This window comes from Lissotriton vulgaris, chromosome 1_1 (genome assembly GCF_964263255.1).
Source record: "Lissotriton vulgaris chromosome 1_1, aLisVul1.2, whole genome shotgun sequence".
Lineage (NCBI taxonomy): Eukaryota > Metazoa > Chordata > Amphibia > Caudata > Salamandridae > Lissotriton > Lissotriton vulgaris.
The window spans coordinates 222,174,370-222,246,458 of NC_141685.1; the positions used below are offsets into that span (position 1 = coordinate 222,174,370).

Genomic DNA, 72,089 nt, shown 5'->3' on the forward strand with positions numbered 1-72,089 from the left:
AGATGGCCACTCTCAAGCCCCTTTTGAAGAAGGCTACCCTAGACCCTGCTATTCTAAAAAACTTTTGCCTCATATCCTTTCTTCCTGCTCCCGCCAAGATGCTCGAGGCCCATCTTAACTACCATCTGAGCGCCTTCCTGGACAAATCTAGCCTGCTAGATTCTTCTCAGCATGGCTTTCGGAAGGCGCATATTACGGAGTCAGCCTTCACAGTGGTGGTCATTAACATCCGCGCCAAGGTCGACAGTGGTCAGACTACCCTTCTGATCCTGCTCGACCTTGCAGCCGCATTTGACACCCAGTCCCCCACCATCCTGGCCACCCGTCTCAGTGAGATGTGAGTGGATGGGCCCGCTCTGAGCCTATTGACGTCGTTTCTCAATCAGCGTGAGCAAAGGGTTAAACTGGGCGACTTCCTCTCCCCCGCTAAGCCTGTGCAGTGTGGGGTCCCTTAGGGCTCATCCTTGAGCCCCACACTTTTTAACATCTATGTGGCCCCACTTGCCAGGCTAGTAAGATCGTTCGGATTGGAAGTACTGTCGTATGCTGACAACACCCAGATTATGGTTTCCCTCTCTCAATCTGTGGAGACTGCACCTTTAAATTTTAGGAATTGCACAGAAGCAGTGGCAGGCTGGATGCCCAAAAACTTCCTTAAATTAAATGGGGAAAAGACCGAGGTCCTCATCTTCGGAGGTAAACAGGAGGTCTGGTCAGCTGACTGGTGGCCGTCTGCCCTTGGAACCTGTCCCACACCCTCCCTTGCCGCCCGCAATTTGGGTGGAATTATTGACACCACATTTTCCTTTGACAGGCAAGTCAATAGGACTGTTTCCACCTGTTGTGGTGTCTTAAGGATTTTGAGAAAACTATTACACTACCTCTCCCTGGAAGCTCGGAAACAACTCTAGGTAGCTCTCATCTCCTCACGGTTAGATTACTGTAACGCACTCTATTTAGGCATAAATACGAGGCTGGTCCAACGCTTACAAGTTGTGCAGAATGCGGCAGCTAGGTTGGTTGTCGATGCCCCCTATGCGGCCGTCAGGCTCCTCCATCAGAAAAAACCTTCATTGGCTTTCTATGCACGCCAGGATAAACTTTAAGGTTCTGTGTCTTACCCACCGTGCTCTCCATGGATCCGGTGCAGAAGACATTAGGTCTCTTGTATCCTCCTAAACCCCGAGCAGGGCTCTGCGCTCTGCCAACAAGAACCTTCTGTCGGTTCCCCGAACTGTTAAGGCCAGATGGGGAGGGAAGGCCTTTTTTCCCTTGCCCCGGAACTCTGAAACATGCTTCCAGTTGAACTCAAGGGCCATGCGTCCCTCGTTCTTTTCCGCAAAGCCCTAAAGACCTGGCTCTACGCAGAAGCCTACCTATAGTCGACATCTGGTTTTACCTCTCTTTCAGCTGTACCATCTGATGCGCCTTGATGCCTTGGGGCTAAGTAGCGCAATACAAATCTCATTTCATTCATTCATTCATTCATTCAGAGATCTTCAGTTATCAAAAAAATCTTGAAACACAGTTCCTTGATGTCAATAGCTCCGTCCGGGGCTATCACGGCATCGTGACCAAACAAATCCAAACAGTTCTGGCTGACCGCGGCGTTGCGGGCCAGCTACATTGTCGGAGAGATGCGCAAACAGTACCTTTTAGAAATGCAGGGTTTCGGCGACCTCTCGTTGAGCTTCCAAAAGCACGGCATCTGCAGGCGTCGGTTCCCGACGTCGGAGAAGGAGTCGTCGGGTCCCGCGAAGTCACACGTGTTGCAGATCGAACTCCTCTTTGTTGAAGTCAGGAGCGCCGGCATTGGCAGGCATCGGGTGCTGTGGTGCAAAGTGCAGAGGTGCGGTGTGCGGTGCCTTCAGGTCACGGTGCAAACAGCAGCTCGGTGGTGGTGTCAGATGGCTTTGCCGGTGAGACCAGGATTAAGATATGAGATGAAGGCAGTGCTCTTCACGGTGCTGGCAGGTCACTGTGCAAGCAGCGGCGTCATAGTTGCTGAAGTGCTGTAATCGGCTGATGAACTGTAGTCGATGGCACTGGCCTCAGTAGGCCAAGGCTGCGTTGCGGGATGAGGGCGGTGTGCCGTGTAACTTTACGCACAGTGCCCTTGATCCACGATGCAAGCAGCGGCGTCGATTCCGGTGTGGAGCGGCGCAGTCGGGGATACCACGGCGTCATCGTGAAGCAAGGCGGTGCGGAGTGCAGTGCCCACAGGTCCCGGTGTGAGCAATGGCTCAGTTTAGGTGTCAGCAGGCGTCGTCAGTGAGACTGGGGTCGCTGTGCGGCATTGCGGCGCTGCCCTCTGCGTTGCCATCAGGGCACCGATTCTTCAGCGTTGTCGTCGATGTCGTTGAGTTGCTCTTCTTCTGTTGCAGCACAAAACACACAGTTCCCAGTGCTGAGGGCAGAGGAACTTGAATGCTTTGCTGCTCCTGAGACTTCTTGAACAGGGGCCAAGCTCTACCTCAAGCCCATGGAGAAACTCGCAAAAGTAGATTGCAGAAAGTTCATTCAAGTCCTTTCACTACCAAAGAAAGAAGCAGCCACTGCAGGCCAACACAGCAAAGCACACAGCAAAGTGGTAGTTGCTCCTCACAGCTTCTCCAGCTCCTCTTCTCGGCAGTCTTCTTGATCCCAAAGAGTTCTAAAGCTCTGAGGTTTGGGCCCCAATATTTATACCACCAAATCCTTTGACCTCCGAACGCAGAGGGTTCTGTACCTAGCCCAAACCAGTTTGGATCAGCCTTGGAGCACTTTGTTTACAAGACTCCTGCTTTTCCTTTGACAGTGTAGAGCAGGGGCATCAGACGCACCACAGGAGGTGGAGCCGGCATTGTGGAAGGCAGGCACAGCCCTATTCAAGTCCCAGGTGATCCCTCTCCCACCACTCTACAGGTAGATGGGTATATTCAGCCCTGTGCTGACTCACTCTGCCTCCTGGAGCCACCCCAGGCCCTGTCACTCACAAACCAGACAACCAATACACAATCTAGCAGAGGCAGGCTGGATGGTTAGGCAAGAAAATACCTACTTTCTAAAAGTGGTATTTTCAAACACAGAATGTTAAAACCAACTTCACTAAAAGATATATTTTATCATTCTGAGTTCAGGCATACTAAACTAATTTTCCTACCATGTTCCCTGGGTCAGTTAGGATTATAAGATGTTATAATCAAACTGATGATTCTGGCCTATGGGAATAGGTAGCCTTGCAAAAGTGAAAACCAAAATTGGCTGTAAATAACTATCAGGACATGCCACACACACCAGGGCATGTCCTATCTTTCACATACAATGCACCCTGCCCACAGGGGTACCTTGGCCTACCTTAGGGGTGACTAAAATGTAGAAAAGGGAAGGTTTAGGGACTGGCAAGTGGGTGCACTTGCCAAGTCGACTTGGCAGTTCCAGACTGCACAAAGGCTCTGCAATGGCAGGCCAGGGTTACACTTTATGGACTGTTTGCGTGGTTGGCACAATCCAGTGCTGCAGCCCACCAACAGCATTTGATTTATGGGCCCTGGCACACGCAGTGAATTTTACTAGGAACTGATATATAAATCAAATAGGCCAATCATGGAAACACAAATCCATAACACCTTTTGCTACAGGAGCACTTGCACTTTACCACTGGTCAGCAGTGAGAAAAGTGCACAGAATCATTACACCAGCAAAAACAGAGTCAAAACCGAGAGGTCAGAAAGCAAAAACTCGGGGAAAACATGCCAAAAGAAAAAAAAAGTCTAACAAGTTCCTCCTGCGCTTTCCTTATAACTGAATGAGGTGATCGTGAATAGCTCCAGTTCCTCCGGATGAAGGTTTCCACCAAGGTTTCTGTGTCAAACATGGTCCTCTTTGATAGTTTGTGTGGAAGCAAACAATATGCTCTGGTGACAATTGACAACAGTAGAATACTCCGGTACAAGTTAGAACACACATAGGTATTCTGAGAGGCTGAGGAGGTAAGAACACAAAGAAAGGGCTACTGACCACTGTCAGCCATATTATATGAACAACTAATATACAACATTGGGCTCATAGACAGAGGAGCTGGGAAGTCCTTATCGATGCCAGATGAGGTGATCACTGAAGAGAAAAGACCTTAGTTCCTTTCTGAACTTCAAGAGGGATGTGGTGAGCCTGAAATCCAGAAGGGTTTGTACTTGGAGGTCCTGGTGCGTACACTGTCTCCACTTTTCATTCTTGCATTTCTCGATCTGAAGTCTTCCAATGTCACGATTTTAAAGCAGGTGCATCAGTGGACCTGTTGTTACTGATTCCTAGGTTCAAGCCTTAAAGTTGATGCAGTCTTTGATGGACAGCATTTAAAGATTCATCATTTTGGTGGACCGATTGGAGGGCTGCGGGGTCCAGGGTCAAGCACTTAGCATTCTGAAAGCCTTCCTGAAAGACCGGGTCCAGGTGGTGGCCATGAGAGATTTCGAATCAAGACCTATCGTTCTCCCTGGGGGGTCCCTCAGGGATCCTCCCTAAGCCCCACTTTATTCAACATCTACGTATCTTGTCTCACCCCGGTGATCCGATCCTTTGGGTTCGAGTTAACATCCTACGCAGACGATACCCAGATTGTGGTCTCTGTGCTTCCGGGTAAAGAGATGGATGTGGCAGCAAGGTTTCAAGACTGCATGTCAGCAGTTAGCTCTTGGATGGCAAAGAGCTGTCTAAAATTGAATTCCTCCAAGACCGAGGTGCTTATCTTCGAGTCGAACAATAACCTTTGGAGCTCTAAGTGGTGGCTGACAGATATGGGATCCCGCCATCTCCGGGTCCAAAGGTGAAGAATTTAGGAGTCATCATTGACAGCGAACTCTCTTTTAAACCTCAAGTCAAGGCGATTACTTCCTCCATACACTGCACTTTGAAAATTATCAGGAAGGTTCTCCCCTTCTTACCGGGGGGGAGCAGAAAGACGGTGGTGACGGCACTTGTGCTTTCACGCCTCGACTATTGTAACAGCCTTCTTCTAGAAGCCCAACAGGGGGTGCTCAACAAACTTCAGATTCTACAAAATGCGGCAGCCCGCCTCATAGGGGGCTTGCCCAAGTTTTCATCAGTCACCAGGGAACTGGAGAAGCTGCACTGGCTCCCAGTGCGAAAACAGATTTTGTTTAAAGCCCTTTGCATCGTCTTCAAGGCACTGCATGGTCTGGGCCCGGTGTTTCTGCAGGATTGCTTTCAATGGTACAGACAAGGGAGACAAATAAGGTCGGACAGTATGGGGCTGATTAAAACAGCCCGTATCAGGAAGGCGCGCTGGGGGGGGGGCAGAAGCTTTGTTAGGGGAGCAGCAAAGGCTTGGAATGCCCTTCCTTTAGCCCTCAAACAAATACGAACCTGTTGGCATTCAGAAAAAATCTGAAAACATGGCTCTTAACCCTCTAGCTCGGGAGGCTCAATCTCAGGGAGTTACCACTTCAGCGTCAGGACACCGGTTGGTATTAGCGCGCTTTATAAGTGTTATAAATAAATAAATACATTCTTGCTGTGATGTGATATATATTGAACCCCGAGATGAGATGGGCGGTGGCACATTGGATGCAATGCCATGGAACGAATACAGAGTGATGGAAGTTGGTGAGTAGGATATTGCCACCACCCAGGTGAGAGAGGATCAGGGCTTGTGCATTGCTTCATACTCAGTTAGAGCTGTGACTGAGTTATTTAATGTCTCTCAGGAATTGAAGAATTTATCCAACCAACCACTGTTTCCTGTAAGGTGATCTTACATTGCTGCACACAGAGGAAAAAAATTAGAGGGAACATTGGTTGTTGCACCCACAGGTGAGGTCTGGTTCCTGATACACATAGCCTTTGCTGCAGTGCACAGAGACCTTACACTGCCGCACACAGAGGAAAGAAATTAGCGGGAACATTGATCAAGACCTACACCAACAGAAGCCCCAAACATTGTCAAGGGAAAGTTCAGTCGACAATTCTCAGCTCAACTGGGAAGTTGAAAAAAATCCTTTCCGGGGCTTGCTGTGTCCCTGTGGCTAGAATAGGAGGTCTGCCTATTGACCTTTAGAGTAAACTTCTATGTTGTGGTTACAAGGAGGAGAGAAGGTCCAGTTCTTCAGGACTCATCTCAGGTCTCACACAGCAGATTCACTCCTCTTCTGATTATCCACAGGTTCAGTAATGTTCTGAGGAGGTAATGTGGATGCCATATTTATGCTTGAGACCAGCCTGTGGGTGGGGGCTGGATCCTGGCCCCTTCCTAACCAATAGAGTAATAGCTCCCAGTGTCAACCCTACCAATGTTGCCGAATTTTCTGTATGCCCTACTGCAAACAATTACACATTGCACCTCACTACCTAAAACCAAACTATCAGAATCGTTCTTCCCTTATGCAGAGCTTGTGTGACCACCTCAAACATGTTGCCATGGAAAGAAGCAACCCTTCCTAAACCAGTGTGTGGACAGCTCCTATCCCACTAGCATTTTTATATGCATTACTGGAGGAGAAAATGAAAGGCCTGCCCAGGTGTCAGCTAACGATTTCCCTTAGCAGGGTAGACCTCTTTAGTGCTAATCAAGTTTGCTAGATGACAGTTGGAACTCATCTAAATCTGGACCTCTAGAGACTTTATGTATGGACAATGTTACTTTACAAAGTAACTTTTCCTCAATAGTTATAAGATATAAATAAATTCAATTTTACTATTCCATTGGAATTTGAATAAGCATTAAAAAGAGCCTTCAAATGATATTTCTAGCTATTTCTTAACCAACAGTAGCAATATTACGTGTAATAATGTAAATCAGTGTTTTCCTATAGAATCCAGTCAGCCTTGCTACAGTGAAAATAGTTTTTGGTCCGTTTATACTGGCAGGAAATGTTTAACATAAAACAGTTACCCACCCTACGTTTAAATAGTAGGCACTCTGCCTTATGGGTGATAATTTATTTATGTATTTATTTATTTATTTTATTTTTGATATTTGTAAAGCGCATCGTTTACCCGTAGGCGTCTTGGCGCTAATAAACCATTTATCTGTGACTGACAACATAGGAGTATGATGCTCATTGGGCAAATAGCCAGGTCTTTAAGAGCTTGCGGAATTGGAGAAGAGAGGGGCTGGCCCTGATGTTCGGGGGAAGCGTGTTCCAAAGCCTTGGGGCGGCCACTAGAAAGCGCCGGTCGCCCCAGGTGACGGTTTTCGTACGGGGAATGACCAGTTGGTTGAGGGTTGCTGATCGTAGAGCTCTATTCGGTTTATATTGTTGCAATTGCTCCTTCAAGAAGTGGGGACCTTGATTGTTAAGTGCTTTGAACACAATACAGAGCGACTTGAAGTGGATTCTGTTTCGCACCGTGAGCCAGTGAAAGTTCTTTATATCGTTGGATATGGATTCATATTTTGTCTTACCCGCAAGCAAGCGGGCGGCTGCATTCTGAATGGTCTGCAGTTTGGTAATTACTCTGGACTGAGCATTAAGGAAAAGACCATTGCAATAGTCCAGAGACGAAAGGACAAGAGTGGAAATCAGGGTTTTGATGGCTGAGTCAGGAAGAAAAGGCCGTATTTTCCTTATCATCTTTAACTTCATATGTGCCACAGACACAGTTCTGTTAGCATGATCCATGAAGTTAAGACCCTCATCAAAGATGATACCGAGGTTCCTGACTTTCGCAGTTGGGATGGGAGGAGTACCGAAAGCCTCTGGCCACCAACTTGATGGCCAGGCTGGGGAAAGGGGTCCGAAAATGAGTACCTCAGTTTTTCCTGAGTTTAATTTAAGACAGTTGGTGGCCATCCACTCTCCTATACCCAGCAGTCCCTTCTTGAATTTTTCAGACACAAGATCTCCATCCCCTTTAATTGCCAACACAAGTTGGGTATCGTCGGCATAGGAGGTTAGGCTCATCCCATACGCTTTGATGGTTTTAGCAAGGTCCGACACATAGATATTAAAAAGTGTCGGACTCAGGGATGAGCCTTGAGGTACTCCACATGGAGATGACAGTTGGGCCGATTGGAAGGGTCCTAAGATGACAGCCTGTGTTCTTTTAGCAAGAAAGGAAGCTATTAGGTCTTTGGCAGTGTGACAAATGCCAAGTCCCTCGACACGATCGACCAAGATAGTATGGTCGACCGTGTCGAAGGCTGCTGATAGATCTAGCATAACTAAGATGGCTGTACCCCCTTGATCCCTAATTACCCTGATATCATCAGCAGCCTTAATCAAGGCTGTCTCAGTTCCATGGTATTTCCTAAATCCAAATTGTGTGTTGTCCAAGAGGTCATGTTCCTCAATGAATTCGGAAATCTGGATATTCATAATTTTTTCAGTCACCTTCGCCATGAAAGGTAAATTTGCAATGGGGCGGTAGTTTTTTAAATCGTTTTTATCCAGGGATGGTTTTTTTAAAAGAGGTTTTAATAGGGTGTTTTTAAGGGGGTCAGGGTAGCTACCTGATAGGAGAATGGAGTTGCACACCTCAGTCAGCGATGGTATGATAGAGTCCATTACTGGTAAGAGTACTGAAAGTGGACAGGGGTCGAGAGATGATCCCGATTTAATAGTAGACAGCGTAGTTTTTATTTGTTCTGCCGTAACTGGATGAAAGCTGAGGAACATGTTAGCTGGAGCTGAAGTAGGGGGCTTCGCTCTGCTCCCATTTGAATTAGTGGAGAAGACCTGATAGATATCATCCACTTTGGTGAAGAAAAAGGAGGCTAGTGAATCACATAGCAGTTGTGATGGAGGAGGGGTGAGGTCAGGGGAATTGCCAGACAGTGTTTTAGTAATTTGAAACAATAATCTGCTAGAATTTTTAGCTTTCTGTATCTGGTCGGTGTAATAATCTTTTTTGGCTTTAACAATCATAGCCTTATAAAGTGCCAGTGCTTCCTTATAGGCTACTTTGTTAGTTGTTTCATATCCTTTTCTCCATTGTCTTTCCTTATTACGGTTAATTTGCTTTTGTACCCTTAGTTGTTCATTATACCAGGGGGCGGTGGGTTTTTATCTATTTTTGGAGAGTTCTTTAGTAGGGGCTGACTGATTTGTTGCCTGACCCAACCAGGTATGAAATTGCTGAAGCGCTAAGTTTGGCTCTAGCGACAACGTTGGGCGCGTATGATCCAGTGTTAGCTTTAGGTCATCCAAATTGATATTTTTCCAATCTTTGAAGGACTGCTTGGGAATAAAAGGGGGATTATTATTGCAACAAATATTAATAGAGATATTTGCAAAAATTGCATAATGGTCAGTCCATGGCATAGGTAAGATGTTAGATATTTGTAATCCTTCCAAGTTAGAAAAAATGGGGTCTAAAATATGGCCGGCTTGGTGAGTGGCGGACATAACTCGTTGTTTGAGCCCTAGAGTTTCCAAATCGGAAATAAGGGTGGCTGAATCCGTTAGGTGACTTTGATCCAGATGGAAGTTCAGGTCACCCAAAATCGTAAAAGCGTTTTCGGTGGCTACTGATTCCATCATAGTGTTTATGCTATTTAGAAAGGCTGTTTTGGATCCCGGAGGGCGATATATCAATATTCCCTTAAAATTAAACAAAGGTGAGGGGTTGATAGCAAATTGCATGGCCTCACAGGAGGTGGAAGAAATGGGGGTTGTTTTTACAGGATATGAATCTCTGACTATTATAGCCAACCCACCCCCTCTTTGTCTGGGCCTGTTCTGGCAATATGCTTTATATCCGTTGGGTACTGCAATGGCTAGGTCTGGCTGAGTTTAGGGGTAGGTTTTGACATATGTAAAGGAGTTATTTTGAAGAGTTGAATTTTCAGTTCAAACTGCTACTGCCTGGATACAAACAATAGACCTACAGTCATGTTTGCATTGCCACTTTAGTTAGAGTCAAAATGGGTGCCGAGCCCCCTAGAGACATTTAGTTTACAGGCCCTGGATACATATAATAGGGACATATAGGTAAGTTACATATAATAGGGACATATAGGTAAGTTACATATGACAATTGGGTATATGCCAGTTACATCATGTGGAAGGGGGAGCACAACTTTATTGCAGGTCAGCAGGGGTAAAGTGCACAGACTTCTAATGCCAGAAACACATATTTTCTACACAGGTACTTAAATGAAGGCTGATAATTGCTCTAAGTAGTGTGGAAGGAATCTCCCAATGTGTCAATTTTTTATAAAGTTTACCATATTCAATGCCGTTTTTTTCATCAACAAATGCAGTGTATAACAGGTTGCTCAATCTTACAATCTTATGTATACCCCTAATTGGAAATTCCTGAAACAGTTTGAGTCATATTCTGGAGAACAATTGTGAATTTTATAAATCTGCATGCATGTCAGGGCAGAGAACACATGGCTGCAGGTTTTTTTCCTTCATAAATTTCTCCATATTCACTCCAAATCTTAGTCTTAAGTAAACGTCAATGTGAGTTTGTATTCCTGACCTGACATTCTTTCCATTAACCACAAACAGAAGAGTCTTGAGGTGCTTACGATTGTATGGGTGGTGCTTGCTCTGTACCTAGTGGTCATTGTTTGTCCTGGGGCAATGATGGTATTGAAAGCAATTTCAATGTTTGATGTTCATTCTGAGTGAGCTATATCATACTAATTCAGTCTCCTCTTTTGTTCTTCATTTCCTAGAAACTTCAGGGATTGTCTTCACAATGGTAGATCTCAGGGTGCTTCCAAAGGTGTCCCTTGTTGATGAACCCGTCAGAATCTTCGTCTCTGGTCTGGAGCCCAATCAACTGATGACTCTCAGGGCTTCACTGGTGGACGACAAGGGATTCCTGTACAGCTCAAGCGCGTTCTACCGAGGGGATGCCACTGGAGAGGTGGATCTGGAGAAGGCAGCAGCAAGTGGAGGGGATTACCGAGGTGTTCTGCCCATGGGCCTCTTCTGGGCCTTGAGCTCCGAGAAGCCTTTCCACCGGCTCATCAAGCGAGATGTAATTGGAAGCCCCTACCGGATCACCGTGGAAGTTTTTGATTCAGTTCAGCTTGAAGTATCTCCTTCTATCATGCCTTTGGCCAGCCAGATGATTGAGCGGTGGTACGTGGCACCTGGAGTGCAACGAACACCGATCCGGGAAGGCAGGGTGCGGGGAACCCTTTTCCTACCTCCAGGTCAGTGTGTTCTTACCGCCACAATTTTCATTCTTTTAGTAGGTGCTGTTCTGTAGGCCTCTGAATCATCTGCCATCTGTGACACTTCAGATAACTTCTCTAAACAGTTGGGTTCTTCTTCTAGTTTCTGTCAATATTTCAGCAGGGTTAACATTTGTTATATGTTTTTAGTACATTGCAGGGTTCATGTTTTCAATTGAATCCCGGGGCTGCTGGGTGTTTGAGATGCAGAATGTTGTCTGCTGTTTGTGGTTTAAACCAACTGAAGGAGCCCGGTAGTTGTAGGATTAGTCCTGAAACTGTCCATAAAACCTCAGCAAGTCTGATCTGAGGGTCTTAAATTCCTGAGTGAGGGGGAAAAATTCGACATGTTTGGAGACCACTATGATTAGCCAAGGATCTAGACTAACACTGTGGAATCCCTTCAAAGAAAGACTGCTGCTAACAGACGGTTGGTGTGCCCTGTTGGCCAATGCATGAAATCACGATTTCAGTATGTTGCCTATCGTTTCAAAGACAGCTGATAGAGGGAGTGGTGACAGCATGGAATTAGGAAGTTGTGTTTTGGTGTCATGTGCAGTTATGATGGTGATGGCAGTTATGATTTCTTGGGCTGTATTACCTATAAAGAATGGAAACAGATCATCCCACATCTGAGAGCTCGCAGGTGGGACAGGGCACTGTTTTGTGATAGACTAACATCTTCATTACAAGTGCCTCAGTTTGGGGAATGTCAATTCTGCTGTCTTCTTAACCCTAGGAATCTCATGAGAAAGGAGAAGTTACCAGGGAAATTGGTATTTCCAGGTTTGATTCCTTTGGTAGTTCCTCATTCACTCTGTGACTTCTTCCAGAGATATCAACTACCTTTGTCAGCTGAAAAAGTTGTGGTGAACATCACAGATTTTGGGGCCTTCTGAGGACCTAGTGAATATTTCCTGTAGTCTTACCTGCCTCATCATGAATTCTGGGGTACTAATAAAGATAAGATTCACGTTGTATGAACAGCTAACAATAGGGAAAAAGTAGCCGTTTTCTTGTTTCATGAGGAGGTTGGCAATCTGTGCCACATAGATATATGTGAAACCACAGAAGCCCAGAACTTATCTGGGATGAGGGATCTAGAGGCACGGGGTACCAGGAGTCAGAAGCCTCCAATAATAATTTTTAAACACCACAGAGCTGCTCCCAGGCGGGGGATCTAAGTGCAAGTGTTTCTCAATTTGTTAGTACAGGCATCTCACAAAAAGTGAAGGACTGGTCTCACACACCACCAGGTCTTATGCTTCATCATTGGGCAGTCATCGCTCTCTAAAAACTTGGTTTGATAGAGAGCGGGCATATACCTGATCACAGGGATGCACTCCTAAACTAAGTGGGGGCCCATATAGAAAAAAGTGAGTTAAAAATCCATTGCGGATGTCACATTAAATTTAATATTGCTGGCATCTGTATGGTGTTCTAAAAACGTGGTCGGTGTGTTGGTGATGTAATTGTCCCCCCACCGATATCAAATGGTCAACATGTTTCTGCCAGGTGGCCCAGTAGGGTCCGCAGCATTCATCAGGAACTTGGTGAAAAAGATGGCGGGCTCCACTCTGACCAAACTGTGGTAGGAGGGTATCCACTGTGTGGGGTCAGCAGGATCACACTCCACTCTGAGATGGCCTTGATATCTATTTATTTAGCTAAAACATGGCATTTTTAAACTGCTTATGAATGGTTTCTGTGAAAAGGGGTGGGTGTTTTGGAGAACCCCTTCAGAATTGAGGGGCGGATTCACGGAACTAATCTGAGACAAAATCCTAAACTTACTACCTTTGGTATTGACAGCAGGCATTTAGTAGTAGTAAAGTTAGTATTTTGTCTTAAATTTGTATTTTGTCTAAAGTTATTTTGTCTTAAGTTAAGATTTTGTCTTAAATTAGGATTTTGTCTTGAGTTAAATTTAAGTTAAACTTAAGTTAAACTTAAGTTTGTCTTAGGTTTTGGTCTTAAGACAAAATCCTAACTTAAGACAAAATACTAACTTAAAACTAAATACTAACTTAAGACAAAATACTAACCGAAGACAAAATCCTAATTTAAGCAAAATACTAATTTAAGACAAAACACCAACTTAAGACAAAATACTAACTTAAGACAAATACTAACTTTACTACTACTAAATGCCTTCTGTAAATACCAAAAGTAGTAAGTTTAGGATTTTGTCTCAGATTAGTTCTGTGAATCAGCCCCTGAGTTCTTGATGATGGCAGAGAGGGGTTTTTCTTGTTGGAGAAGAGGAGGGAAGTACAACTGTGTGTTTGTACTGTTTAGAGGTGAGTGATTTGTGAAAAGAGTCATGTTCTGGTCTGGCCAGGTGGCTGGAAGCGGTGTCAGAGCATGAGTATGAAATGCATTGTGGATGATGATACTGGTAGAGGCACTTTTGTTTTGGTGAGCTTCAAGCTTATATTTTAGGTTTACACTTTCACAAATTTCATGCATGATTTTACTAGCCTGTAATCAATACGTTCTTTATTCAATCCATTTATTATATAGATCACTATAGTACAAAACTACACATAAAAGCAGATATAATAAATACGTAAAAATAATACTGGAGAATTCATTACTGTTAGATTTGGGGGTCCCTAGTTGACACAGGTAGGTTCTTGTGACAAATAGGGACCCTCTCCTCTAGTCAGGATAAGGGGATTACACTCCTAAAATAACCCCTGCTCACCCTCTAGGTTGCGTGGCACGAGCAGTCAAGGCTTATTTCAGAGGCGTTGAAAGTTAAGCAGTTGTGACCACATACAGTAACCCAGTGACAATACTACAAATGGACACCACAGAGGTTGTATATCAAAAATAAGTAGACTTCATGTAGAGTTACCACAAGACCATAAACGACAAAAATACACACTATGATTACTTTAAGATGGTAGATTTAAACTTAGTTCAGTTCAGTTCTTAGATGCGACACTCTGCTTCAATGTACCTTAAGTTGCGTTGTGCTTCCATGACAAGCATTGTCGCAGCGATGGGAAATGCGGCAAAGTTCAGATACAAAGAAAAAAAGACGGGATGATCTTCCAGATGTGACACACTTCTCGGGGATGCGAGAAGTTCTCGGTATGATGCGTGGACTGCAGCGGCGTCAACCTTACGATGCGATAACCACAGCTCCAGCTGCGAAGGTCTTCTCCCACGATGCGTGAAGCTTCCGCTCGATGTGACAACTACAGCGGCGACATCCAAGATGCGACGGCAGCAACTCCGACGGCGGCACTCTTCTCGGGGATGCGAGGTGCTCTTGGTCGATCCGGTGCAATGCGACAGTTCCAGCGGGGACACCCTCCATCGGAGTTGTGACGGCAGGCACAGCGACGGCGACACGCTCCAACCTCGTTGCGAGATTCTTCTCCTGAGTTGGTGCAGTGCGACAACTACAGCTGCGTCACCCTCCTTTGGAGTTGCGACGGAAGCAGCAGCGACGGCGACACGCTTCCTCTTCGTTTCGGCACGCTTCTCTCTGATACGGTGCAGTGCGATAGTTCCAGCGGCGACACCCTCCTTCGGAGTTTCGACAGCAGGCCCAGCGACGGCGACACGCTTCTTCTAGTTGAGTCGCGCTTCCAGCTCCTTGCGACACGCAGTTTCTCAGAAGACCCAAACCAGCAGCAGGCACTTCCACAAAAACTCTGGGTAGCTGGGGGTGAAGTCTGTTGTCCCTGAGACTTCAGCAGGAGGCAAGCTCTTTTCCAAGCCCTTGGAGATCCTTCACAAGTGGAAAGCAAAGTACACAAAATTCAGTTCTCCTTCCTTTGGCAGTAAGGCACCCACTGCAGGCCAATCCCCCAAGCAACACTTCAGTTTCTCCTCAGTTTCTGCAGGTTCCTCTCCTCAGTAAAGGTTTCTTCTTGTAGTCCAAAAGTGATCTAAGTTCATGGGATCAGGGTCCAAATATTTATGCCCCAAAAGCCTTTGTTCTCTGAGGGGAGAGGGCCTTTGCCCATTCAAACCAATTATGAAGCACTCTGTTTACCAGACTTTTCCTTTCACAGTGCAGGGCATGCACATCAGACGCCCCACAGGAGGTGGAGCCAGCATTGTGGAAGGCAAGTACAGTCCTGGAGCACTTTGTTTACAGGACTCCTTTTCTTCTTTCAGTGTGCAGGGCAGAGACATCAGACACTCCCCAGGGGGTGGAGCCAGCATTGTGGAAGGCAGGCACAGCCCTATTCAAGGTTCAGGTGCAACTCCTTCCTCCCATCTAGATGCAGATCCCTCTATCACCACTGGGTGACTCAGCCCTGTCACTGACAAAACCAGACATAGGAATACACAACCTAGCAGAGGCATGTTTGAAAGGTTAGGCAAGCAAATACCTACTTTCTAAAAGTGGTATTTGCAAACACAGAATATTAAAATAAACTTTACTAACAGCTGTATTTTATTATTCTGAGTTCAGGCATACTAAACTCGAATTTCTAACATGTTCTCTGAGACAGTTATGATTATAAAATGTAATAACTCTAACAGCCCATTCTAGCCTATGGCGAACAGGTAGCCTTACAATAGTGAAAAAGAAAAATGGCTGTAATTCACTATTAGGGCATGCCACACACATCAGGGTTTGTCCTACCTTTTACTTACAATGCACCCTGCCCTTGGGGTGACTGATATGAAGAAAAGGGAAGATTTAGGGACTGGCAACTGGGTGCACTTGCCCAGTCAGCATGACAGTACCAGATTGCATGCAGGCTCTGCATTGGCAGACCTTAGACACATTGTACAAGGCTGCTTCAGTGGGTGGCACAACCAGTGCTGCAGGTCCACCAGCAGCATTTGGATTTAAACGCCATCGGCACACTCAGTGCACTAGACTAGGGTCTGACAAGTAAACCAAATAGCCAAACATGGAACCACTGATTAGTACATCAATGTACAATAGGGAGCACTTGCACTGTGGCACTGGATAGCAGTGGCACAGTGCCCAAAGCATCTAACACCAACAAAAATACATGAGGTAACAGCAAAAATGGAAGGGAGACCCATGCCAATGGTTCCAGGGCTAACAATTACTAAGTACAAAGTCCATTTCAGAATGAAGAAAACCTGCAAAGAAAAATTTGCCCGAAGTCAGACTAATACATTCATAACTCAGACCAGTACAAAAAGCAAGCAAAAGCAGATCAGATTACAGATTATACAGTACTGTGGTGCAAGGTTTTCCTTTTTCTAGAGCAAGCTCATAAAAACGAGGTGCATACAAATGGGTCAGACAGTTTGTTTAAAATATAAAATACTACGCAACATTGTTCGAAATTGAAACGTCTTAAAAACAAGAGAATAAATCTTGCATGTGCTTCCTTATAAAAACCACAGAATAAGACTATGTGGCAGTCAGACTGCTTAGACACCCTATCACAGGAGCAGGGTGAAAGTTGAGAGTGGCTAAATTTCCCTGTCTGAAAGCCTAACATCAAGCTGATTAGATTCAAACAAAACCTCAGTAATATGTATCTACGCTGGGGTATGTTGACAACTTCTAAATAGGAGAACTCCCCTGATGGAAATACAGGTATATGCTCGTAAGCTGAAACTGATTTATTTAGATGGGGAGCTTCCTGTTGGTCAAAAGCAGCCTTGTATGATAAATGGTCTTTAGTTCAAGCTTTGAAATGAACTAGGGTCCTCAAATAATTCACTTAGCCCTATTGAGGTCAAAGTTCATTTCACATACTGTAGCCAGGTAATTTTTTGGGAGTTGTTTAATTTCAGGCAGTTATTTATCATTGTCTGTGTTAATTTAATCGTGTCCCTACTCCATATTGAGTGCCATAACATAATCTGAGCTAGCTTAATACGATCCATCACGTACGGCATTCCCAACAGTAGATGTGATTTGAGAACGACCTAGGAAGCAAGAATATGCCCTTAAGGAATTTGTCTTCAAGTTTTTTAATTTGATCAACAGCAGCCTTGCCTCACACGCCTGCCTATAGGTGACAACAGATACAGTTTTTGCTTGGTAAATCTTTTTAATTGGGGCAAGCGGTTTTGAGCCCAACTTCTTAACAAAACCTGCGATTATCTCCAGACAATGATATATATATATATTTTTTTATTATTGTATTTATTAACTTTTACAGGAAAAGAAAAAAGTAGAAAAAGGAAATTGTACAATCAATTGTCAGAAATGTTGACACACTCATTACAAAGATAAATCAAGAACATTTCGTCATTTGTGCATCACACATAACAATTGCAATAGTCAACCCACCGCAAGTGCCACGTTATCCAACACCTCCCACCTCCACCCCACAATCATTGTGTGAGTTAGTGGGTAATGTTAGTGCCTCACCATCCTCATGATCTACGTCTCCATCCAATGTCTTTTAACCCATCATCTCCGCCCCAGCATGCTGTAATGTGTTTGCACTCGTGCTTTCCGTCACTGAGTCCAGTCTGTGTCCCCAGGATCACCATCGTCTGTCACGGACCACCTCTCCAGGTACAGTGCCCAGTAGTTCTTTGGCCGGTTGCGGGGAGGTAAGAGTTCGCTATATAAACCCGATTGTGTGCAGCAGTACAGCATGTCCTGCGACCATCTGGACTGTGTCGGGGTGGGCCCTCTCATCCAGGTAAGCGCGACGCATCGTTTGGCCACCAGGAAAGCCATATCCACCAGCCGGCGATAAGTGGGTGCGACATCCCTGGTGTACCCTTATAGTGCCAGCAGCGGGGAGGGGGCCAGCGTTAAATCAGTAACCCTGTTCACCTCAGCATAAACCTCTTGCCAAAAAACGAAAACCTTAAGGCAGAGCCAGGCAAGGTGCAGGAAGTCAGCAGTGTGAGCTGCACAACGTTCGCATCTAGGAGTCTCCCGCAAGCCGTATCGAAACAGGCGTTCAGGGGTGTAGTACACCCTATTAAGGATTTTAAAATGCAATAGCCGATGTCGGCCATTAAGGGAAACCCTCTTGACGTTGGCCCAACAGTATCCCCACTTGTCCTCAGGGAGGTCAGTTTCCAGATCCGCCTGCCACGCTAAACGTGGTTTAGCATATTGTGACGTCTTCTCCGCAAGGGTGTCATGATATAGTTGTGATATTAAATGCGCCGGGGTCTTAGCTGAGTCTATATAGTCGTATACCAAGACTGTTTGAGGTTCCATCATGTCGTCCCCTAATAGGTCTCTGAGGGCGAGCCTCACTCTGTGGAACTGGAAGCGAGCCAGAGGTTGAGCATGCAATCCATCATCAAGTTCTATGTCCTCCCGTGTGCGTGCCGTGCCGTTAAGAAAGAGATCTCCCATAGTGGCTAGGTTCAGCTTGGCAAGTGCCGACAGGACGCCTCTGTCTCTGCATGGGCCAAGCCACGAGCACCACTCCAACTTCGTCCCCGGAGCGTATAAGAGCGATCAGGCCTGCGCATCCATGAGGTGGTGCCAGGCATGCGTAACAGAATTGAGCGAGTCTAAGATGCCTGTTCTGTGGTCTCTGGGTCGGGCCAGAAGTGCTGGTAATGGAGTCGGATCAGCAACTATCCCTTCGATCCGTACATGGGGGGTGTTAGATGGGCCATGTATCCAACCATATGCATGTGCCCCCTGTGCAGCACGATAGTATAATTCCAGGTCCGGGGCTTGCAGGCCCCCGTCTTCGTAAGACCGTATAAGGATATTCCACGCTACTCTGGGTTGCTTCCCAGCCCACACCAGATGCAGTACCTGAGCGTGCAGTTGTCTAAAGAACACACTCAACAGCACCATCGGTATATTGCTAAAAAGGAACAGAAAACCGGGGAGTACTTTCATCTTTAACAATGATATGCGACCCAGTAGGGAGAGGGGAAGGTCTATAAATTTAGTGACGTCATGCTCCAATTTGGAGATTGCCACTCCATAATTCTCCCGTAGGACCACTTCTACGTCCGTGTGTAACCGGACCCCCAGGTATCTGACCGAGTCTGTGGTCCACTCCGTCTCTCCGTGGCTGGGGTGAGTGGGAACATTATAGTTGTATTCCAGTTCACATGTATTCTGGATAGCGAGCCGAACAATACTACTTCTCTCAGTATCCTCGAGAGGTTAGTTTCCGGGTCTCGCACATATAGCAAGGTATCGTCCGCATACGTGGACACTATAGGATTATATCCTGGGAAGTGAATACCTCGGTGTCCGTGATACTGTCAGTGTGAGCTGCACAACGTTCGCATCTAGGAGTCTACCGCAAGCCATATCGAAACAGGCGTTCAGGGGTGTAGTACACCCTATTAAGGATTTTAAAATGCAATAGCCAATGTCGGCCATTAAGGGAAACCCTCTTGACGTTGGCGCAACAGTATCCCCACTTGTCCTCAGGGAGGTCAGTTTCCAGATCCGCCTGCCACACTAAACGTGGTTTAGCATATTGTGACGTCTTCTCCGCAAGGGTGTCTTGATATAGTCGTGATATTAAATGCGCCGGGGTCTTAGCTGAGACTATATAGTCGTATACCAAGACTGTTTGAGGTTCCATCATGTCGTCCCCTAATAGGTCTCTGAGGGCGAGCCTCACTCTGTGGAACTGGAAGCGAGCCAGAGGTTGAGCATGCAATCCATCATCGAGTTCTATGTTCTCCTGTGTGCGTGCCGTGCCGTTAAGAAAGAGATCTCCCATAGTGGCTAGGTTCAGCTTGGCAAGTGCCGACAGGACGCCTCTGTCTCTGCATGGGCCAAGCCACGAGCACCACTCCAACTTCGCCCCCGGAGCGTATAAGAGCGATCAGGCCTGCGCACCCATGAGGTGGTGCCAGGCATGCGTAACAGAATTGAGCGAGTCTAAGATGCCTGTTCTGTGGTCTCTGGGTCGGGCCAGAAGTGCTGGTAATGAAGTCGGATCAGCAACTATCCCTTCGATCGGTACATGAGGGGTGTTAGATGGGCCATGTATCCAACCATATGCATGTGCACCCTGTGCGGCACGATAGTATAATTCCAGGTCCGGGGCTTGCAGGCCCCCGTCTTCGTAAGACCGTATAAGGATATTCCGCGCTACTCTGGGTTGCTTCCCAGCCCACACCAGATGCAGTACCTGAGCGTGCAGTTGTCTAAAGAACACACTTGACAGCACCATCGGTATATTGCTAAAAAGGAACAGAAAACGGGGGAGTACTATCATCTTTAACAATGATATGCGACCCAGTAGGGAGAGGGGAAAGTCTATCCATTTAGTGACGTCATCCTCCAATTTGGAGATTGCCACTCCATAATTCTCCCGTAGGACCACTTCTACGTCCGTGTGTAACCGGACCCTTCAGGTATCTGACCGAGTCCGTGGTCCACTCCGTCTCTCCGTGGCTGGGGTGAGTGGGAACATTATAGTTGTATTCCAGTTCACATGTATTCTGGATAGCGAGCCGAACAATACTACTTCTCTCAGTATCCTCGAGAGGTTAGTTTCCGGGTCTCGCACATATAGCAAGGTATCGTCCGCATACGTGGACACTATAGGATTATATCCTGGGAAGCGAATACCTCGTTGTCCGTGATACTCCCGTAATGCGCATGCTAGTGGCTCCGCAACAAGGGCATATAGAAGCGGGGAGAGAGGGCAGCCTTGCCTAGTGCCGCGTCTGATAAAAAAGGGGTCCATCGTGAGCGCCCCTATGTGGACTCTCGCTGTCGGGGAAGCATATAGTGTATTCAGCAGTTGTATAAAAAGATCCCGTACACCCATTTTCAGTAATACCCTGCGGAGAAAAGGCCACTCAACTGAGTCAAAAGCCTTCTCCATATCAAGGAAGACTGCTATCGCTGGCACTCCCTGCCGCGTATGTTGGAATGCAGCAAATACCGTACGTAATTATAGGTCAAAGTGCGGTTGGGGACAAAGCCAGCCTGCTCCGGAGCCACCAGCATCGGGACAAGTGGACTGAGACGATTTGCAATGATTTTTGCGAATATCTTCGCATCTACGTTGATGAGCGACAACGGCCTATAGGAGGCACAGTCCTCCGGTGGTTTACCAGGTTTGAGGAGTGCTATAATAATTGCTTCCTGCATTGCCGGGGGCATCGCTCCCCCTCTGCCATTTGTTCAATAAGTATCAGCTGTCTGGGGATCAATATGTCAGAGAACGTCTTATAAAATGGAGCTGGGAAGCCATCGCTTCCCAGGGCACTACTAGCCTTCATGGAGGACAACGCACAGACAATCTCCTCCCTCTCTAATGGGCGCGCTAGGAATTCCCTGTGACTGTTAGTGTTCCATGGTAACTTAATGTGTGTTAAATAGTCAATTATTCGTTCCTCCGGGATCGGCCCTCTAGAAGCGTATAGTGCAGCGTAATAATCCCGGAAGCAAGCTGCCACCTGTGTTTCCGACAATTCTTCCCCAGTATTAGGGTCCCTCAGTGTGGGTATGGCAGCTGCGTTCCTGCGCTGTTTAGCCATCTTGGCTAGCACCGCTCTCCGATGCTCCCCCTCCCCATACGATCTGGATATGGCATACTTTCCAAGGTGCTTTACCTCAGCGTCTGCCTCCTCGTGGTATTCACACAGCAATTGCAAAAGCTCTTTTGCGAGGTCTGCACTAGGGCTCCGCAGACGGCTCACCTCTACATCCTTCAATCTATTCTCCTGGAACGACAAGCGATCTGAATGGATTTGAGGACCCCAGCAGGTTTGGATATAGCAATACCGCGAATGTACGCCTTAAAGGCCTCCCACACAGTTAGAAAAGAGTCCACCGAGTCTGTGTTCCTGCGTATCGTGGAAGGCACCAGAAGAAAGGGGGGCGGCCCGACAGTGCCCTTATAGTGACCAATACCAGGGAGTGGTCCGAGTAGGTGTGGGGAAGCACCACACAAGACTGTACCAAAGGGAGGAGGGGCGAGGAGAGGAGCCAGTAATCAATCCGGGTATGTATGTCATATTGTGAGGAGTAGTGAGTGTATCCTCCCTGCTCTGCGTGCTTAGTCCTCAAAATATCCTGCAAACCCAAACGGGTCATCTCAGCGTCCACGGCTCGAGCTGAGGCCGACGGGCGCCTGAAAGTACCATCCGACCGGTCAAGAGCCGGCTACTGCGTCATATTGAAGTCACGTCCCCACAGAACCTGTCCCTCGCCCATCCCCCTAATCTTTCTGGCCAGTGTTATGTAGTAAGAAGAGCTGTTAAAGTTAGGTCCGTATGTGTTAATCACATGAAATGTCATGCCCCTGCCCGTACTTTTAGTAATCACAAATCGTCCATCAGCGTCCGATTCTACCGGTGTGAGCGTCAAAGAGGATCTCGGATTGACCCATGTAAGCACTCCTCTGGCATTATAAGAGAAGCCAGCTGCGTGTATGTGATTGTGTAGACCCCAGTAACGTAGTGCCGGACTATCCGGTCGCAAGTTGGTCTCTTGGAGTAATGCAATGTCTATTGCATGCCTCGAGAGGTACTGCAGTACACGTCTGACTTTCCTATGGTCATTGAAGCCTCTAACGTATCAAGTCAATAGTGTTATAGTGTCAGTGTCATGTCCAAGCGGTGTCCCTGTCGGGGGTGAGGTGTGAGGCGTGTGTACGTCAGTGTCTTGTGAGTGTAGCATCATTGCGGGGGTGTGGTAATCGCGTGATGACATATGCACTCCCAAGCGTCAATAAGCAACACGTATGTCTGTACACATTTCTGTCATGTAACTTCAAACAAATAACCAGAGAACGTTTTTCCCATTTCAGAACCTGCAATAAAAAGAGCCATGCAACTCTGCCCATACCCCCACCCACGCTTGCCCATCCCCAACATGGCCATGCCCCAGTGCCCCACCCCCTCCATCACTTACCCTCCCCCCATGCGAGCCCCAACTCGTCCTGCAGTCCCCCATCCCTCATCCTGCATCCCAGGAACTAGCAATAAAACAAAAAATCCAAACCAACCAAGCCAGAAAAACATTAAGCCCTCTATGGTGAGAGCTCAGTGGGGGTAGTGATCAACACAAAGGGGCGTAGGTAGCCTGCTCACAATTAGTGTATAGCAATGTCCAAGCAACAATCCCACCGTACTGCCCCGCCCCCCGCCAAGTAATCACGATCATTAAGTGGCTTTCCCCTCCTCTCAGCAAATGACTTCACTTTCAACAGTGATTCATCAATCAGATAGCACACACAAGGGTAATCCAAACATTTCTCCGCCGTGCCTAGAGCCCCAGCATGAGACAACAAAAGTGTGGCATGCCCCATATACGCGGTGTCTTGTGGATCGTAAAATTTGTAGACAAAACTCAAATACAGCTCTCAAAATGAATATCTTGTCCCGCCCCCACTGTAGTCCCAGACTCACTGTTACCTTGCAACTTCAAGGGAGTCTCTGGCAGGACCCAAAAGCAGCAAAATTTGTGTCCAATGTCCAGTCGGCATTACTCAAGTTCATGTGTTGAAGATCTCGCTCTTGACTCTCCTCAGTAATCTAGTATATCTTCCAGTTAGTGGTTGGACAGTCAGTCTTGATCTTCCATAGATCCCTCCAAAGCCTCCTCTTGCAGTCCGTCGTTCGCTTGGTGAAGCTTATCCCTGCGCCAGGCCTTCATGGCTTTCTGTAGCGCTCTCGGGACTGTGAAAATTGTAGATCTTCCCTGTCTATTGACTCTAAGCTTAGTGGGGAAAAGCATTGCATAGTCCACCCCGAGGTCTCTAAGTTGTCGCTTCATCGGGACAAACTGATGGCGAGCCTCCTGCACCCTAGCCGTGAAGTCCGGGAATAGGGAGAGCGTGCTACCCTCACAACGTAATGGTTGTTTCTCCCGGGCGAGTTTCAGTGCCACGTCGCAGTCCCTATAATTCAGTAGCTTGGCCACAATAGGACGAGGAGGGGCTCCTGGCTTTGGTTTCGGGCGGCCCAGGGTGCGATGCGCTCTTTCCACAACGAACATCTCCGAGAAGGCGGACTCACACAGCAACTTCTTTAAGAGGGATTCCACGAAGAGCTCCATGTTGCCAGTCATGTATTTTCTGGCAGGCCCGTGATGCGTTTGTTGCATCTGCGCGACCTCGCCTCCAAATCCTCGGCATTGTCCTGGAGGAGTTGGATCACCTTTCCAAGTTGTTTATGCTCTGAGTCCAAGGTCGTCTGCGCCACTTCTACCTCTCCTACGCACCTTTCCGTCATATCCAAGCGTTCGGCGTGTTTGTCGAGCCGTTCCGCCATCCGGTCCTTGCGGTACGTGAGAGTGTCCATCTTTGTCCCTAAAGAGGTGAGACCTCCCTGTAAGTTCCTCTCCATTGCTAGCAGTATACTCCGGATGTCAGGTTCAGTCGCTTCTCCGTTCGTGGCGTTTTTCGCTCCCTCGTCCGCACTCCGGGGAGGCGGATCGGTGGTGTTGGATTTTTTGGTGGCATCGAAATTCAGCTTAGGCTGCGTCCTATCTGGACGCCCCATGGTGTTTGCCATCAGATCTAACGTCCGTCAGTTCTAGGCCCCCAGACTGTCGCAAGTCCAGCAAGGTGAGAGAGCGTCGTCTATTGAGGGGCAGTAGTGAGGTTTTATGTGTGTGTCTTCCCAGCTTTCACCACAAACCTAAACAGATGGAGCCGTTATCTCTCTGTGCGGCATCTTCGGGGTGTTGTCAGTGCGCGTGTGGTAGTTCCAGATCTGATGCGGAGCAATCCATGTAACACAAGCATTTGATTAATGATGAGGAAGGCTTCAGAAGTGTGGGATAGACCCGGCTCAGCCACCTGGACCGCTTCGCAGCATGTGGGTGCACCCTCTCTCTCCGCAACGCAAAGGCGCAAGCCCCGCTTACAAACAGTGTCCCAGTGATCTAAGCATGGTGGACGCCTATTCTCACAGCCCCCAGCAATCTCCAGGCTCCCCCTTGTCAGTCCGTTCTGCGCGCAGCGGGCTCGATATTCCTACCTTCTGGTAGAGCTGAACTTTGGTTAATGCAAGAAGTGGGGAGTGAAATGTGCGATGCTGTGCACGCTGTAAAGGGATTCAGTCCGCAGTGCGTGGCCTGTAATGGCGCCCGTGTGGGGGAAGTGCGCCGGGCCTCGTGGCCGCAAGGCAGTCCTCTTGTCACCACCACCTCATGTGTGGCTCCCCGAGGCGTAGTACGAAGCGGACGCACCCAAGCGGAGCAGTCCGCCCCCACCCAACCTGGTGCAGCGCCTCGTTGGGCAGCGAGGGTCGTCAGGCCTCTCAGCGCGACTGAAGTCGGGCGCTCGAGTGTAACGCCGCGACCGTCGCAGGGTCCCAGGGGAGCGCGCTCCACTCTGCGACGCTCCCGCACTCACCGCCTCTCCACTGCTCAATGTTTCACCAGTCCCCTCCTGTGTCCTGTGCAGGACAGCATTGCTGCACGGTCCCAGCACTCTCCCCGTATCACCGCACTCACTGGGCAAGGCAGGGCCGCTCCACAGTACTCAGTAGATCGCGCCTCTTAGTTTTGCGCGTCAGGTCCCCCGCTCAAGCTGGTCGTGTAACTCGGTGACCGAGGTGCTGTTACGGGTGATACTTGCACAAAATGTGCACCTGTCGGGGCGGATCCAAAATTCGTCTCCCCAAGGCACGGAGGACACCAATAGCCACAGGATAGTTGGTCGGATAATGTGTTGAGCAGAGGAGCCGACGGCTTAGGCGGCCATCGCTGTCGCTGGCTTATTCCGCCCCCCCCCAGACAATGATATATAAGAACAAAAAGTCAGCACAAAATAAACTCTTAATAAATATTACTATAAATAAAAGACAGGTACAATGTACAGAATGCTAATCACATTTACTACTGTATTCAATGTTTCAAGTTTGAAGGTGACTTTACTATTGTTTTTTACTGGGAATAATGAAAGTGGAACTGAATGGTGGCTGATATGGGGCTGGGGCCCAAGGTCAGCTGTGAGATAAGGTGTAATGGAGAGGGGTGGTGAAAAGTGGATAATCAAGGCTGTAAGGGAGTGTGCTGCAGAGTCAGGGGTCAGGTGGAGGTAGTAAAGAAAAGGGTATCTCCCAGAGGGAGCCCGAGTAGTGTACTTGCTTGATACTCCCATTTTACAAACCTCCTTTTCCTATCAAAGGGACATTACATGGAAGAAAAGCACTTTTTGAGAGTGATAACATTTAGAAAGAGACTTTGAAAAGAGTGCCTTTTACTGTGCCTTGTAAGACTAAGGAGAAACAGGAGGGCCCAGAAGAAGGCCTGGCTAGATATATAAGCGATAAATCAGTCCAGCACTGGCCCACCCAAATGTACCTTTGGCCCATCCAAATAAATATTCCTGGAGCCGGGCCTGATGTACACTAAGACTACTGGTCTCAATCCAGATCCATATGGACAGCCTGTGGACTTGTCTTCCTGTGTAAAAGGCCAAGCATAAACATTTGATGGTGTGGCCCACGGATTTTAGTGAAGTGCCCTATTTATGAAATAAAAGCGCCTCAGAAATTGTTCTAATGCCTTCTCATCAGCTGTTTTACACATACTGCACTGATTTTAATGTTGTCTTTTGATGACGTCCCCTGAACGTCATGATTACGCAATGAACCCCGGGAGGTGTGTTGGTGATGTGCCCTGGGGTTGTGTGAAACTGGTTGATGCCCCGCCACGTGGATCTATGATACTAAAGGCTTCGGCTGCCGCCCGTGGCCTCGTAGAGGGACCCGTGCAGAGGCGGGCAATTTGTTCATGCCTGTGTCTCCGAGTTTTCATTTCGCATAGGCCCGTGAATCCCCGTTCCCGCCCAGTCTCCCTACTGTGATCGCATTCTCATTAAGCGGTTACCTTGAATGGTGCAACATAACATTGGCGACGAGCAGGTGCTCTCTGCAGCTCCGGGTGGCGTGTGGCAGCTGCTACCCAATGTAGAGGCGCGCGGTGCTCATGCTGTGTGTTTGACCCAGCCCTGGCGGCCCTGCCTCTGTGCTCTGCTGCAGCTGGCACCTCCTCCAAATCACGCCAGCGGATGGTGGAAAAAAGCAGTAAAGAGATCCGATGCAGATGCTCATGTGGCGAGGAGCCCCTCCCAGTGGTGCCCCACTCAGCACAAGGAAGTGCTGTCCTCGGGCCTGCAGAGGTGTGACAGAAGGGAAACATCCTTTACAACGAAACTTTTACGACGCAAAGCTATTACAACGCAGGTTTTACTACGCATACCTTTACAATGCAATACACAGGGGGGCGCTCTAGGATAGGGAATACGTTTAATTTACTATCCAACACCTTCCCTAGTGTCCACGGGGACTGGAGTTGAAATAGTAAATTAAACTATTCACTATCCAGCACCCCAAAGTGTAATGCGTTGTAAAGGTATGCGTAGTAAAACCTGCGTTGTAACAGCATGCGTTGTAAAAGCAGGCATTATAATGTCATACATCCGTGACAGAACGATCCTGAAATCACAGGTGGGACAAATAGACCTGTAGAGAGCGGATAGGTGATGTTCCAAAAAAACCAAATAAATATATTAAGAAGTTTAAAAGACTTTTAAGAAAAGTCACAGTCGAATGTGGATGATGTTGCGAAAGCGACACACTGAAACTATTAAATGAAGCGCGTACTGCTTGGAGTGAACTGCCATCATCCTCTAACTCATAACAAGCACACTTATCAACAACCAACCCCACATCCAGGCTTAGGGAAGACTGGGGAAGGAGCACCAAGGGAGCCTCAGAAAAAGTGACGAGATCTGATTAATCATCACCACACACTGGCAAACATTCCGGCAGTGGGACCTTTGATAGTGGAAGGTGCTTCTCTCGGGGGAAGCACCTAGGCGGAAAGAGTGGTGGAGAGAGTAATGCTATTTTTTGAAGCAATGAAAGTGGATAATGCTCAAAAACAGGCAATACTACTCCATTTAGGGAGAAGAGAAATGTATAAAATATTTAAATCAATTAATGAAGGGCGCCAAAGACGCACCACACCCTCATAGCTGCACTAACAGCGCATTGTGAACCAATGGCAAACCAGGACTATGAAAGGTTTGTGTTCTGACAGGCCAGAAACAGACAGAAGAATCCATTGATCTCTTCTAAGCATGTGTGAAGGATTAAGAAAGTACATGTGGTTTCAGTGATGAGACGGAGGAATAAGAGGATAAATAATCTAAGAGTGTGCTTCAGCAAAGCTATCCGAGTGGCTCCTACAAGAATCAGGAAAATCTCAAGCTGATATCCTGATGCTAGGCTGGGCCAAATAACTATCTTTAGCTTGTGCTGCACACATGGAAACCGCATTACAGAAATCCATAAAAGCAGAACCAGAATAATAACCATGGCCCCCACAGCGCAACAGGACAGGAGAAAGAACATGAGGACCAGGACCTGTGGATACTGTGCATAGGGTACGGAAAACTCAATCATTTTGTGAAAGTCTGTCGCTCAGGAAAGGGACAAATCCTGCACACCACCATCAATGCCATGCCAGACAGGCACGAACAAAGCAGCGATATGGATGATGACGAAAATGAAGAACATACAGTCATAAGTTTTCACCATTGGTGCAGCCTCGCAAATCACAAGGCACCTACCACAATGTCAAATACTGGTGGGAAAACACCCATCCACTGCAGTGGGGGGGCACAGGTGTAACAATCAACATCATGTCGGCAGAAGTATATGAAACAATGCGGTTGCCCCCACAGCTACTTCCAGCCATGATTAACGTCTTTGCATACGGCCAAGAGAAACCTCTCATGATGCGAGCAAAATATCAAGACCACCATACGCTATGGTTCCCAATCATTTGAATGTCAAGTGTATGTTAAGGAAGGCGGTCACAGCATGCTTATGGGGTGCCAAGCAGCTGAGGCTTTGGGCATCTTCATTTTTGCGTTTGGGATACATCAGGAAACCATAAATTACATCCTGGATGAATTTCAAAAAGTATTTGAAAGTATTGGATGTTTTAGAGACAAACATATTCACATGCATAACGATACATCAGTACAGCTGGTAGCTCTCCAACACAGACACATTGCGTTCCACCTGAGACCTCTTGTGGAAAAGGCTTGATACCCCAGGAATCATAGAGAATGTGGATGGGCCCAGCACATGGGTGTCACTGATTGTCGTCAGAAGGCAACCCAAATAGCCTGGAGAGGTGTGAATATTTGTAGACATGCGCTTGCTGAACACTGCCATAAATAGAGAGTGGCACCTAACTCCAACAGTTGCTGACTTAAGTGGTGAGCTCAGTGGAGCCAGCTGATTCTCTAAGTTGGACTTGCATCAGGATATCACCAGTTGGTTCTTGTTGAGGAGTCTCCTTACATTACTACATTTTCAACACATGTGGAACTGACGTGCTACAAACGTTTGAGTTATGAAGTTTCTAGTGCAGCTGCAGTATTTCAGAACACAATTCAAGAGCTTCTTGTGGACTTTCATGGAGTGGTGAATGTCAGCGATGATATTTTGATCCATGCAAAGACCGTGCCAGAGCACAATGCCCGGTTGCGAAGGATCGAGATGTGCAGCTTTTTAGGCATGGTCAACTATTGCTGTCACTTCATAAAGGGTCTCACTATGCTGATGCAACCTCTCTGAGAGCTGACTAAAGGATCTTTCCCCTGGTCATGAGTGTAGGAGAGTAGGGTCTGCTTTCCTATGGTCACCCCACTTTTTGCTTTTTGTTTCACTGGTTTTCGACTTAATGTGGCTGTGGGCCTGCTAATCAGACCCACAGCCCAGCTGCTCTCTCTCTAAATTCACTACAATGTACTTTAGGTGCATTACCAATTGGATACTGGATCACCTTATGAGCCCCTGTACAGTGTACCATAGGTACCCAGGGCATAGGTGCATCCAAGGCCTACCAGGGGCTGCAGCATTTATTATGCCACCCCTGGCTGGCCACTCACATTAACACAACTGGCTGATCACTCAGCTGGGGCAAGGTTGTGTAATCAACCCTTGCTTAGATATAGTATACCTATATCTAATCTTATATCTAGACACATATACACCTATAAGTCACTCCTATGACAGGCCTTAACAATCCTGGAGGCAGAGTGCTTGGTTTTGTGTGAGATGGTGCTCTAGCATGAGCCGAGCCTGTCTGCAGCTTTCGGAACCATGTCCTTATAGCTGTTCTAGGATATTGCCATACCATATACTCTTAAGTGCATTATAATCCTTGCGATTATATGCTAACTTTGGTTTGGCTTTATCAAAACATGTCGAGTAAGGTGTCATACGATTTGGAATACTATCCCCTCGACAGTTCTGTCGACGGGGATATCATTCCACCCTTCTAGAGGGACATGACATGTACATAACCTGAACCCCGGTTAAAGTTAACCAGAGCCTCAGCATCACAAAATGGATGCTGCTACCACAGACACAAGTCTGACCTCCTACTGCTGGGAGTCCTTCCTCTGAGGGAGGCTTGGATAAAGGGTTTCCTGCCTTGGGAGGTGCGAGCACCACCCCAGACAGGATTTTGTGTATTGGGTAGGACAGGGCTGAATAGAATCAGACATGCCTGGGGCACACAAGGTGTCCTCATGCATAAGCCAGTCCAAACCGGTGCTGGGGCTTTCCAGCCCCAGTCCTGGCGCCGAGCGGAACAAAGGAAAGGGGGTGTAACCGCCCCCCTACCTGGTCCCACCCAGAGGAAGGACCTAGCAGGTGATCCACCCCTCAGATTGGGAATAAGAGTGGGAATAGTGCCATAGCACCTCATATCATCCTGAAATCAACTTGAAACTAAGAAGACGCCGGACTTCGACATTCTGCTGCACAGAAGACTGAAGAGCATCTCCCTTGTGGCCAAGGAGTGGCCACCCTCTGAACACAGGCACCATCCAGCAACTCAACGTCTGCTTTGCCGCCTCCTCCTGCTGGAGCCCGAGCCCAGAGCCCAACAAGACCCAGACTCCCAGACTTCTCACAGCCCGATCCACAGTCCCTGCAAAGAAGGGACCCGTGGAGGCACGAGAGACGTGGGACCGGACATCTCGAAATACCCCTGAGAAGCTGACTGCGCAGCACCCGAGGCACCCTCGATGCTGTGCTTCGGGGTTTGAGAAGCCCCACCACCAAGCAGCATTTGTACCGAAGATCAGCCCCCCAGCATCTCCACGATCTGCGTGGGGCTCTTTTGCACTTTTCCACTTGACACGCCATCCAGGCCACTTGCCACGTGGTCAGCGGCCATCTTGGCAACAAAACGTACAATTTTCACTGTGGGTCTGGTTGCTCTTGCCCTTGCTTCTGTAAAAAGGAGCACCCGCTCTGACCTTGCTGGTCGAGTGATAAGCTTTCTTCACTTCCTGCGTGGCTTGCAGTAGCCAAGGCCTGTTTGCTCCAATCAAGTTGCCAACATGGCCATCAGCTAGAGCCTTTGTGGGTCAGCTCGTGATCGACTCCTGGACATCCTCGACCTCTTTGTGTCCACGTGGCTGAGGAGACAAGCTACATCTCATTGCCTGTTTGCACCCGACATCGCCTGGTTCCATCCTGGTTCCACGGTAGTCACTGGCTAGTGACTTTGAACATTGTCCCCTCTGCTTTCAGGTCTTCACCACTTCAGATCCCCCATTGGATCCACCGGAACTCTCCTCGTCGACCCGCCTGCAGCATCTTCATCTTCAGGCACCATCGACCTGCGTGACGAAACCTGACACTACTTCGTACCTGTGCATCCGCTTCCTGTGGGTGAGGTAACTCAGCAACGCCAGTGTTCCCACACTGGTACACACCTCTAGTATATGTGTCTAAAGTTTCATCCTTCTAGGTCACTCGGAATGTTCCTTAAACACTAACTTTGTAACTTGTACGCACCATTGACATTGCATTGGTGTATGTGTGCACTTTAAGCGCTGCACCCGAGTCACACGGGCCTTTCCCGACTTAGTCACTGCTAGTCCCGATCAGCTCCAGCGATTCTCAAGGCCCTAGGCCTACTTCCTTTTCAACAGGTACCACTATTTTAGTATATGGTTTAGGTGGCCCCTAGGGCTCATCCATATTGTGCAACTTTTGTATATTTAAAATGTGTTTTGTTTTAACGCTTATGCTTCTGTGCTCATAAAGAGTACAGGGGATATTTGTAGTAAATAAATATACATATATTTTCAATATATATCTGTGTGGTGTCCTTTCATTTGGTATTCAAGGAGATTGTGTATGGTAAAACAGCTTGCTTCACATGCCTTACTGAGTTTAGCCTAAGACTGCTTTGTCCACGCTACCTCTAGGATAGCTGGTCTATAAGGTTGACTTACAACCAATCATCATAAGGGTTGCTTGGCATGGTACAAGGTGATCACTAGAACTAGTGAGCATCATATAACAGGCCAACTTCTCACACCGTGAATGATCATCTGGTTAATAAACAGAGGAAGATGGCCACTAAAAAAGGTCAGTCATCAGCGAAGAGCCAAGAGGCGACTTGATGCTAGTGTAGGATCAGCATCCGGGCAGCAGATTTAGGCTACCATTTGAATGTGAACCCTGGCATATTGTTTATCTGCGTGGCACTGTGGTCACTGCGCGTTGTGGGCAAGAGGCAATAACTCAGAACATTTCAACATTGAAAAAGTTCAATTTCTATTAGGGCGATACTCCTAATGTGGAAGATCTGGCTGTAGAGCCAACAATCTCAACGACTGCTCTGAAACTGAGCAACTAGAGAATTGATCAGCTGAGTGTGTCGATCTGGGAGTTCAGAGTCTGAATGCAGTCCTGAACCCCCTTGGGACTCCTGTTAACTGCAAGGCTCATATTCAACTAGGGCTTGTTTCTCGAACCAGGTACAATCTCCGTGACAATCCCAGGCCCTTGACTAGACTGAGGGCTCATGTGATCTGATGAGGTGTACCGTACATAATTTAGGTATGTTCCATATCCCAGGTATTATCATCATGAAAAAAATACTCTGATGCTTGAGACTGTTCAACAAAAATCTCTAGATTTTTTGCTGTTTTTCATGTTACTTTAGTTGCTGTTTCTTTTATTTTGTAAGGGAATGTAATGTTTCCTTTTGCAGACATCCCCCAAACGTTGTGATTATGTTGATGAAGCCCGGGGGTGTTTTAGTGATGTGTCCCGGGGTTGTGTGAACTTGATTGATCCCACATCACTTGGAACTATGATAATAAAGGCTTTGGCTGCCGGGCGTGGCCTCAGAGAGGAACTCCGTGCAGCGAAGAGCAAGTTGTTCATGCCGTTGTCTCTGACTTTTTATTTCATGTAGGCCCAGTGATCCCCATGCCTGCCCGGCCTCCTTACAGTGATCACATTACCATCAAGCGGTTACCTTGGACACCGCAAAATAACACTGACTTCAAACTTGCGTCTTTGATGTTCAAGAAGCATGAAAGCAGGGGCCACTAGTGCGGAGGGTTGTCGCCCCACTGCTTTCCTGCAGTGTGAGAAGCCAAAACATAAAATGGTGATAACTTCTAGTTATTACCATTTTATGCTTTCTTTGCTCATTGCGGGCGGGTAGGCAGGGCTGCTCTGCTCTTTGAGCAGGGCAGGGGAGAGCAGAGCAGGGGAAGAGAGGTTTGCCCAATCCAGAGTGCTCAAAGACTGTTTGGGTGGCCCTCTCGGGCTACCTAAACCTGTCATGCGCACTCAACCCTTCTCCATGCAGGCTGCATTGCCTACCCCACTTGCCCCTGGCTGGGTTCCGTCCTGACCAATAACAACACTGCTTGTAGCATTGTGATTGTCTTAGGGGAGGGAGCCTGGTTACCTGCTTCCTGTTCCTGTTGGAGGGAGGGGAGCAGGAGAGTAGGATCCAAGAAGACGCGGGACCCGGCGGAAAGGTAAATGTAAGTTTATTTTTTTACTTCCCAGCAACACCCCCACAAACAACGCAGGCGAATCACACCCTTCCAACCCCCACCCACAAGCAATGCCAGCCGCTACTGCATCGAAGTCTTTGAATGGAAAGATTCAGAAACCTGAAACGCAAGAAAAAGTTCTTCTCCCAAACCTGCAATCAAGATCTGGTTGTCAGTGGTGAAATTATTATGTACCTTGCCCGCTAATCCTGAATGCTGCTTTAATTCCTTTTTTTACCAGAAACTTTCAAGCTGATCTGTACAAGTTTAATAAGTTAATCATGGGGAGGAAATTTAAATTTAACAACTTATTGCTGGAACTTTCAGACAGCGAAACATACCCCTTTTCAGTGGCCAAGTTGTTCTTAATAATTACATTTATGAAGTTTATTCCTGCCAGTTTACAGGCCAGTCTACAATGTATAAAATAGCAGTTTTAAAGTAATATCACCCATTACAGTAAGAGGAGTAAGGCCTAGTTCTAATCTTAGATGGCAGTGTGCAGTTAAATTAAACTTGCAGTCTCCTGATGCAGTCTAAGAAAATTGTGTGACATTGAAGTAGCGGTGGAAAGCTCGATCCCGGGGTCCACTAAGATTGCGGTTAGATGTGAAGGACATCTAACATGGGCTTCAATTGGAATTCCATAGAGCATATTATCAAGCCCATTATCGCCATTTTAGCTGCAGTTGTCTGCTGCTAAAGCTGCAATATTTTTATCGCCTGTCTTGATAATATGCCCCAATGTTTTTTTCAAGATATCACATGGACCTTCAGAATCATAGCTGGAACCGAAATCAATTTACAGAAGGACCTTGGTTAGGAATCTTGTGCTATTCGGTTCCTCCTGGTTCTTGTTACTTAAGGAGTAGCTTGTGATCTTTTTTTTGGCACCTGGCTGGCACAGTCATGCACTCCATTATTTCCCACACATGAAGCACTATAAGAGTAGAGCTGAAAAGAGCAGAACTTGGGTTATTAATTTCCTATTCCTTAAAATTGACATTCTCTTTAAGGATAGCTGCATTTCTTGGGGGAGCCTCTCTCCCTAGGAATTACAAATAACTTTTGGAATTCCTGTAATACCATACTCAATTTGCTATGCTATGATATCCTTATAGTTAATAGATGCCATAAGAGTAGAATTTCCACCTAGGGATTCATCTCTTCTGTATACAGATTCATCATCTATTCAGTATATAGATTCAGGAGGCCCAGGAAGCCCAGATTATAAGATGGGGGCTATTTATTTCGGCTCTAACAGTAAATACATTCTTAATTGATAAAAGTTATACTCCAGGAATAGAACCTACAGTTAGTGGAGTATTTGTATGGGGTTGCGGACAAACACTAGACAAAATAGAATGCTGTCATTTCCACTGTTTCTTAACATGTACCAGCCTTAGGCTGGTTGTCTGAAAAGCCCTGTCAATACGTGCAATAATAAAACACACCTGTTTGCCTAGGCTAGACTTAATGGCTTTGCAGTGCTTGTTCTGTTGCAATGATTCTGTGAAGTAACATAACTATGCTTGGGGTTATGGGACTCTAGTAGGCAGGGACTGAGTCATCCTACCACTTGAGTAACCATGAGCCCAGGGATTGACTAGCTATAGTGTCTCGCCTGCCCTTCAAATCACTCACAGAGGAACAAGTAAATAGACACCCCAGAACACAATACTCCCAACCCTCTCACGAATCGCGGTTGCAGGACACACCCTTTTGCTCTCATACTCGTACTAGTCCACAAAAAGTTCCGACATTGACATGAGTAAAGTTTAAAATATTTATTTTAACTATCGTGCTCTAGTATGCAGTATATGTGCCATAACAGGTAGAACAAATGCAAAAACAACAGTTGATGGACAGAATGCAGAACAATGTCATACATTCACCTCAGTACAGAGATCTGGGCCTAAATCCATCGTTTTTTTCTCACCATGCAATTACAGCTTGAACCCAGTCATATGCAAAACAGTCTTGACCCTGTGCCCACTGGGAACAGTTCAGCCCGAACTGCCAGGCCAGGTCCTCCCTGGACTGGAAACAAGCCTTCGAGGACGGGTTTGGGGGTTTCAGCCCTCATCAGCCAAGATAGCTTGACTCCAGTGGCATGGAGAGCACAGGACCCACATCTGGGCCTACCCGTCCCACTCAGGGTGACAAATGCAAAAAGAACAATTGATGGACAGAATGCAGAACAATGTCATGCATTCACCCCAGTACAGAGATCTAGGTCTAAATCCATCATTTTTTTCTTACCATGCCATTCCTGTTTGGACCCAACCATATGCCAATCAGTCTTGACCCTGCGCCCAATGGGAACAGTCCAGCCCGAACTGCCAGGCCAGGTCCTCCCTGGACTGGAAACAAGTATCCTAGGACCAGTTTCGGAGTTTCACCCATCATCAGCCAGAATATCTGACTATGGTGGCATGGAGAGCACAGGACCCGCGTCTGGACATACCCATTCCACTCGGGGTGACAAAGTAGAACGAGCATTTGCAATGAAATAGGTCTCGCACAGCTCTGTTGATAAGTTTCTATATCGCTTTTTACATAGATTGTACCTAGCTGGGGCACAATGCATTGTAAGTGATGTTAGCATGCCATGCAAGACCGAGGGCCATATGTAGGAACACATGTTCCCATAGACACTGAATGGGTAAAACCCTTTGATATATCTGGCCCGAGTACTTTCAGAGGGTGTATGTCTCTGAACTACACAATTACATCGCATTTCACAATTTTATCCTTTCACATAACTATATTTTTAGTGACAGGGAGAGCAAGTGATTTTCTCAGAATTGCTTGTGTTTTTTGGTCAAGTTCCAAGTAGTGATTTCATTTCAAGAACGGAGGCTATCATTATGCATATTAACCTTTAATTGCCACTCCAGAGCACCTTTAATGAAGTATAACACATTAAAACACTAGAACTAGAATACTCTAGTCCATAAATATCCCTGGTACTCAAAATTCCTTCTCTTTTATTTGCTGCTCTGGAGAAGATAAGTGCCTTAACCTTATAACTTAATCCTTATATATTTTAGAGATATGTTAGAGTTATCTTTGAATATTTTGGCGTGAATTTTGTTGGTAGTATGCTTGTACGTTGATTTGGTATGTATACTTCAGCTTCTAATTTTCAGGAGCTGGAGAGTACGTAAGAAATTGCAGGGCAAGAGTGTCTCCAAAAATGTGTGCATTGTCGAATGTGATGGAAAATTTTGTGAACAAAAATATAGCCAATAACTGTGTATCACCGGGACTCAAAATGTAGGATGCCAAATGGAACAACATCAATTCAAGTAACATATCCTATCCTTTTAAATTTGCAATAACTGCCTTCCAGTGGAGGAGGTCAAACGAGCAAACATGCTACTTGTTTCCAGTTGTTGACAGACCCATCCATGGAGAATGAAGTAATCAAAGGAAGCTGGAAGTGTAGGTTCTTAAGTTACTTTATTAATTAAGATGTTAAGTTATAATGTTAACCCCATCAGGAGCAGCTGTCCTGCTGCTCAGCCCTCACTCAACTGACATTCACAGCACAGCAACATTCCAATCATCCAACATTCCATATGACATACATACTAGCTGAGCAGCAGGGAAACACAAGTTATAACAGAGAACCTGTTTAAACTTCGATGAAACTGAGATCCAAGAGACGCTTTGCATTTGCATACTTGTTTAAAACAACATGAGTAGAAACCCGTCAACCTGGTTGGGATTGGAGTAATGGGCTATATATCCCAACTGGTGTGATTAGAGGACAGATAATAGGGATATGAAAACATTATACATGGAGGCAAAAGGAGACTCTATTCACTCATTACATGTGCTAAAAGCATCAGTTTAATCAACATTTAAAGGATAGGACAGAAAAACTGTTTACAGTTAATATCAGCACTGAAATTGTAGATACAAAAAATTCTATTATAACCCAAGTGTATACAAGGTGCACGAGTGGGAGGTGAGTGACACTACGGCGACGCAAGTGACAGAGGGATCAGCGTGGCCGGCGCAAAGTCTTCTGTGCAAGAATATTTACAGTGACTTCGAACATAGAGGTTTCTAAATACTTTCAACAATTGATTTTGTTTGTCATTTTTACAGAGAACCGCTATGCAGGAAGCGCCTAAAGTCTGGCTGAAAAGTCGACGGCGTTTCGATCCGTGCAGTTTAGAATCATCTTCAGGACTAGATGAGTAGAGTACAGTGCCAGATTGGCGAATAATCAGTAGTGAAGGTCGGGCTCCTGTGCACGGGCCGGAGTCCCGTGGGTGCCACGTGGGGCAGTCCTTGAGTCTAGTTGGTGTAGTAAAGGGTTTCAGCTTAGGCGTAGAGTCATTTGTACGTCAGCAATGAATATCTATGTAGGTCTGGAGAAACACGGTCTCGTAGGACCTGAGGACCAAGCCGATGGAGATGAAGTTGGCGGGTCCGGGAACCGGTCCAGAAGTGATCGGTTCAGTGGCAGGAATGAATCTCTGGTCGATTGGCAAGTCGGTCGAGTGAATCGCGGTGCCGGCGATGCGACCCGCCGACTACATCTCCATCGGCTTGGTCCTCGGGTCCTACCATGATTGCAGGTCATGCCCTTTTGCTCACACACTCGTACTAGTCCAGAATAAGTTCTGATAGTGACATGAGAAAAGTTTAAAATGTAAATTTAACTAGTGTACTCTAGTATGCAGTTTACGTGCCACAACAACTAGAAAAACACAAATAGGGTTACCATAGCAAGTAGTCCGTAAGTCATAAATGGAGCTGTCATTACGTACGACAGTGCAGCCTAACCTCACTCCCCTTCTACATAAGCAAAATGATTATATATCAGAAGATTTCTAAGTATTAGCAGCAGACCCCGTACCTCAGTATACACAGATAAATGTTCTACATCCTAGATGCTGTTACGATCTTTTCCCTGGAAGGTCCCTCTCCAAGAGTATGTTACCTATCTGTGCAGACCTATGTGACAGAAAGTACGTGTTCCCAAACGACAGCTGCCTTTGCGTGTTTTGTCTAGGTGCTAGGGCCTGACCAGAACAGAATAACAAGGGGCATTGTTGTTCGACCTTGTCTACATGTTCATACTAAATCCCAGGAAAAGAACTGAGTGCAAACCAACTGCATGTTTTTGTGTGAAAGTACATTGTGGCATAAATCAAAATATAACTGTATGGTAATGTGTGCAAAAAAGAGGTCGGTCTGCAACGTTCTCATGCTAACATAGGGAAAACGACATGGGCCGGCACGGGACTTAAGACAGTTCAAATAAATTATGTCAATCCCTCTCTCACTCTGCGTCTTGTTGTTTCTTTTATTTTAAATACTTTTTTGTAACTTCCCTCTTCGGATATCCTCTTCTCACTACGCTCTTTAGTTTTCCCTAGAGTGGTTGCTGTTTCATACTGCAGAGTATATTTCTCTCCTAGTTTCTTATTCTATTTTCAGCTCCATGCTTTATTTCTTTTGCTTTGTGATTCATTCTGTGACTCTTACTTCTCCTTTCTCTACTTCCACTCATCGTTTCTACTTCTGTGTAGAATGTAAAATAGTACAATTTCCAGTTATACAGAATCTTAGCTTACTTTGCAGAAATGGAAACTGAACAGGTACAACGAACATAAAACAACGTGTTGTGTTAGGATTACAGATTGATCGTATGCATGAACAGTTTTTGATAAGTACGGCTTCTTGAACCTCTGTACTTGCACATATCAAACCCAGTTCCAGTTTTTCAGTTATGTTAAAGCTCACAGCTAACCCTGTGAAGGTATGCTGATGCTGAAGCAGGAGCCCTATAGGCTGATCCAGGGCCAGGGTTGGGGAATTGAAGAACTGGGGAGGTGGTTCTGAAGTGCTTTGGCTGATCATTGTAGGCTTTAGGAGCGAGGTGGTAGAAGGCAAGACCGCTGAATCTCGTTCTGTGTATGTGGGGGTTCGAGTAAGAGTCTGGCTGAGCCCAGATGTCTGGTAAGTTTGTGAAAGTTTATGTAGTTGATGTGGTATGTGGGGCCAATGTTGTGCCGGGCTTTGTATGTGTGCCTGAAGAGTTCGAAAAGGGCTCGTTTTTGGACTGGGAGCCAGTGGAACTCTTTGGGGTGCGGGATGATGCTAGTGTGGTGTAGGAGGTTAAAAGTGAGCCCGGCAGTGAGTTTTGCGTGTTCAGGAGACTTCTGGTCAGTTTAGCATTGATTCCAGCAAACAGTGCATTGCCGTAGCCAATCTTGCTAGTGATGAGGCCTTGGGTGACGGTTCTGCGAATGTTGGTGGGGAGCCATTTGAAGATCTGCTGGGGCATCTTGACTGTGTGGAAACAGAAGTCAGATACTCCGTTCACTTAGCTGATCATGGTGAGTTGGTTGTCGATTACTATTCCGAGATTCTTTGGGTGGGTTACCCGGAGGGCTGTGCGTTTAAGTTTGCCAGGCCGCCAGGTGGAGTCCCAGAGGTAGGCATCTCTGCCGAAGAGTATTCCTTCCACCTTGACTGTGTTGAGTTTTGAGGCAGTTGGTTTTCATCCATTTGGTGACCTTGGTCATGCAGGCAAGGAAAATAGTCTGGGTCTTGGAGTCTAGTTGGAGAAGGATAATAGGAGCTGGGTGACATCTGCATATGATATGATGTTAATTCTGTGGCGAGGATTATGTTTGTGAGTGTTGCGATGAAATAGGTGCTGTGCAACTGCACCTGCACATGTAACAGTCATGTCGAAGAATCAATGATCGGCCTAGATCAAGAGCCAAAGTGGAGGACATATTCAACTGGCAACATCCTTTTGATTTTGTGTTTGTACAAATAGGAATTCTCCATATTTATTAACAAATCAATATTTTACTTTGGCTAAGAAAATCAATTATTTGCAAATGTTTGTCACTTGAAAGTGTGTGAATGGGGTAATTACGATTTTATTTCAAAAAGAAAAGCTGATCCTGAAAACAGGCATCAGGTTCTAAAGGCTCTTGCAGCGAAGGCACATTATGTATGAGTCAGTACCCTATCCTGAAATGCATGCTGTGCATCCCATAACTTTTAGCATTGTATTCTGGTGCTGGCTAAATAACTTTGTTTATAATGGCTTCTCTAGACAAAGCTGCATGGCATAAACCATACATGCATTTAGCTACCTACCTTTTCACATTTCTAAATTCACTATTCACTTTGCTGTTTTTTGAGCCACAGGCACTGGGCCATTTCCTGGAGTCATTGACATGTTTGGAGGAGAAGGGGGTCTAACGGAGTTCCGCAGCGGTCTTCTTGCCAGCCGGGACTTTGCCACACTCGCTTTGGCCTATTTTGGCTATGATGACCTGCCAGATACACTGACCGAGGTGGATCTGGAGTACTTTGAAGAAGCTGCAGACCTCCTCTTGAAGCACCCCAAGGTATGTCCTTTCTCCTCATCTCCAAGTCAAACATAGTGTTATACAGACTTTAGATCTGTTGTCCAATAGCTCACTCATTCTACTCCCATCAGAGACACAGCAGTTGGAGGTCACAGTCATGGGTAAAAAAAAATTCAGAAAGTAGCCAGAAACTCCACTCTCATTAAATAGGATATTTATTTTGTTGTAACTAGACAGGATGAGGGTACATTAAGTAGAGGGGGATTGAAGTTGCCCACTCCTTCAGTGGGGATAGAAGGAAGGGGCAATCCAAGCGACGGTCTGATTGTGGGTGGGTAAGGGCTTATGCTTCCCTGGAAGGCCCAGTGGGTGGGGCCCGACACTGAGGTGGGGGTGCCAAAAGAGGTGCGGAATGCAGGAAGTTAAGGATAAGAGGAAAGGCACGACATCTCCCCTGCTACCCCGACAGCAATGGAAAACACTGCGGCCAAAGATCTTCCCTCAGGTGCGACTGGACACTCAACCGGGCCAGGACATCGGGTTCCAGCGGATAGCGAGCAAACGAGAAATCCCAGCCCACATCAACTCAGAGCCAGGGACTCTAATGGTGCCCGGGGGTTCCTGCCCATTTTCCCTTTCTCTCCCTCTGCTCCTTCACTCGTTTTCACTCGTTTTTCTACCCTTTCCATCTTTCACCTTTCTGCCCTTTTCTGCATCTCTGCTCTTTTGTGCCTTATTTCTGCTTATTTTCCCTTTTTTCTTTATCCCTTCTTTCCTCCCTTTACCTTTACCCGCCGCTGCTGCCCCCGCGGCCCCTCCCCCCCTAGCCCGACCGGCCCAATCCAGCTCCTCTCCCCGCCTCCCAGCTGTCCAGCCCTCCCCGACCCCTATTAATGGCGGCCACTGCGCGGCTGCGCCCCGTCCGCGAACTGTCCGCGACCAGCACCAGGAACCCTGGACCTCCGCCCGCCAACACTACGACCCAGCAGCACTCCACGCACTCAACCCAGGCTGCAACAACAACTGCAAGCTAGCATCACCAGCCGACACCCATGGACCCTTCAGCTGTCACCGCTGCCGGCACACCTGCAGCACCGCCAAGAACACGGATCCAGCACAACCCGCCCGCAAGAACACAACTGAACCGAAGACCCTGCAATGCATCCTCCTCAACGTCCGATCCCTCCACAAACACGCCACTGAAATCTGGGACCTCCTCAACAGCCCCACCCCGGACATAGCATTCTTCACCGAAAACTGGACCAACACCACCTCAGGACCGGACATCGCCATCGCCATCCCCCAAGGATACAAGATCTACAGGAAGGACCGCACCACCCACCCAGGAGGAGGAATAGCCATCGTCCACAAATCCAGCCTCCGCCTGAGCACACTCCCTGACGAGTCCACAGAACTGATGGAACACCTTCACTTCAAGATACTGGCCAGCCCCACTGCCGCCCTCCGAGGAACCCTCATCCACCGACCCCCTGGACCCCACGGACCCTTCGCCAACTCCATCACGGACATTATCTCCCTGCAGGCCATTGCATCCACCAACTACACCCTGCTGGGAGACCTCAACTTCCACCTGGACCCCAACACCACTTGCCTCCTGGACAACCTCCACAACATTGGACTCTGCCAGATCGTGACCGAGCCCACGCACTCAGCAGGACACACCCTCGACCCCCTCTTCACTACAGGAAACTCCATCACCTTCAGCCACACCACTGAACTCCCATGGACCGACCATTGTTGCGTCCACTTCACCTTCAGAACACCCACCATCCACAGACACCAGCACCTGCTTCCACAAAGAAACTGGACCAAAATCACCGACGACCAGCTCATCTCCTCGCTCAACAACTCCACCCCAACCATCGCGGAAAACGACGACCCCAACACCGCAGCCCGAACCCTGCATAGATGAATCTCGGACAGCACCAACACCATAGACCCCCTCAAGAAAAACAACAATACCCATGCCAAGAAAGCCAGATGGTTTACCACCGAACTTCGAGAGTCCAGGCGCACATGCCGCCGCCTCGAAAAGGCCTTGAGAAACACCAAATCCACAGAAGCCCACAACAACTTCAGAGCCGCCACCAACGCTCACCATCAACTCATCAGAGAAACGAGGAAAAAAGCGATTGAAGACAGAATCTCCACCCACGCACACAACAGCAAGGAACTCTTCAGCATCATCAAGGAGTTCGCCCAACCCACCAGCGAGTCTACCGACATCCCTCCCTCACAAGACCTCTGCGACAAACTCAGCACCTTTTCCACCACAAAATCAAGAGCATCTACGACAACTTCAACGAAGACAGCCGACACACTGAACCCTCACCAACCACCCCCGACACCCGGAAACCAGCGATTGATGACTGGACAGCCCTCACCACCAAAGACACACTGAAGACAATGAAGTCAATCTACTCAGGGGCCCCCAAGGACCCCTGCCCCCACCTCATCTTCAACAGAGCCGCTAACACCATCGCACCCATGCTCTGCCACTGGAAACACGCCGAGGTCAACCCCTCCTGAAGAAACCCTTAGCGGACCCCACCGACCTCAAAAACTACAGACCCATCTCCCTGCTCCCTTTCCCAGCGAAAGTCATCGAGAAAGCCATCAACAGCCAACTCACCACATTCATTGAAGAACACAACATCCTCGACTCCTCCCAATCCGGCTTCAGAAAAAAACACAGTACGGAAACCGCCCTCCTCGCCGCAACAGACGACATCCGCACCCTGCTGGACAAAGGAGAAACGGTAGCCCTCATCCTCCTAGACCTATCAGCGGCGTTTGACACAGTCTCCCACCGCACCCTAATACACAGACTCTACGACGCAGGAATCCAGGACAAGGCCCTCGACTGGATCTGCTCCTTCCTCTTCGGCAGGACGCAACGGGTCAGACTCCCCCTTTCCTCTCAGACCCCTCACCTACCACCAGCGGAGTCCCCCAAGGCTCCTCCCTCAGCCCGATGCTCTTCAACGTCTACATGGCTCCACTTGCCCCCATCGTCAGAACCTACGGACTCAACATCATGTCATACGCAGACGACACCCAGCTCATCCTCTCCCTATCCAGCGAGCCCAACACCGCAAGACGCAACTTTCGAGAAGGCATGGAAGCCGTCGCCAAATGGATGAAAAACAGCTGTAAACAACTAAACACCAACTAAACAGAAGTACTCATCATGGGCCCAAACCCCGACGCCTGGAGCGACACCTGGTGGCCCACCGCCCTCGGAAACCCACCAACCCCCACAGACCACGCACGCAACCTGGGAATCATTCTGGACTCCGAGCTCAAAATGGACCGCCAGATCAACTCTGTCTCATCTTCCTGCTTCCACACCCTCTGCCTCCTTCATAAGACCTTCAAATGGATCCCCCTCGAACACCGAAAGACAGTCACTCACACCCTGGTCACCAGCAGACTCGACTACGGCAACGCACTCTACGCCGGAATAAACAAAAACCTCATCCGCAAGCTACAGAACATCCAGAACGCCGCTGCAAGACTGGTCCTCAACCTGCCAAAACACTGCCACATCTCCCAGCACCTGCGCACCCTCCACTGGCTCCCCGTCAAGGCGAGAATCCCCGTTAAGATGCTCACCCACGCACACAAGGCCCTCCTTGTGTGCGTGGGTGTCTGGACCAGCATTCCTGAACAGCCGGCTCAAATTCCACGCACCCCAAAGGACCATACGATCAGCCCAGCTCTCCTACGCTGAGGTCCCCCGCACCATAAAGACCAGATCGGGAGGCCGCTCCTTCTCCTTCCTCGCGGCCAAAGCATGGAACGCCCTTCCGCTCCACCTCAGACAGACAACCTCGCTCCCCATCTTCGCAAGAAACCTCAAAACCTGGCTCTTCGACAGACCCCCTCCTTGATGGAATGGAACCTGCACCCCCCACCCCTAGCGCATTGAGACCCTTACGGGTGAGTAGTTGCGCTTTAACAAACTCCTGATTGATTGATTGCGGCCACATTTCAGCCACTCACCCCTGTCTCACAACTGCTGGTGTTACTGGGTCTCTCAAAGCATGCCGGGGTCGCGGAGTGTCACAGGCGGGAGGCCATCTTTACAGTGGTGAGACTTCACCCCCTAGCCCCAAAAATCTTATAAAAAGCATCTGCATCTGGCTGTATGACTCTCTCACTATAGAATCTTGCTCTGAAATACATAGACTGCTGAGGAAAGAGTTAGACCTTATGCCCTTTCTTTTCCAAAGACTCATTGTACAGGCCCTGATTATCTCCCGGTTGGATTATAGAACTCTAAATACTTGCCTTCCCTACTTTGTAAAAAGCAGGTTACAGGCCATTAAAAATGCAGCAGCCTGCCTTCTTTTCAATATTCTGGGGTATCAGTCTGCAAAAAGGGCACTGGCTGACCTTCGTTGGCTCCCCATTGAGCAGCGGGCCTAGTTTAAAGATCTCACCATCACTCATAGGACCTTCCATAAAAAAGGACCTTTATGCATGCTTTCATTGACCCATAAAACCCTGGAAGGTCCTTAAGATAGGCAAATTTACTTCTTGTAAAGCTACCAAAAATCAAAGGAATAGGTTGGGGAGGCTGTTTTATAAGTACCTAGCCCCTAAATTGTGGAATGTTTTGCCAGTTGAATTACATCACATAGACTCAGAACCTAACTTCAGAATATTCTTGAAGACCTGGTTATTCGTTAATTAGCTGTCCCTTCACCTTCCATGTGGTGTCTAGTTTGAGGGTTATGCTGATTGGTGTAACCACTGGAAAGCCTTCGGGTAGCCATGTGCTTTATAAATCCTCTAGATTAGATTAGATTAGATTAGAATACACACTTGTCCCTCTGCCCACTTTATTTCCAGTTGCAGATGTTAGTAAAATGCAGAGGAGAAACTCCAATCCTGTGATGCTGCCCCTAGCCCTGGAAACATTCTGCAGACCCACAGGATGACTTGGAGACTAAAAAAAAAGAACAAGGATTAGCAAATCCAATGGATCTCGCCAACTTGCCCTATTGACACACAATGTGATGCTTTGCAGTGTGGGCTAAAGTTTTTTTTAAAGCTTTTGATGTAGTTGCATCCTTTTGTAGGCATGTGCACCACACATGTACAAGCCTACAAAATGATTCAGACAATTTTTTTTCAGTTACCCCTAAACATTACCCATCCCAAAAACACTCACTACTGCTAAACTCCTCCCAAGTTAAATGCAATTTTGGATTTTTCCTTAAAATGATCTTTCCTTTAAAATGTTTCTTACAGTTGATTTCATTTTTTGTAAAATGTTCTTTTCTTAAAACTGGTTTTCCATGATTTTGGTTCTTCTGGTGTAGGTTCTCTGTACGTTTCCCATTAATTCATACATTACTCTATGCCATTCAGAGGCCATTTTGGGGTTGTTTTTAGGAGTCAGGGATAGGTGGAGTTCGGGCATAGAATGGAGTATTTAGAGTTCAAAGTAGGGTGAAGTTTAAGGATGGTGTGGGTTTGTAAGGTTCAATGAATGGTAGAGTTTAACAAACACCAGAATGCTGAGGCAGGGCTGGAGTCCGACAATGAAGAAACACCCAGGGGCCATCCTAAATCGTCTGCTCAGTTGGCTTACAATCTGTAGCGGCAGTCCTGAGGCAGAATCTGCAACCTGCCTCCTAGTGTATTATCATGGTCTCTGGGTGGGTGGACTTGTTTGGAGTTGACAGCAGAACAGGGAGCGATAGAGGACAACCTGGTGTGGAACTGTTTGAGAGATTCACATACCTCCGCCGGCAGCTCTTCTGTGTGGGCTGCCACAGTATAGAGTCTGCACTGGGTCGCATTAGCTGTTCGACCTGGGGGAGTCTATGGCTGATCCAAAGCCCCGCAGTCGGCCCTGTACAGTGGGTGCTGCCTGTCTGCGGGAGAGAGAGAACTGTCGGAGGAGTGAACCAGTGATATTCACATAGTTTAGACAACAGCTTATGGAGCCCAAGGCTTGGGAAAGGGTGAGTGGCGCAGCTCCTGATCACAGAGCAGGAAATGTGACAGGCCCCTCCCCATAGATTTAACAGGCCACCTGTGGGTTTGAGGACACTGGAGGTTTCTGGGAATGAGAAGAAGGGACAAAGTCCTCCCCCCTGAGGGAATGAGCTAAGAGACACACATTCAAACTCTATTATGGACTGGAGATCAGGACAGTAGACTTAACTCTCCCGGCACAAAAAAGACCAGGCGGAACAGCCTGTGTAGTGTGAGCCCCTCTGATGAGGGAAGTGGTTGGAGTTTATTGGAGTGCCTCTAAACTGCTGGGTGGACCAAGTAGTCCACATCAGTACAAGGAATATTTCACTGCTTGAACAGCCCTGACAGTCCTTTGTGAAGCGAGGTTCAATTCTCCGAGGAACACACCTGTGGCAAGAGGTTCCCATTGGGGCAATTCACTGGACAAATCACTGAGTTTGCATTGCATTGAAGGAGATACTGGTATTACTGCTAGAAGGCTGTGGCTGGTCCCACTGGGGGTGGTTGGATTGCTAGTCTGATTGCATTGGGGGCTTGAGAAAAACCCATTGAAACTCCTTTGGAAGCACTTTTACCTGGCTGGTATTGATTTTGACGGATGTGGCATGATGGGTAAGGATAATGCATTCAAGCCACAACAGGCAACACCATAGCACAATATATGACACCACAGTCTCTCCTACAGGTAGACCGAAACACAAAAAATGATGGAGCAGGAGAAGGTTGTGGGGGGACCCTCTAGGGCTGAAATGTTGGCTGCCATTCAGGGCTTGCAAACTGTGCTTGAGTGGTAAAAAGAAATGTCACTGTGGATGTGAACCTACTACTGACAAACCTGTAAAAGGTGACTGAATGAGTACACATTGTGGAGGTCTCGGTTACTGACTTGTAGTTGGAGGTAAAGGTGTTGAAAAATCGGATTGCCAAAATTGACAACAACAGTTCAAGTCTTTGAAAGTAAGGTAGAAGATGCTGAAAATCGCAAATGGCACAATAACTTTCAGTTCCTTGGCTTCACAGAGTGGACAGAGGGAGAAGGCGCAGAGACATTTAATGAGGCATGCATTCATCATGAATAAAAATCACAGGGGCTGTCACAAGGTCCCTAAGGTCCAACCCCATCCTCTCGTCCTTCCGTAAAGAGTTAAAAACATTCCTTTTCAGAAATTAATACTTCCCCCCTGGCTCTCTCCCCCCGTCCCTCAGAGTACTATTTCCTCTACCTAGCGCTTGGACGCCCTCGGGCAGCAGTCGCGCTCTACAAAACCCCTTTCATTCATTCATTCATTCATTCATACATGGTTACGGTGGAAAAGGCCCACCGTGCTCTGACGGCAAGATCTCCACCCAGGTCCCTTTCTCGACTGAAAGTGAGAGCTATGATAGTTTTGATACTAATCCTTACCGACAGAGAGTGTATTCTGAAGATGACAACACAGCTAACATTTCAAAACCATCATATTACCATCTACCTGGATTATCCCAGTGAAGTGTAAACTCAATGGAAGTCTTTCTTATTGGTAAGGCAGAACCTCAAGGTCCTGAATCTGTAATACATTCTGCTGTTCTCGGTGTACCTGATGGTGATTTCCAAAGGCAAGAGCCCCTTCTTTGATCAACCTAAAGGGGTATGGGCCTGGTTTGAGAGGTGGGACAGGTTAGGACCAATGTTCCCTCTAATTTTTTTCCTCTGTGTGCGGCACTGGAGGGTCTCTGTGCGCTGCAACCATGGCTATGTGCGCCAGGAACCAAACCGCGCGTGTCTGCGGCACCAAATGGCACTCAAAATGTTTACTTTAAAAAGTGAAAAGATGATGCATTTTCACACATACAGAGCCACAATAAGGGTCTTAAGAGCAGTTTGCAAATTTATTGTATTGCCTGTATTTTCATTGTGCCTCTGACTGCTGTTGTCTGTCTTCCCCGCTGCCTGTACGTGGTCCATGCCCCGTTTTCTTCCCTCTGTTCCCCTCGCTATCCCCATGCTCTCTCTGCACGGTCTTTCCTTCTGTACTCCTCGCTGCCCAGTTTTCCCTTCTGTTTCCCTCGCTGCACCCGGGCCTCTCTGCCCGCTCTGCCTTCTGTTCTTAGCTGCCCCTATATTTCTGTATTATGCCTCTATGCCATTAGTTTTTTTTGCCCGTCTGCCCTCTGTGCCACTCGTTTTTGTGCCCTTCTGCCCTCTGTTCCACTCGTTTTTCTGGGCCTTTCTGCCCTCTGTCCCACTCGTTTTTGTGCTTTTATGCTCTGTCCCACTCGTTTTTTGTGCCTTTATGCCCTCTGTCCCAGTCTTTCTGCCCTCTGTCCCAATCGTTTTTTGTGCCTTTATGCTCTTGGTCCCACTCGTTTTTTGTGCCTTTCTGCCCTCTGTGCCAGTCTTTCTGCCCTCTGTCCCAATGGTTTTTTGTGCATTTATGTCCTCTGTCCCACTCGTTTTTTGTGACTTTCTGCCCTCTGTCCCACTCGTTATTTTGTGCCTTTCTGTCCTCTGTCTGTGTCCCACTCGTTTGTGCCTTTCTGTCCTCTGTCTGTGTCCCACTCGTTTTTGTGTGCCTTTCTGTCCTCTGTCAGTGTCCCACTCGTTTTTTGTGCCTTTCTGTCCTCTGCAGCCCTGCCAAGTATCACGCATCATGCGTTAGATTAACGCATTCCAGTGTGGTGATCTGCATCACCGCACTGAAATGCATTGTCACGCATATCTGATGTATCAACTGTCATTAGTGTGCTGGAAGTAAATAGGTGTGTGGCAGCTACCAGCACCCTACCTGTGACTGCCTCCGCTCTTCCCTCAGGCTTGGGGCACTCCCGTCGACTAACGCTGTGCTACAATGTATCTTAAATTTTGTGGCGCAGCGCCGCTCTTAGCGAGACAGCCTGACGTCACAGGCACCCCTGGTAGTGCCCAATAGCAACTACCGAGACAGCCTGCAGGGCCCGGACTGTTTTATAATTTGTCCATGGTGCCGCGGGGAATTTGTGAGTAAGGCAGGCGTGGCGTCTCACACAGCGCTGCTATTGTGTGTATTTTAATAGGGCCCATGCAGTGTCAAATTAATTATTGCTGAGCGGCGGGATGAGGGATAATTACGTGCAGTGTAGGTCGCCGGAGTGATGGCTGACCGAACATCAAACTGACATTGACCGTACACTCCAGTTGCAGCTGCCTCCAGGACAGTCGCAGGACTCGCAGCAACAGGCAAAGCCTGGACAGCGGCATTGCAAGCTACCCAAAACGATTGACGCAGGGGTGGTTTGGGCATGAACCTGGAGCCGGTTTCAGGAGAGTAACAGTCGCCACAGTCACGCACCTAACCGATTTGTATTGATGTTCTTGCTTTTCTGCATTCAGCAAAATGGGCTTGTTAAGTTTTCCGTGTTTGTAACCCACCAGTGAACCCCCGCGGTGGCTGCTAGAGTGGTTCAGCAGCCCAGGGCACACCAGTCCACAATCAGATGCTAGACGGCCCGTACAAATAGCTGCTTGCCTCAAACCAATTAAGTGAGTGCTGGGGTGTACTCTCACCCTACTTGAGCTATTTACTTTAAATTAATAGCGCTAGCAAGCGGTGACATTAAAGAGTCACACACGGGGATCTGAAACCTTGGCAGCTATGCCTCTGCCTGTGTCCCACTCGTGCCTTTATGCCCTCTTGCCTCCTGGTCCGCTCGTTCCCCAACGCCTGTGGCCTTTTGTTTAAATATTGCTGTTAATCGGAGCCCCTTCACGGGCTCCGATTAACAGCAATACTTAAACTAAATGCCACAGTCTGCCCGCGCTTTACTAACAAAAGCGAAGATTCTTTCCAAACACAGCGCGAGCAAACGCTGTGTTTGGAAAGTGTCTACGCTTTTGTTAGTAAAGCGCGAGGCAGACTGTGGCATTTAGTTTAAGTATTGCTGTTAATCGGAGCCCGTGAAGGGGCTCCGATTAACAGCAATATTTAAACAAAAGGCCACAGTCTGCCCCGCTCCCACACAGCCGCAAGCTCTCTAATCAACATCAGCCCCCCGCCTCCTTACCTGCATTCCTCACGCCAGCTCCACCGCAACCACTGAAAAAGTGCTCATGTTTGCGCCACTCGCGTTTTAAAAGCAGCGAGCGGCGCAACCCTCTAGCGATGGCCTGTGTGCGCGCTCCACGCTAGGTGGTGCGCGCTGACTTGGGGGGAAGTGCGCGCGCGCGCGCGGCCTAGAGGGAACGGTGGTTAGGACTATGGGCGGCAGAGGACTTTGGCCCTCACTGGGAACACCATGTCCTTAGGAGCAAAGGACAACCACAAGGATCAGACAGTGATCAGAATAGACAGAGATCGACACTCAGAGTTATAATCAGAGCTGTGAACGGGAGAGGAGACCTCCTCTAGTATGAATGGGACTCCCATGGGATCCCTTGTTTACTGGGTGGAAGGCGGGACAGACCCAAGTGACATTCGTACATCAACGGCTTCACAAATTGTGCGACCAGATTAAGAGGCACAGGTAAATAAAAGATCAGGTATGGGGTCTTTACAGGTATTACACTGATTGCTTGACTCTTGTGGGTTGTGTGCTGTATCTCTCAGATTCACTGATGCTGTTATTGAAAGGCACTGTTTGAAGACTGACGAAGAGTGAGAGGTGGCGGTGACTAATGTGGCCATTGATCTGCACAAGATGGTTCAGGCTGTCAGACTCAATGCGGCTGGAAGGTCCCTGAGTTGGCCAGCCCCTGGTTGACTGATCTCTCCCTGCTCGGAGTACAGCAAATTAGTTCTGAGGTTTGGGGTTCTGCATTTGATTTATGGCAATGCATGGGTTTAGTGCATGATCGCTCTCTGTGTGGGAGGGATTTGTAAGCATACCTCCAATGTGGGCCAAATCTAACCAAGTTGGTATTCCTCCCCTGCTACCTATATGTGTTGAGGAACTCTATTCTATATATAGATAAATGTATATTGACAACTACATTTTCTTGAATAGACTGGTTGATGTGTATAAACTGGTCTAGGCTAAAATGTGCTGTATGGTAAAATTGACTACACTTAAATTTCCATGGGTTGGGGGATGCCCAACCTGTTCCTATGTTAAACAGCAGCCCAACTCCAACATGTGGTTCACTGGTTTCAGAATGGTCCTAAATGGGCAAAGTCACTGGTGGCAGGCATGCACTCAAATCACACATCACAAGAGCAGTTCATGATGGGTAGAGAAGAACGGAGAGGTTTACCATATTTAATCTGACTGATAGCAGAAACTAAGCACAGGGTGGTAATCAAAGTTCAGAAAGAGTGTTCTTTGCAATGACTCATCTCTTTTGGTCCCTGAAACACTTCTGAAATATGCTCACTGATATGCCTTTCCTTCAATTTCTGGAGAGGGTCATGTATAACAGCAGGGGATCTGTCTATCAACAACAGATTCATATCCTCCTTAGAGGTGCATGAGCAGTTTGGATTGGGACCTAGCGGTTTCTGTAGTATGCAAGGTTGTCTCATAAGCCCTAAGGTATATAGGTCTCCTTTATGAAAGGACCCAAGAAAAAACATAGCATAGAGCAGCTGCTAAAGATGGCCAGATGTAGAAAACTATTCACAAACTTGTATGCAGCCTTGGTGTCGGATAGGGGTTTGAACTTTATCTGGATATTCAGAAATTATCAAAACATATATATTTCAATAATAATTATCTAAACCTGTGCAATGCATATTACATTTACGTCGTATCTTGAGCAGTTCTGGTAAAACAATTAAATATAAAGGCAATAATTGTAGTTTGTAATTGAAATAAGAATTAGATTGCTATTATTCAGTATTCTAATAAATAATTTTTAGACATCAACTTAATGGAGATTTGTTTGAGTTAAAGAGCCGTCACTAGAAGAAACACATTTTTTGTTGTTTAAGAACTGGGTGGTGTTTATCACACTAAGGGCCTGATTACGAGTTTAGCGGTGTCGGAGAGGGCCACCAAGCCACTGCCTCGCTCCCACAGAGCCAAACCCAACCACTGCTCACCATATTATGAGTTAATTTGTAGACTGGAGAACTGGCAGCCCCCCAACGGTGCAGTTTGAAGCTTCATAAGTGAGTCTTCAAACTGCACTGCTGCAGGACCGCCAGTGCATGTTCCTACATGCATGGTCTGACCAGTCCATGCCGTGCAAGTACAGGGGTGCATGCACACAAGGGGCACATGTTGTTCCCCCTGCATGCATCCCAGTGCATAGGGGCAGTGGTTTCCCCACCACCAGCTATTTCATGGCGGGTTCACTCCCATGAAAAGGCTGGCAGTGGGAAACTCATAGTGACACTACCATGCATATTGCTTTCCCAGGCCACAACGCAACCACAAGGGATCACGGATCCCTGGCAGTTGCGGCGATCCCAAAGTGCTTAGACCACCGTCCTCATAATACCATAATACAGTAGTCAGACCACTGGTGCAGGAGTCCCCGACTGCCACCACACCTCGTCTGGTAGTTTAGCAGTCCTATGTACTTGTCATGCCCTTGGTAAAAGCCTGGAAATACTTTTGTGGGTTGGCTGTGAAGAATTACCTAAAATTGTTGAACAACAGGTCAAGTGACCCAATGTATGTCTCCTATGTCTTTTCTAAAGTTTCCTTGTAAATCCTCTTTTATGTATGTTTTATTCCATGTGGTCAAATTACCACTGTTCCTTAAGCTTGGCAACTCACCCATTACATCCACATTACAGTGGATCTCATCAAGTGAGGATGGCAATTAGATTATGATAAAACCCCTTGTTTCTGGCACTAAAGCTAAAACGACAATGGTATGTCCTAATCACAGGTGTATTTTTTCAGGTCTTGGGTCCCACGGTTGGAGTGGTGGCGACCTGCAAAGGAGCGGAGATAGCCTTGGCCATGGCAACATTCCTAAAGCAGGTGGGAGCCACGATCTGTATCAATGGTACTAACAGCATCCACGCCATGACACTACGCTACCGGGACCTCTGCATCAATGGTTCTACATATATGTTGGAGTTTATTCGCATCACTGATTCTGGGGCAGTGGATATCTATGATATGTTTGTTGATCCCAGGAAACCAGAGCATCAGGACAGTCAGCTCCCTGTGGAGAGAGCCTCTTGTCCCATACTCTTCATCGTGGGTGGTGATGACAGGATCTACAACAGCAAACTATATGCGGAGGGGGCTCTTGCGCGGCTGAAAAAGAACAGGAAAGAGAATGGTCACCTCCTGTTCTATCTGGGAGCTGGACACCTAATTGATTCTCCGGGGTCCCCCCTCTGCAGGATATCCTACATCGGCAGTTTTTCCCAGCCAGTGGTGTGTGGAGGGGAGTTAGAAGCCCATAGCAGGGCACAGGAGCATTCATGGAAGGAGATCCAACGCTTGCTCCACCACCATTTAGGACAGTCAATTTACAGCAAGCTGTGAAAGCCTGTATATCTTTAAATAGAAACAAAAAATGAAAATTTATAGGAGCATGATCTATTTACTGGAGTCTATATAATAAAGGAAAACCAACAAAACAGTATAATTTTATTTTTAACCCTTAAAACATTTTCAGAAATGCAGTATGAATTTTGTTTCCACAATTGAGGGATGCATAAATGCACAAAGTATGGAAATTCATAAAACATGTTTGTGTCTCTGTATCTGGACAGGGAAATGTGCAACAGTCCAAGTTACACCCTTGTGCAACAAAATGGGGCAGGATGTGGCTTGGCCATAATGATGTATACCTTGTCCAGTTAGCGATGTGCAGCAGTCTGATGCCTATATATCTATGGCTATATTTATGATTTGAGTGGTGCATAGCAGCACAGCAAGTGACCTTGCTTCGTTTCCCTGCATCACAGGTAAAGGGCAGGAATGTCCAGTATTTACCAAATACAGCGCATTCCTCTCCTTTTCCCTTGCACTGGTGCTGTTTTGCCAGCCTAGCATGGTACAAGTGTGCCTGTGCTTTAGGCATGATTGTTTTGTGCAGGAAGGCATACATTGTTGCACAGAAAGGATACTGCAATACTTTTCCTCTTTGTATGTCTGTTACAGAAAGCAGCACAAATAGAAAGAGGAAAAAAGAGGAGAAACAAACATATTTCTCCCCATTCCCAGGTTTTACAAAGTCTTGTAAATCAGGAAATGCATAAAAAAAACATGGGAGTTGCAATGCCATGGAAGGCCTACCCAGGGCAGAGTAACACAACAATTTGATTTGTGCTGTGTTGCATTACTCTATATTTTTGGAGCCACTCCAAGCCACGCAGAGAGGCTTTGTGTAACTTTAAAAATATGACTGAAGATTTACGTCACTATTGCAACAAGTTGCGTGGTGCTAGAACGACGCAAATCAGGTCATATATATGGCCCCCTGCTTCAAGTTGCACAAATCTAATCTTAGTAAAGTATTGAGCGAAGTTGCGAGGAATCACATGTTGCCTCTGTGTATTTGATTGTCTCAAGATACTTCTTCACTTGTGTCCAGCACAAGCACATCTGTAGGTGTGAGTTAAACCCTTTCCTAAGTTCTATCAAATATGGTCTTCCAAAAAGATATGTGTTGTTTGATTCCATCTTTGAAACGTCTAAGTCAACTGAACACTTTCTCATGGTAACTAGTTATTGAATGACTAAATCCAGATCCGGGTTTCCTTTTTATGTCAATATTATCCCCATTAGCTCCCAGCCACATCCACAGGTAAGTATGGCAGGAACCATCTTTCCTATGTATTTTTATTGTTCTATTCCCTTGTTTAAAACCCCAGCCGTGAGCTGATTTATGCGAATGTCTGACAAAATATCGATGGACAGAAAATTGACCTACAAAAATATTGACACAGAAATACCAAGTCAAAAATATCAAGGTCCTATCTACATAAAGGTAAGTACAAAATTATTGAGCAAAAAAATGTCGTAAAAAATATCGAGGTTAAAAATATCGTTTTTTAAAATCTTTTAATAATGTAAAAATTAGTAAATAATACATATAATTAAAACAAATATAGATATAAATATTAAAACATATTTAAAAATAATAACTATTACATATAGGGGTCAATCCAGATTCAGTAAAATCCCCTACGAATAGTTGTACGGAGCGTATTAGCAGTACAAATTGTACACCTTCAATGTCACCGTACGTACGATCAAGTACGATACAAACCCAAAGCACATCTCCGTACGAACCATACCAAACACCATACAACATTAAAAATACATAAGATTTGTATCCGGGTCATGCAGTACCCGACGTCCGTATGTAAACAAGCAGCATTTCCCAGCCCAGCAAGTACGATTTGCGTTGACGACACTCCGTACGACCCTTTTGCTACGGGAGCTGAAAACATCCGTAAAAGCAGAGTCCGGGCCGTACCGCACGCAGGTATGCGACATACACGCCATGAACTCCATTGTCCGTGTCATCCCAGTCCTGTACGCCTACAACCGGGTGCACAGAAACCGTTGACGGCGCAGACAGTGAGTATAATGTACCGTAACAATGGAAGTGTACTTGTACGGTGCTTCACACTTGTACGGTGCTTCACACGCTCGCGTATATCGCCATTGCAATAGTGCTGTGAGCCGCACACACGCCATGAATGTTGGGGTACAGTGTGTCACACGCTCGCGTATATCACCATTGCAATAGTGCTACGAGCAGCACACACCCCATGAATGTTGGGGTATGGTGCGTTTCACGCTCCCGTATGGCACCAGTGCAATAGTGATAGAAGCTGCACACACGTCATTATTGTTGGGGTACGGTGAATCACACGCTCGCGTATGGCACCAGTGCCATACAGATACTAGCCGCACACACGCCATTAATGTTGGGGTATGGTGCGTGACATCTGAGGGGTGGGTGGAAATGACTCCCAGCAGTGTCCAGACATATGGGGGTGGGTGCAGTGGACTCCCAGCATAGGCCAACAGTATGGGGGTGGGTGCAGAGTGGAGGAGTGTGGCTCAATGGTTAGAGCGGCAGACCTTGATGCAGAGTTCTGGCCAGGGACCAGGGTTCGATTCCTGCCTCAGCGGGTCTCTGGCTCATAAATTCCTCTGACCGGATATTCTCGCCTCAGTGCCTATTCTAAGCATGGGCCCCACGCTGCAACTCTGGGCAATAGCTTGCTTAATCTCCACAACGGCCCCAACAGCGCGAGGGATGCCTGGTTTCACCATGGAGGTGCCCAGGAGTGGACACTTCACAACGAAAGCCAGGAAGGGTTCCTGAGCGGTATGAGTACAAGAGCCGGGACACCCCGGTCCGGGGTAGCTGTGCGCTATACAAGTACAACAAGTGCGCTATACAAGTACAGAGGACTCCCAGTAGTACTCAGACATGTTGAAGGTTGGTGCAGAGGACTCCCTAGCATAGTCCAGACATATGTGAGGGTGGGTGCAGAGGACTCCCAGCATGCCAGACAATATGGTGGTGAGAGGCTCTACCAGCATGTGTCAAGAGGTGACTCCCAGCAGTAGGCCAGACATATGAGGGGTGGGTGCAGAGGACTCCCAGCAGTGTCCAGACATATAGAGGTGTTGTGTGCAATGTTCTCCCAGCCAGTGGTCCTCAACATATGAGGGTGGTGCAGAGGACTCCCAGCAGTGGCCAGACATAGTGAGGGGTGGGTGCAGAGGAGAGGACTCCAGCAGTGGCCAGACAATGTGAGAGGGTGGGTGCAGAGGGACTCCCAGCAGTGTCAGCCACATATGAGAGGTGGTTGCAGAGGACTCCCAGCAGTGGCCATACATATGAGGGGTGGGTGCAGAGGACTCCAGCAGTGGCCATACATATGAGGGTGGGCAGGACTCTCCAGCAGTGGCCATACATATGACATGTGTCAGGACCCATCATGCCAGACATTGTGCTCTGCAGACAGTATCTAGAGGGTGGGTGCAGAGGACTCCTAGCAGTGTGGGGTGTAGAGGACTCCCAGCATAAGCCAACAGTATGGTGGTGGGTGCAGAGGACTCCCAGCAGTGGCCAAGCATATGAGCGGTGGGTGCAGAGGACTCCCAGCAGTGGCCAGACATATGAGGTGTGGGTGCAGAGGACTCCCAGCAGTGGCCAGACATATGAGGGGTGGGTGCAGAGGATTTCTAGCAGTGTCCAGACATATGAGAGTTGGGTGCCGAGGACTCCCAGCATAGGCCAACAGTATGGTTGTGGGTGCAGAGGACTCCCAGCAGTAGCCAGACATATGAGAGGTGGGTGCAGAGGACTCCCAGCATAGGCCAACAGTATGGGCATGGGTGCAGAGGACTCCCAGCAGTGCCCAGATATAGGGGGGTACATCATCAGCATACCACAACTACATGGGGGTATGTGCACATCTCTAACTTGTGACTATAATGATAATGCCATACCAACATTTACAGCAGTGTCACACTCCCTGGAGGATGGATTACTTTCACACATTGCGTGACACACCACATGTGGGTGTGATGTTAAATCCCACATGCATACCCACGCATGGAGGTTGCTGGCTAAATACATACCCTACCATCATGACACAATAGTGTATAGTGATGTACCAGCCCACCAAACAAAGAGAGCAAAAGGGAACACACACTGTTATGTACATCCCTGGGCTGATATGAATCTCCAGGTATACTTCGTTTGTTTGCTGCCAAGCGCATTGCTGGACTTGCGCTCACCTCCTGTTTCCTGCTTCCTGCTCCTGTTTCCTGCTCTGCAGCTCGCCGCACCCGCTCCGCGGGTGCCGCTTCGTCGAGGGTCCTTGTGCTGACTCTGCCTGCTTCCAGTGGGGGTAACCCAGTTTGAACTTTGGGACTTCAGGGCTGCGAGCGTGCAGGGACTACCTGACCCAGGTATCCCTGCGAGACCGTGGTCAGCTTCCGGTCCGCTCTCCCTGGAGCTCCGCCCCCCGCCCATCGGAGGGCCGTTAAAATCACCTGGGCTTGCCATTGACCCCTGGGATACTTCGTTTGTTTGCTGCCAAGCGCATTGCTGGACTTGCGCTCACCTCCTGTTTCCTGCTCTGCAGCTCGCCGCACCCGCTCCGCGGGTGCCGCTTCGTCGAGGGTCCTTGTGCTGACTCTGCCTACTTCCAGTGGGGGTAACCCAGTTTGAACTTTGGGACTTCAGGGCTGCGAGCGTGCAGGGACTACCTGACCCAGGTGTCCCTGCGAGACCGTGGTCAGCTTCCGGTCCGCTCTCCCTGGAGCTCCGCCCCCGCCCTTTCTAACCACTATAAACACTGTCTGTTCTCCCGCAGCGCGGGACGCAGCCCGGGGCAAAGACCGGCCGTTTGAGGCTGTTCGAGGACAGAGAGGACTGGACTGGGCCACCCCTCTTGGCCTTTAATCTCCGGTCCATAGACTACCTAACATGGCATCCCGTGAGTACAAGGAAAGGGCTGCCAAATCTAAACTAAAAAATGGCACCCTAGATGACTTTATTACGAGGACTCACACAGCCATAGACACAGAGATTGCTAAAATGCAGCACCGAGTTTCTATTGAACTGGATGCTGCAAGGAGACTGTCACAGGAGCTAGCAGCGGCAAAGAAATCCTCATTAGGGCCAATAGCTTTTGCCAAAACCCCTGATCGTTTAATTGGCCCACCTCTTACCCTGATTGAAACTAGGGCAGATATTCACCAGCCATTAGTACCCACTACATCTATACCAATTGAGGACCTACCGCCAGTATCCTCTAACTCCCTAAATATCACCATGGTTGAGTTAGATGGGGAAGGCAATGAGGGTAAGGGAGGTCTCCCGGAAACGATGTCAGGACTGAAACCCGTAGAGTTGATTGGGAGAAACTCTGGGAGCAAACATCAAGGGCCAAATACTAAAAGGAAGCGTAAAAACTTAACAGCGTACGCAAGGAAAAAGGCTAAGATTGCCAAAGCACAGTTATCCACCAAGGTTTTATCTCCGTTATCTCCGTTATCCAATTAGTAACACTCAGCCTCCCGTTTTAACACCCGAAATTGACACAGACTCACTGGTGATAACTCATGATAATAAGAATCTCGTAATAGAGAATGAAACAAGTGGGGTGCCACTCTGTGTTATAAAAGGGAAAGATGTTGAATTCCTAACTGTGGTATGGGAAACACTTAAAAAACTCTTAAACCCTTTTGAAAATAAACTTTTACAGATAGGTTCCCAGCTTTTGAACATGGAAAAAAGCATTTCCAATCTAGATAAAAAATCAACTAATAAACAAGATAAGGACCCCATGGCCAGTTTTGAGAAGTCGATAAAAGGCCTGTTGAATCCCCTGATTGAAAAAACTCAAGTTTAATCTAAAATTAGATCAACTAGAGTTTTTAACATCTAAAAATACTGCTCTATTGGAGAGTCTTGTGGGTAATAGTAAACAACCACTTATTACTGGGGGAAAAAATAACTCTAGCTCAGTAAAAACGGGCGCTAAGAATAGTCAGATTCAATTACAGCAACCTAAAACTGCAGATCTGAACCGTATTACTCCTTGTATAGCGCCAGCTACTACATCTAAAACTAAGCCGCTGACCACTACAGACTCTAAAGTTAACAACCCCATGGTGGTCGCTACACTGACAAATATAGCTGCCCCTACCCTACCAAATACTGAAGGGAAAGTAATGCCAGTTACTAAACAACCGGTTCCGAGCAAAACCCCCTTACAGGGTAAACAGATCTATGTAAATATACCCCCGGAGTCTGCCCCGTATATGGCAATTCTGACAGGTGTCCCATTAATTGCAGAGAATAAATATGAGACAAAGGAGGACCTTTTAAATAAAACAAAATTTTGGCTAAACACCAATAGGCCCCTAACTGAAGATACTGCCACAAAAATCCTAAGCGTACGGAGGGTTCCCTGGGTGGGGCCAAGCAAAAAAGACCTGGAGGGAGATTGTATCTTGATTAATTTTAGAGACATTTGGGTCAAGGATATTATTTGTAGTAAAGCGAGGTTTGGTAGAATGGGTGACATTCAATGTGTGGGACTTGAATACTTTTATCCCAACCTTTATCAGACTGCCCCAAACTCCAACTATCGCGGGTATAGAACAAATGGGAAAAATCATATGGGTTGGGCATATAACCGGAATAGGAATCAAGGCCCACAAAATTATCACGTCCCATGGTATGAGACAAATGGCCCGTTTATGGGACCACCAAGTATGGCCCCTTTCACACAAGTTCCTTTTAACCCACAAAGACCAAGGTTCCAAGGCGCAGAGTACCCAGGATGGTTCCCAAATAACAATAACAATAATAATATCCCATTGATGAACCGCTTTGACCCATTAATGGGTATGGATGGGGTTGACTGACCACTAACTGGGCTTCAATGCAATGTGCCTAACACCTTAGATGCGCCTAACATTCATGAATCGGGAAAGAAGGGAAATTTAGGGATACCTTGTTATGATGAGTCAGCGTTGGTGACTGTTGATGGTGATACCATGAGTATTGCCTCTCCCCACGTAGAGAATGTAGTCACGTCTGGGGGAAATATCTGCCTGGGCCATGAAAAGCATACATCTTTACTCCCTGAACAAGATCTCCCTAGCACAAAAGAAGTCCTGGGGAGTAACCTTGGAATACAGGGGCCTTCTTCTTCTTCTTCTTCTTTAATATCCATAATATCTTGGAATATCTCCGGTCTAACAGGTAGATTGAAAGATGAGGCATGGCTGGATTTTGTGGAGGCACATGGAATCCTATGCTTACAGGAGACGTGGTCCGGGTCCTCTTGCGACATTGAAGGTTTTCAATTATTCAACGTTTTGGCTGTTGCATCCACATCAGGGAGGGCAAAGGGTGGCATAACAACAGCATTGTCTATTAAACTGCAGAGGTTGAAAACTTCGAAATTGGTGGAGACAAACTGGTACCAACTACTGCTGTTAGAACATCTCTTCCCGGAACCTGTGTTGTTAATCAATTGGTATTATAACATCTTTAACGGACATGACATCTCGATAATACAAAGCTTGGAGGACTCAGTGGATAAAGAACGCAGCAGGTACCCTTCATCGTCGCTCATCTGGGTTGGCGACTTTAACTGCACTTTGTGCAGTTTTGGAGGTTCGAATGTCTGTGGACTAGAGGATTCAAATGCCCAGCCCCTGACCCATTTTAAACACACCCCCCAGGGGGATGGTTTGAATAATATTATCATCAAGAACGACTTGTGTGTGGTAGACCCTCGGTCTGCCCCAGATACTCCGCATATACCTACTTTTCAGGGCACAAGGGGGGAGATGAGTACAATTGACTTTGTCCTGGTGTCTAGTAGCTTTTTTAAGTACGTTGATAAGTTGGAAGTAGTGGCCAATCCCGCAAGTGATCACAATCCCCTAGTGTTGTCATTGTATGTGCCAATAGAAGAGCCACCAAGGATTTGTGAACAGCAAATTAAGTACAGTAAAAATCAGGGTGTGACATTGAAATGGGGGAAGGTAAACGCGACAAAACTGGAAGAAGACATTGTTGTAAATTGTAAATTGGAAATGGAATCATGTCTAGGCCCAGTATCTGACCCCCATCAGGTTATTGAAAGCTTTGAGAAACTGTGTGGTTATGTAGCAGAGCACCTTAAGAAACCCAAGAGGAAGGGAGGCCAAAGGGCCTTTAGGTGGTTTGATTCCGTGTGCTCAGCTACCCACCGAACGCTTAAACTAGCCCTGCACCAAAAGCCAAGAAACAAAGAGCTTGTAAGGCTCAGTAGAAAGGCCTATAGGGATGCTATTACCAAAAGAAAGCAGGACCTAACAAACAATGCCTGGGAAGACATTGAGAAGGCTGCAGAACTAAAAGATAGTAGACTCTTTTGGGAGGTTTTAAATCGACCACTCTTTAAAAGCGACAATAACGAATCTATAGTTATGCAGGTTACCGCTGAACAATGGGTCGATCACTTTACTAAGATTTTTTATCCGAAATCCATTTTAATAAGGGAATGTACGGATAGGACAGGGGATTGGGTGGCACCCCCCTCGGCTTTGACCCTCAGCTCTTCACTTACACTGATAGAGATTGAGGAAGCTTTAGGGAAGGGAGCTCGCCTAAAAGCTCCAGGCCCAGACGCTGTTCCCTTGGATCTTTTTAAATCTAATGTTAGTTTGTGGGCACCCATATTACTAAATGTTTTCAAGGCTGTTGTGGTTGGGCGCATCCCAGGTACATGGGAGGAGGCAACTGTAGTGCCGATTTTTAAAAAGGGCGATAGGTGTGATCCACGTTGCTATCGCCCGATCTCTCTATTAGATGCCTCATGTAAAATCTTGGGTAGGGTAATCCTAGCAAGATTAGAAAGTTGGGCTGACTCCACAGGAATCATAGTTGACTCTCAATATGGTTTTAGGCGCGGTAAGGGGACTAATGAGCAGTGCCTAAATTTGGCACTAATCTTAGGCAAGTATATGAAGGCAAAAAAATCCTCAGTACATCTTGCCTTCATGGACTTGACAAGTGCATTTGATACTGTTTGCAGACACAAGTTATGGCGGATGATGGATGATATGGGCTTTGAGGAATCCTTGGTCACATTACTCCGCAGGTTACATGCAGCAACAACTGTATTAATTAGATTTGGTCCTGGAGGAGAAATAACTAAACCAATACCTTCTACTGAGGGTGTGCGTCAAGGATGCATTTTGGCGCCTTTTCTTTTTCTCGTTTACACAAATGGGTTAGAAAATTATCTGCTAAACCAGGGTTGCGACTTCCCAAAAATCAATGGTAAAAGTATTCCCATGCTCTCTTATGCAGACGATACTGTCCTAATGACATTAACCGGAAATAGCATGCAAGTATGTTTAGACGCTTTTAATACATTCATGCTTAACCTTGATTTAAAGGTAAATTTTGAAAAATCTTTCGTAATGTCTTGTGGGCCCAAAAGGTCAAATATTAGGAAGTTCGTGGTAAATAACCGCATAATTGGAAAGGTGGAAAACTTTAACTATCTTGGTAACTTGTTTAATAGTAAACTAAGTTGGACGCCGGTTATGAAGGTTCGTGCCCAGAATATGACAAGGGCCATAGAGGGCATTTTTCGCTTTTGTAGCAAATTAGGGCAAAAACATGTCATGCACCTTAAAACCCTCTATACCTCAAAATGTCTATCAATGGCCACCTATGGGGCAGGGGTGTGGGGGACTGAAACACCATCTGTTAAACAAGTGGCGGAAAATAATTTTATAAAACGGGTTTTATCAGTCCCAAAAAGTTGTTCGAACATTGTCTGCCACAAAGAAATTGGCATGGTCAGTGTTTCTGATACGATTTGCTTGTCCCCTCTATTGTTATGGTGCAAAGTTTGGAAATCTGAAGACCTGCAACTTACTAAAGACATTATCATCGATTGCATGGCTTCAGAAAATTCAAAATGGATCCCATGGTTGTCTTACGTTCGTAATATGCTAAACAAGATTGGACTGGGTTCCTATTATGACAACCCTGAAAAGATAGAGGGAAACTACAAGGCGGATATAAAGGCAATGTATCAGAAATCATTGAATTCATCACCGTTGAATCCACCACTTTTGGATGATGTTTTTGTTTATGCCCGTAAACCCCAAACCCAGTTTTATTTAACATTCACCCTAAATGGTCAATGGCGATTCCTACTAACAAGGTTCAGACTGGACATTTTACATTTTTTGCTTGCATTCCCGAAACAGGGGGGTTGGTGTGAGAGACTGCCCCCTTGTCCATGTAACAATAGGGATAGTCAAAGCACTATACATCTGGTCCTTTTCTGCTCCTTATATCAAGAACCAAGACTTCGGTTTATTAGACCAATACTGAAGGGGAGGCAACCCTGTACCTATAAAGAAGGGTATGATTATTTGTTAGCATTATCCTCCGTAGAAACCTAGCTGTGCCATGCTAAATTTTATTAGAACTTCGTTAAAGATCAGGAGGGCCTACGGGTAGCATTACACTGTATAGAATATTCCCTGGTTAAAATTATGTTTTTTACATTTTATGGTCATTATTATGTTCTTATAAATTGGGAAAATGTGTTCTTTAACAAGAACTTTTTATCATGATGTATTATGAATTATATGCTCAGAACTTTTATGATTCATTTTATGTATCGAATAAAGTTTTTTTGAAAAATGAATGTCCAGGTGGTGGTCAGACCACCAAGATGCAGTCTCTCATGGAAGGAATAGGGTTGAAAACCCTTAGGTACAATGCTCAAAATTGTGAGTTATGTGCCCAAAGACCCTGCAGAACAATTCCCACAATAGGGGTAGGCTGTGATAACACACATGCATAGTGGAAAAAAGGGTGAATGTGTCCATGAAGGCATTTGTACAGACTCAAAATACAAGTACAGTGAGTAGCATGGATGGCACAGACGAATGAGCAGTAAACATCTGTGAGCAGGCATGGCCATTGCTGAAGGGAACCGTCATCAAAAAAGGAAATGTGCACACATGTCAGCGCAATAATTGTGCAACTGTCTGCAGTGAAGATCTCAGGCGTCACAGAGGAAGGAACACTCCTTGGCACAATGTCTCTAGCCAAACGGGACACACTGTAAGGACCCGCAGAGCTCAAGTGGCTTCAATCACCCATGGCGAGTCCAATTGTAGTAGAATTAAGGCAGCAGGGGCTTTATGGTCCGAGCTAACGCAAATTCGGCACTCCAGGATGGCCAACGGGTTCGCGCTCGGGTCAGCAGTCTAGTCTTTGAATGAGTCATCATCGGAGTTCAGGTGCGGTGAGCGCTAGATTAGAACTGCACACTTCACCGCGGATTTTATCTGAAGAGGAAGCGTCATTGAACTTCGGAGGTTATCTAGTAGGCATAAATCGTAGTACGCGTTGGGCAAGTGTATTAGTCCCGCTAACGCTGAGTTGTATAAGAGGTTATCTTGCCTGCAGAGCAAATTGAACGGAATTCGTTTTTCTTTCGAAGACGTCTCACAGAGAAGTTGGCAGTCGTGTATCTGTGAATAGATAACGACAATATCAGAGCTAAGTCACGTATACAAAACCAAGATACAGAATTAATTGTTGTAGAAATATTTAGACAATAGTTACCTTGAGTGCAAATATAGTTTCCTAGGAAATAATATTCTAGAAGAAGTCAAATTCCATTTCTGGAAAATACATATATCAGCAACTAAAAGACAAAAGGCTTATAACAAGCTAATCAGTATAAGATAGAAAGAATACACGAGAGAAAGAAGAAAATACAGTGCTGTTTGATTAAACCAATGAGTGAGTACAGGAATATTAAGAGTATAATTAAGGCCAGAGGTGTAGCAAATAGTGTGATAACTAATGTTAATTGAATACACAGAACAGTCAGACAGGACGAGAGAGAAAGAGTCATTAGAAAGAAGACAACACATCAGTCAGATAAATAATAAGTGAGTACAGAAAATAATCAAAGTATTATAAGGGTCAGAGGTCTTATTAAAGGTGTGTTAACTAATGTTAATTGAATGCGCAGAGTCATTAAATTAGAGAAGAGAGAAGGTCATTAGGAAGAAGACGAGTCACCTCACGGTTCCACTGTGAATGTACAACAGAGGGCTATGAGTGGTGAAAACAGAACCTAATGAAAACCAATAGGAGAGAGGCTAGTTCTTGGAAGCTATAGGTAGGTGTACATAAAAAAGAAAAATAACAGAGTAAAAACAGAAGTGAGAGTTTTAGAGTAGGAAGTCTCAGATTGTAAAATAATTGTTTCGTTACAGGTATCCTATCGAACAGTCTACAGGATAGACTAGACAAAAAAGGACCAGCCAAGACAGTCTCTTCTCTTCTCAGTTTGGTATTTTATCCATTTTCCCCCTTCCCCTAAGATAACAATGTAGAGTCTCGTCACTAATTGAGCTCTGGGTTGTTGTCGGGGTGGATTTGGGACTAGGCATCTCTGTTCCTGTGCGGCCAAGTAAAGATAAGTTCTTCAGGTCTGACACACACACAACCAATGATTAATTGCAGAGACATTGTGAAGCCACACAGATACCATGGTCCACCTCATGACCTTCAACAAAAGACATCTTTCAGAACCCCAAAACATTACCATGATACCAACTCCAGGGCCCTCACCATCAACATCAAGTACCTGAAATGCAATAGTGTAGAATGCAAAATAAAAGGCTTTATTCAGCTTCACATTTAAATACATCCAAAAATTAATCCAAGCTCTAATAAGACCGATTGCCAGCCCATAGTCCTTTACAAAGTCCTTTGGGGGACGTTGGGGAGGTCGTCTAACCCAAACTTGCCCTCACAGGAATGACCTAATGGGCTGATAACCCTTGGGGGACATCATCGGGTTCTGGACCAGGCACCGCAGGGACAGTAGTGGGAAGGGTAGGTGTGGTGGGTGCAGGGTGGAACGTATCGTCCTCAGTGGCTTGTGCAGTGCCAAAGGTGGAAATGTACTCGGCGCTGCACACTGCTGCCAGTTCTTCAAGCCCACCCCTGCACCTGGGGACACTATGGGAGTGGAGGTAGAGGGCTGTGCGAGTTGCAGACTGTGACTTTGGCTGCGTGTCTGTGGTCTGACCCCAGTCCCTGTGGACTTTCCTGCCGCCCTCTGAGATTGCGTGCCAGGAGGTGTGCGCTTTGACTTTCATTGGGGTGTGCTGCATGTGTCCGTTGATGTGCGTGATCGTGCCTTCCTGCGTGTGCTTTGGACAGGTATGGGAGAGGGGAGTGTGGTTGGGTTCGAAGGAGGGGGGCGACGTACCGCTGCAGGAGGGCAACTGCTGCCGTCAGTGAGGAGTCCATGGACTTGAGAATTCGACGTTGGTCAGGCATTGTAGCTGACATGCCCTCCATGAACGACAGCAACTGGGTCAGTATTTGAGTCTGGCCATGGAGGACTATCAGCATTGATGTCTGACCAACCTGAATCTGCTGGAGTAGGTCAACAGACTCCACACTGAGGGCAGCAGGGAAGACAGGGGCAGGGGGTGCGGTGCCTGGGCCGAACGAGACATGGGTGGCTGCACGGACAGAAGGGACCGGAGCAACTGGGAGGGGAGGAGATGGGTCTGGAGGAGGCGGGGACAGACACAGTGCTGCTGTCGGGTGTTGCAGCATATTCCCCCTCCTCCAGGGAGTCAGAAGCGGATCCATCAGCGTGGTAGGAAGTGTCTCCTTCCAAAAGGTCCACAGGCCGACACCCCTCACCCTCTGTGCCACTGGCTCCCTCTGACTCATCAGTGAAGGTGGCACTGTGGCTGGGTCCCTCCTCTTGGTCCGTGCGTGTGTCTCCTTCTGTCTCTGATGATGATGCTGTGGGCAAGTAGAAGAAACAGACATGCATCAGACACCTGTACACATCTGACACATGAGCACAAATTCATTAGGTCACACTGCAAATCATGACATGCATCATGAGTAACAGCCAGATAGGCCTGCACATATTTGAGACTTGTACTGCCCAGTTGGTATGGACACAATGCTACTTGGACACAAGGATCCAAAGAAAACACCAGGCCACAACTTTTATGAGAATTACACAGAGAGGCTACTGTTTGTTTACAGGAGAGCAGACCAATACAATGAAGTGATGCCACCTCAGATACACATACAAATTAACAGTAGTGGTGCCCATCAGGGAAAAATAACCCACCTCACTCCCCAGCGTGATACAACACTCAGAGCCCTGTAAGTACATTGTTGAAAAAATCTATTTAAAAAAAATGTTAGCATCTTGGAATCACCACAATTTACAAAATCGACATATATTGAATGTGGTAATTTGCCATCTTGTGAAGGCAACACGTATGTGCCTGCATGACAGATGTCTCACAATGAAATGCACACAAAAAAGATTTACATATGCTTTGAAACAGCTGGCACCCTTTAAGATAAAACACTGTTAGAAACAAATGGCATTGCAGATTTGCCATATCCCGGCAATACCCAGCGCTCTCTTCCCTCACAACCATGGTACTCCTCTAATCTTAGGGATCTGAAGCATGGTTGTAAGAGACTGGAGCTCTGCTGGCGTCAGACCTCCTGTCCAGGAGCAAAGGCGACCTTATGTTCAGCCCAGAGAGATTACTACATGACTATAAAAAAGGCAAAGAGTGATTACTTTGCCGGGAGGATTATGCTGGCGAGGAATATAGTAAAGAGATCTTTGCGATTGTCCAAAGTTTTCTCTCCCCATGTGTGGAACAAAGCGCGCTACCTGCATCAAATGAGTGGTGCGAAGAGCTCTCCTCTTTTTTTATTGACAACATTTCTAAAATTCAAGAGAGCGTTGGCCTTGGTTCTAGGCCCAATGAGACTCCCTTCCCGGGACCCTCCCTACTTCATCCAGTATGACCTGCCTTGTTCTCCACATTTTTGCCCACTACCGAAACAGACGTACTGGCCCTTTTAAGGTCTTTGAAGTCTGGTTCTCCAGCTGACCCCTGCCCGGCGCGGGTCTTAGCAGGTGTTGCAGAGGTGGTTTGCCCAGCAGTAGTGGATATGGTGAATCGGTCCCTACAGGCCGGCCATGTGCCTACTCAATGGAAACGTGCTAAACTACTCCCTCTCCTGAAGAAACCTACATTGGACCCTCTGCTGCCGGCTAACTACCGGCCCATCTCCCTTCTTCCTGCACTTGCTAAACTTTGTGAGAAAGTGGTCTTCCGGCAGCTTGAGGCGTTTCTGGAAGCATCAGGATCATTTCACCCAGCCCAGTCAGGATTTAGATCTTCCTACAGTACGGAGACTGCCTTGGTTGAGATGTCGGAGGCCATCAGAGAGTGTCTAGACCGGGGCGGCAGGGCAGCCCTGATTTTACAAGACCTCTCTGCCACCTTTGATACGGTGCCCCACCAGCGGCTCTTGGACAGGCTCTCTGCAGTAGGGATTTCTGGACTGGCATGGAAATGGATTGAATCCTTTCTGGACTCCCGCTCACAACACTTCTGTATGGCCTCCTGCACCTCCTCTGTTATAAATCTGGCTACTGGTGTGCCACAAGGTTCTACCCTCAGCCCCCTTCTTTTTAATATTATCCGCTAGTCTGCCAGAGGAGATGGGCGCTAAGGTGATAGCGTACGCGGATGATACACAGCTTCTCTTTACCTGGGGTGGCTCTGACTTGAATACTGGCATCGCCCAGACGTGTCTGGCCTCAGTATATCAATGGCTGGCCCAAGCCTCCCTCAAATGTAATGATAAATCGGAGGTCCTTCTCTACGGCCAGTTCCCGGATGACTTTAAAACCCACGTGTGGCCCCCGGGCTTCCCTTGCCCGGTGCCTAAAGCAGGGCCAGCTAAAAATCTGGGTATCTGGTTTAGCGAGGACCTCCGATTCAGTGACCACATAAAAAAACTGACCGGGGTCTGCTTTGGCACTCCAAATCACCTCCTCCTGAGGGCAGCTAAAGAGATGGTCACTCGTGCTCTGATCCTGTCCAGACTGGATTATGCTAAAGCCTTGTTCTTCGGGCTGCCTGCTTATTTGCTGCACAGGCTTCAAATCATCCAGAACGCTGCAGCCAGGATTCTCTCCAATGCCCCTTCGAGATCTAGCGCACTGAAGTATCTCCGGGAATTACATTGGCTCCCAGTGGCCCAAAGGGTGCAGTTTAAAACAATTACTTTAGCCCATAGGGCTCTGCACGGTCTGGGTCCCACCTATCTTAGGAAACCGTTCGCTCTCTATGTGCCTAAGCGACCTCTGTGCTCAGCGGTACAACGCTGGATGGTCGTTCCCCGCTAGCACAGAGTGCGGCTGGGGGGTAAGTCTATTTCTGTCAAGACTGCTGAAGCCTGGAATTTACTCCCAGCTGATCTCCAATTCATTTCAGAGCATCTGCCCTTTAAGAAGCAGCTGAAAACACACCTGTTCAGCATGATCTGCTAATTCGATCCCTGCCCCCACCTGTGCTCTCCTCCGCACCAGGACACACTTGAGTAACAGTGCGCACTACAAATGTATTATAACATAACATATATACATGGTTCAACTGAGTTCTGGATGTCTTGACAATCATTAGTTTGTACATTTGACAACAAAGGAGTTTCAAGACCTCAAGACCACTGTGGGGACAAGTATATGGAGATCAAGGAACAACATTAATCACTAGCATTGGACTCTTCGAAAAGCTGCCTGCTTCTTTCAAGGAATTGGAAATGGTGTTTTGTGTGCACTACCTTGTGAGACAACTATCATGCAGGCACATAAGTGTCCTTTACACAATTCATCATATTAACACATTCTGAACATGAACAACTTTTAACAAGTCTTGTGAGTGCCAAGGTACAATCATTTATGTGACACTACTTGATATATGACAGTCCTCACATGGGCATCCATTCCCTGATGACACAGTTGCTTGCACATAAGACCTACTGGCTGCCATGTGAAGTGGCACACATGTCCCAACTCAGGACAATGCTTCAGATAATGGGCCTGCAATTGTGATGAACAAAACACTGTTATCCCCAGGAAAAATGCCAACACAGAAGTGTGCACACTAATACATAACAGTGTTGCATCTGAACTACATACATGTGGCTAAAATGTATACGGCACAATCAAGTGACATTGGCTGCCAAGCCCCAAATGAAATCACTGGCCAACAACACATGGGCAGTGCATGGTGAAACATTGATCAGCCAATTCACACCCACAGGTCAGACCTGGCAAGGCTAAATCAGGCAGGCCCATGTAGACCTCTCCTGCACAACAGCCCCATACCTCACTCAGTGTGACTGATACAGCTCAAGAAGTGAGACCTCAGCATCAGGGTAACAAAAACTGTGCAGCAACAATTCCAAAAGTAACCCCAGCTCACCTCGTGGGGCTGCCAATACATATTTGTGACAACCAACCAACAACAGATTGTTGTGAATAGGCACACAGGCACTGCCCAGTGTGAGTAGGCACAAGCCAAATCTTGTATCCATGTACAGTGCACACA

General features: G+C 47.0%; 1 protein-coding gene across 1 annotated transcript; it reads left to right on the top strand.

Annotated features, from left to right (window-relative positions):
- Nucleotides 1-10,560: 10,560 nt before the first annotated feature.
- LOC147740937 (acyl-coenzyme A amino acid N-acyltransferase 1-like) lies at nt 10,561-54,645 on the top strand. Its single transcript, XM_086952222.1, has 3 exons — nt 10,561-11,110; nt 41,050-41,252; nt 54,033-54,645. Exons 1-3 carry the CDS (start codon nt 10,561-10,563, stop codon nt 54,627-54,629), a joined length of 1,350 nt encoding a protein of 449 aa, XP_086808348.1. The 3' UTR covers nt 54,630-54,645.
- Nucleotides 54,646-72,089: the final 17,444 nt, after the last annotated feature.

Excerpts from the sequence above, each read along its gene's own strand:
- LOC147740937 (XM_086952222.1), top strand. The coding sequence starts at position 10,561 with ATGTTCATTCTGAGTGAGCTATATCATACTAATTCAGTCTCCTCTTTT. Across the intron at positions 11,111-41,049 it reads AACCCTTTTCCTACCTCCAG|GCACTGGGCCATTTCCTGGA; the intron begins GTCAGTGTGTTC and ends TTTGAGCCACAG. Across the intron at positions 41,253-54,032 it reads TCCTCTTGAAGCACCCCAAG|GTCTTGGGTCCCACGGTTGG; the intron begins GTATGTCCTTTC and ends GTATTTTTTCAG.